This window comes from Quercus suber, unplaced genomic scaffold (genome assembly GCF_002906115.3).
Source record: "Quercus suber isolate HL8 unplaced genomic scaffold, Cork oak 2.0 scaffold_8, whole genome shotgun sequence".
Taxonomy (NCBI): Eukaryota; Viridiplantae; Streptophyta; class Magnoliopsida; order Fagales; family Fagaceae; genus Quercus; species Quercus suber.
In genome coordinates, this window is record NW_027069474.1 from 927935 (window position 1) to 983227 (window position 55293).

The 55293-nt window shown below is 34.8% G+C and overlaps 5 protein-coding genes and 1 non-coding gene across 8 annotated transcripts; 4 read left to right on the forward strand and 2 right to left on the reverse strand.

Annotated features, from left to right (window-relative positions):
• Window positions 1-581: 581 nt before the first annotated feature.
• On the forward strand, window positions 582-4964 carry LOC112014216 (sugar transporter ERD6-like 16). The gene is made up of 18 exons (XM_024046594.2): window positions 582-979; window positions 1209-1271; window positions 1356-1445; window positions 1834-1893; window positions 2010-2075; window positions 2171-2236; window positions 2346-2421; window positions 2529-2593; window positions 2689-2781; window positions 2866-2946; window positions 3202-3286; window positions 3427-3473; window positions 3553-3615; window positions 3724-3783; window positions 3887-3940; window positions 4066-4125; window positions 4231-4345; window positions 4588-4964. Exons 1-18 carry the CDS (start codon window positions 785-787, stop codon window positions 4701-4703), a joined length of 1455 nt encoding a protein of 484 aa, XP_023902362.1. The 5' UTR covers window positions 582-784; the 3' UTR covers window positions 4704-4964.
• Window positions 4965-6115: 1151 nt separating this feature from the next.
• On the forward strand, window positions 6116-16896 carry LOC112014221 (LEC14B homolog). The gene is made up of 10 exons (XM_024046599.2): window positions 6116-6236; window positions 6806-7257; window positions 7415-7534; window positions 8254-8331; window positions 8494-8667; window positions 10959-11036; window positions 11475-11650; window positions 13484-13639; window positions 15325-15385; window positions 16444-16896. Exons 2-10 carry the CDS (start codon window positions 6874-6876, stop codon window positions 16615-16617), a joined length of 1401 nt encoding a protein of 466 aa, XP_023902367.1. The 5' UTR covers window positions 6116-6236; window positions 6806-6873; the 3' UTR covers window positions 16618-16896.
• On the reverse strand, window positions 16086-16230 carry LOC112014236 (small nucleolar RNA snoR134). Its single transcript, XR_002883108.1, has one exon. It is a non-coding gene; the product is annotated as a small nucleolar RNA snoR134 (small nucleolar RNA).
• A 3369-nt stretch (window positions 16897-20265) lies between the features above and the next one.
• On the forward strand, window positions 20266-21195 carry LOC112014234 (uncharacterized). Its single transcript, XM_024046618.2, has 2 exons — window positions 20266-20597; window positions 20720-21195. Exons 1-2 carry the CDS (start codon window positions 20450-20452, stop codon window positions 20839-20841), a joined length of 270 nt encoding a protein of 89 aa, XP_023902386.1. The 5' UTR covers window positions 20266-20449; the 3' UTR covers window positions 20842-21195.
• A 6776-nt stretch (window positions 21196-27971) lies between these two features.
• Window positions 27972-33320, reverse strand: LOC112034554 (photosystem II stability/assembly factor HCF136, chloroplastic). Its single transcript, XM_065775453.1, has 6 exons — window positions 32854-33320; window positions 32519-32754; window positions 32089-32219; window positions 30529-30661; window positions 29597-29719; window positions 27972-28121 (listed from the first exon to the last, which is right to left on the reverse strand). The coding sequence occupies exons 1-6, from the start codon at window positions 33176-33178 to the stop codon at window positions 27987-27989; spliced, it is 1083 nt and encodes a 360-aa protein (XP_065631525.1). The 5' UTR covers window positions 33179-33320; the 3' UTR covers window positions 27972-27986.
• Window positions 33321-50496: 17176 nt separating this feature from the next.
• On the forward strand, window positions 50497-55092 carry LOC112014227 (nucleoside hydrolase 3; the record flags this gene model as incomplete). 3 transcript variants are annotated; one of them, XM_065775459.1, is given in 7 exon segments in its annotated part: window positions 50497-50990; window positions 51116-51372; window positions 51997-52176; window positions 52409-52519; window positions 54045-54380; window positions 54526-54702; window positions 54808-55092. In XM_065775459.1, coding segments are annotated over 6 exon segments (1275 nt in total), but the record flags the coding sequence as incomplete, so codon positions are not given.
• Window positions 55093-55293: the final 201 nt, after the last annotated feature.

The following is a 55293-nucleotide window of genomic DNA, read 5'->3' on the forward strand; positions in this document are numbered from 1 at the left end:
TTTTATTTTCGTTGTCCCAGCTGGGACATTAGCATGAAAAATGGTCCTAATAAAGATACTAACTTTGCTTTTTTACTCGTCAACTAATTAATAGTCTCTAATCTACCTTTTGCATTTGCCGCCCATTATATTATCAGAAAATGGTAAGCAGAGATAAACTTTGTAAGCACTATTTTATAAAGAGTAGTTAGTAACATAAATTATTCGACGACTCTTTTGCTATAGACTGTAAGTGATTAATCATCACTTATGCATAAACTCGTTATTTTCACACATGAAATTCTGTGGTCTTAGATTTTTTCTTTTATATATATATATATATATATATTTAAAAATTGTACCCATCAGTCCAAGTAAGAACCACGTAAGCAGAGATAAACAATAAGAAGTAATCATGCATTCTAGACAAAAGAAAATTCACATGCAAATTGCTTGCCCAGTTTCATCAGATTTATGGTTCCCAACTCCATTTTCAAAAGTCTGAATATTGGTTGTATGTATCTTGTTTAATCACTACGTCAGTGCCAGCTTTATCCCATATGCAATTGTATTCTATATTTCTTTTACATATTTCTAATTGTTAACCAAATTTTTTGTTTATCAATCGGTGCTATCGGAAAAAATCTAAAAAAAATCTAGTTGTTTACTCCAAGTATAAATACCTCAGAACAAATCCATATCTTTGCTCACAAGTCCTAGTCCTTGATTCCTTACTCCTTTCCCACTTCTTATTTTTTTTCATACTAGTTTGGTGTACTGTCTGGAGAGAGAGAGAGAGAGAGATATGGCAATTGGACAAGTTAAGGATGCTGAAAGTAGTGATGAAATAAATGGCATTGAAGATTTGGAACAGCCATTCATCCAGCAAGATAATATTGTTTCCCATAAAGATGATAAAATTTTTGAAGGTGGATCCATTGGAATGGTTTTGCTCAGTACATGTGTTGCTGTTTGTGGCTCTTTTGAATTTGGATCATGTGTAAGTATATTTCACTTATCTTATACTTGTGTCCTACAAAGAGCAGCTTAGGAGTTTAGTAGGAAAAAGGTTGTTCTTTTTTCCAAAATGTAATGCCATTCATGGTTTAAGAGAGTTTCTGGGGTTACTAAATCTATTTCGTTTTTGGTTTTTTCTTTTGGTTAGGAACCAACAAAAAAAAAAAAAAAAAGATATCACGTTTGTTTAGCTAAAGTTATTATTTTGGCAGGTGGGCTATTCAGCACCCACTCAATCTGCTATCACAGAAGATCTAAATCTTTCTGTAGCTGAGGTAGGGCTTCTTTTCCTCTCTCTTTTAAGATATAGTATCAAAATTATATGAATTGCTACCAATTTATTGTATGTCATATGACAGTACTCCATGTTTGGCTCCATATTAACAATTGGTGCAATGTTTGGTGCCATCACAAGTGGTAAAATTGCAGACTTCACTGGTCGAAAATGGGTATGTTAAACTTGAAACTGATTAGCTAGTGCTCTACTTTTTCATCTCTATTGTACTAGATACATTTTACAAAGTGATGTGTCACGCCAAAGAAAAATTTTTTTTTTCTTCTGTCTAAGATAGAAATCTACGCTAGTCTAATTTAATTGTATATGTGTGACACTCCGTCTTGGAGATTTGAACCCAGCTCTTTCCCCTCATATCCCACAAGTATTTATACTTGTGGAGTAACCGTTACGGTAAGGGTGCACGGTAGTATTTATTATTGTTGTTGATCTGGCACTAACAAATTTATTGTCACATCATTTTGTGAGATTTTTGTAGTGAAATTGGTATTAGTTTTATCATTTTCATTGTACTAAACTTTCTGGAGATTTAATGGGAGCAGGCAATGAGGATGTCAGGTGTTTTCTGCATTGCAGGATGGCTTGCTGTATATTTCTCTAAGGTATGCACTGTTTGCACATGTTAATTCTTAAAGTAACAAACACTGTCATCTTGCTGGAATTACTAGCTGTTATGGTTTTTTTAATTATTATTTATTTTTGCATGGCTTTAATATAGGGAGCTATTTCACTTGACATGGGAAGGTTGTTCACAGGATATGGAATTGGAGTTTTTTCTTATGTGGTAATTATTTAATATCTATATTCCTTTTTTATTTTGTCACCTTGTAATGATAAAATTTCGAAATTTTAACAAAATTTACCAAAGTGGATGAACAGGTGCCAATATTTATTGCTGAAATTGCTCCGACGAATTTGCGTGGAGGGCTTACAACATTGAATCAGGTGGTATAATTAATCATAAAGATTATATTCTTTATGAATCTTGCTAACTGATTGAAGATTAGTTGGTCAACATCTTAGTTCTTTCCCTTTTCTTTTGCTTGTTCTGCAGCTCATGATTGTCACTGGATCATCAGTTGCATTCTTAGTAGGATCAGTCATAACATGGAGAGCACTTGCTTTGACTGGTAAATTCTAAAATTTGAGTATTTTACTCTGTATGTATACAGAAGTGTGAGTGTTGAAAAGAAAATTCTAAAACTTTACTAAATGAAGTGTTGGCTTTGATTTGAAGGGCTTGTTCCGTGCATATTCCTTCTTGTGGGTCTATGTTTTGTTCCGGAGTCTCCCAGATGGCTGGTGAGCATTTAAATAAGAAAATTAAGCAATTTTGTTTTCAAATTAGATATGAAATTGAACAAGAAATGAGACCAAAAGAATGTCATTCTTTGCAGGCAAAGGTTGGCCGTGAGAAAGAATTTCAAGATGCGCTACGAAAATTTCGTGGCAAAGATGCTGATATTACTTTTGAAGCTGCTGAAATTAAAGTACTTCCCTTCCTAACACCCATGTAAAGCTTGCTAATGTAAATTTGTATGTCTGAGGAACTGACTCCTTATGTTTCTTGGCAGGATTATATTGAAACTCTTAAGACACTTCCAAAGGCTAAAATGCTGGATTTGTTCCAAAGCAGACATATTCGCTCCATGATTGTATGTGTCTTTTTATATCCATAGAAATGTCCATTTGGATTAGCTTATTGTTGAAAACTTATATGCTTATTTACTGGAAGTTAATAAAATTTCAGTTGTACATGGAAGAAGTGAGACTTCAATAAATTGTACGTATGCAAATAAGTAGAAAAATTAAAAGAAGCTGATCCAAACTTATTGAAGTATGTTTGGGCTGGTTATCTGAGAGGCCTTTTATGTTGTACTAATACTTTGCTGTTTGGTGACTATTTTCAGATTGGAGTAGGAATAATGATATGTCAACAATTCACAGGAATAAATGGAATAGGTTTCTATGCAAGTGAAACCTTTGCAGAAGCTGGTAATTCATTGTTTCTATACACTTCATTCCTTATGCCCTTTTTTTTAACGTGTCTTTTCTCTTGAAACTTATTTCTAATCCTTTCATATCACTTCATTTTTTTGGAACTTATTTTTTAATTGAATTATCTAAAACTGCAGGGGCTTCTCTGGCCAAAATTGGAACCATAGCTTATGCTTGTATTCAGGTATAATTTCTACCACTGTCCTCAAAGTCACATCATTGATTCTTAATCCAAACTCAGATTATCTGATATTGATTCACAGGTTCCAATAACTATAGTGGGCGCAATGATGATTGACAAATCTGGAAGAAAGCCACTTATAATGGTAGATAATGTTATAGCATTTATCTTTTGAAACTTATGAAAATTATATCAGAGGGAGAGTAGTATTTTGATGCCTAATGAGTAGTGAAAATTATTTTTGTGTATGAAGATTTCTGCAACTGGGACATTTCTAGGCTGCTTTGTAACAGGCACTTCTTTCTTTCTCAAGGTAAGCCATTAAAATTATCCTTGTGTATTAAAAAGAACTCTTCTATCTAGTTATTTCTTTTACATTTTAATCTGAACTTGATTTTTTGATCATTATGAATCAGGGCCACAACTTGTTGCCTGAGTGGGCACCGATATTAGCTTTTGTTGGAGTGCTGGTAAATTAACCATTATAACTGCAAATTTGTGTAGTAAAACATGATCACCTTTTTGCCACTCCAAAATAAATATGGATTTTTATTTTATTTTATTGATTTTATTTTTATTTTTTCATTTAAATCAGTTTTTCATAGCATTTTTCTCTATTGGAATGGGAGCAGTCCCTTGGCTGATTATGTCTGAGGTAACTTTCTACATTATCAAAGTGAATTTGTATGCTTGTTTAACAAATTAGCATTCGATAACTCGATAATTTCATTGAGCTTATCTGAAGCCTATTGTTTTGCAGATTTTCCCAATTGATGTGAAGGGGGCTGCTGGGAGCTTGGTGGTGTTAGTGAACTGGTTGGGTGCTTGGTTAATTTCCTATACATACAACTTTCTTTTGACCTGGAGTTCCTCAGGTAAAGAAAAACAATAAGCCTAATGACACAACATTTTTCATAATAACTGAAATGACAGGTTGTGATCAGTGGTGATCCCATGTGAAAGTGATATTGCGCTAATTATAATCTGCCACCTCAATAAATTGTGAAAAAAATTTGTGGATTTCTTGTGTATGTAGCATTGTTAGCACCAAACAAGTGCATTGTAAGTTTGCACTCTTGTATAACTGACACTTCTATGTTTGATTTTTCTTTTCCAGGCACTTTTTTCCTCTACTCCGCATTCTCTTTAATGGCTGTTCTATTTGTGGCAAAGGTAGTTCCAGAAACCAAAGGAAAAACACTAGAAGAAATTCAACAATGCATAAACTCCTAGAGAGGGAGAAGGCTACAAAATAAGAGAATGAACAATAGTTGGAGAAGCTCCTTGACAATTTGAGTTGATTTTGGCTCAAGAAGTATCATTAAAAGAAGGAAAGATAGATGTAATGGAAATTGTGGGTTGGACAAAAGTCAGTAGAGCCTATCAATTGTAAGAAAGATACATGAGTATGCTTCAATGCTTGTACTCGTGTAAAAGAAAGCAAAGGTTGTTACTATTTTTATCCAATATATTTATGTAGAGAGTTTTCAGTTATTTGCTCAGTAATCCTAGTAAAATAATTTACTAAATGCTATAACTACCTGATGCATGAGTTGTTGGTATGAAAGTTCAATTGAAAGTTTAAACTAAAAAGAAATTCAATTAAACAGTAATGATGAGTTTTGGTCATAGCAATGTGCCAAACCAGTTCTATTTTTCAAGAACTCAAATAGTTCAGAAGTTGATTGAGGGATGAGGCTTTGAAAAAGAACTCGATGTCTCAGGTTCAGATTTCATTCTTTTTGGCTGTTGATACACTTAATTTGTGGGTGATTATGTGTATAATAATTAATAAGATTACCAAAAAAATAAAAATGTTCTTATTTTTAAAGTCCCCTTTTAGTTCTTGAGCACAAATCAATGCAACTGACCTGTGTAAATAACTGTAATAATGTACCCTACTTGCCAAAAGATAAAAAGGTCAAATCAGTATCACACACCTTTTACGACTTGTAGCATAGCTGTCTGCTAGTGGTGGGCTAAGCTAAGCCAGGCTATTAACTTTAATAAGGGAAATCGGGAATGTTAACTTTTGAACATTTTGAATTCAATCCATATTTTATCACTGGTTTCAATGCTTAAACAAATATTGATTCTCAAAATATCATTAACATTAATCTTGAACAGTGTCTGTCAATATAACAAGACAATAATAGTATTCAGTGTATATCATTCAACCGATGCAAACAATAATGCATTTTGCAAAAGGACATCCCACAATATAAAAGGAACATTTTACAATACAAAATGGTACATCATTCCACCGATGCAAATAATAAATGCATTAAAATAATATTGCATCTCAATTCATAAAATTCATTCCAACTCGTTTCAAAATCACAACTTTTTACATAATGGCATAATGCAAATTCTAAAAAAATGGATCAAGCCGAAGCCGGCCCATCTAGTATGTTACACATATTAGCCTAAGCCCAAGTGGGCCCAAACAATTGCAGATCCTGACATAGCACATGGGCCTAAAGGCCCATAAGAAACAAAGAGCTTGACAGACAGACAATTCACATTTTTTTTTTTTTTTGAACAACAGGCAATTCACATTTATACCATCCAACACAAAGATTAATTAATTTTTTAATACAAAGTGCCATTTTTTTTTAATTACTATTTTTAACCCTCACTCGGTGTTCAAATACGCAACGGAACTACCATTTATATATATATATATATATAAAGAATCTGAAATCATTTTCAAACCCAGTCTCTCTCTCTCTCAGTCTCACTCAGAATCTCTAGGGTTTTCAAGAGGTAAATTGCGCTATTTTTCTAATTTCACTTTCTCTCGCATTCCTTTCCTGTTTGATTGCCGCGAAAACGCTAGAAATGATAAACCAAACCTTTTTTTTTTTGTAAAGCTTGAAAAATTGCATATTTGAATCGTGTGCTTATCAAAATTGAGTGATTTGAAGTTTAAATTGTTTTGCAGAGGAAATAGTGAATTTAGGATATAAAGTTGTGATTTTTATATTTTATTTTCTTGCATATATTTTAGCTATTGAACAAATCACTGATTAAATGAGCTATGCTTGTTGTTAATTATGGTCCAAATGTTCAAAATTTTGAGGATTTGGACCAAATGAATGTGTGCATTATGTTAATTATAGAGGTGAAGTGCTTAGTTTTGCTTGATTGTTTGCTTCATTGCTTGCAAGATTGGTTATTTTGGATAGAATTCTTTGTTCAAGAATAGGTAGTAGTTGCTTTCACCATTGAAAAACCATGTGGGGGGATTTGTAATTGCAAAATTTGATGTGGGTGTGTGATGGGTCATGGGTGTGTAGAAATTCTTCCTAAGGTTTAAAGCATGTTGTTTGTAGGATCAAAATGGTCATGAGTAGATTGTGGTGAATTGAAGGCCAATACGGTTGGTAAGTGTTAATAGTCAATGATGAGTAGGTTTGTCAAGGATACCAGCAGTTGTGGTGGTGAGGGTTCCGCCAAAGGATCTTCTGCTAGTGAAGGACCTAGTCAACCATCAAATCACCTTGATCATGAAATTGCCCATCTCACAAAACTTGGGTCCAAGCCCCATGAACTTTTGACCCGCGCTGCACCTGGCAGGTTGAAGTTGCCCATTTCAACGGTTAAAATGTTGGTTGCTCGAGAAACTAACCACTCAGGTCGAGGGAGGTTTTCATTGGCTGATGGTTGTCATGTATTAAGTCGGTATTTACCCATCAATGGACCTTGGAGGGTGGACCGGATGAAAAGCCGTGCTTATACTTCTCAATTTTCAGCTGATGGTTCTCTTTTTGTTGCTGGATTTCAGGTATTGTTTGTGTTTTGTTAAGCTAGAGATGAATTGGTGGTAATTGAAGAATGCATTTCATCAAATGTAATTATGAACTGTTCAATTCTTAATATACTGGACAAAAGTGTTTGGAGTTCTACCTGTATAATTATTTTCCATTTTTTTTATATTACAGGGAAGCCACATTAGGATATATAATGTGAACAAGGGATGGAAAGTTCAGAAGGACATTCTAGCGAAAAGCTTGAGATGGACCATTACAGATACATCTCTGTCACCAGATCAGCAATACCTTGTAAATTTTCAGTGATTACTAAAATAGAAGGCACCGGGTATAATATTGTTAGGATGGAAAATTTATTCACCTGTGCAACTTTAAATGTCAAAACTTAGTAATGTTAGGTTGTTTGGGTTGGATGGAGGTTTGCCTTTTCTTCTATTTATTCGGCAGAGAAACTTTCTGTGAACTCTTAGCTGATCAAGTATGATGCAAATGGCAAATAGTCTTATTTCATTTAGGTGTTCATATCTGGTATAAATTGAACTAAATTTTTTCCATTTCAAGCAAGGCCCAACTTAAAATGTTGTTTCTGGTATAATATAGATTACATTGATGAATTCTACTGGGTTTGTGGTTTGGCTGTTTTATCTACATTCTACACTTGTGATTTTGTTATTTATTTTCTTCCTGGTCTGCTAGATCTAATAACATAGAGCAATGATATATCTACAACATTTTTACAACAAATCCTAAGTGGCAGGTTGTTACTGGTTGTTATTGTTGGGTTAAAAAAGTAATCTCAATGCTAAATTCAAATTTAAACCAATAACAACTAACCACTTGTGATTTGTTGTGAAAATATTGTAAAAATGTTGTGGACGTAGCACTTCTCAATAATATATTGTAAGATATTGATAGTTTTGGGATCATGTTTATTTTATTCCTCATAATTTATTTGTTGTGTAGTGTTAATCTGATCCTTTTTTACTTTGGTTTTAATGGAAAAACTGCAGGTCTATGCTAGTATGTCACCAATGGTACATATTGTTAATGTTGGATCTGCTGCAACAGAGTCAGTTGCAAACATAACGGTATGTGTTACAACCAATTCTCCCGTTCTTTTTTAAGTACCCTCTGAATTTACCTCTATTTTTTTCTAAGAAAATTGGAGTTATTAGAATGCCTAATAAAGTAGCCTTTTAGTACGTATATGGATTATTGTCTCTCATCTAAATGCAGCCTTTAATTTGCAGGAAATTCATGATGGTTTGGATTTTTCTGTTGATGACAATAATGATGAATTTGGGATTTTCTCTGTAAAATATTCAAATGATGGGCGAGAGCTTGTAGCTGCAAGTAGCAATAATTCAATATATGTTTATGACCTCGAGGCAAAAAGGCTTAGCCTTCAAATCCCAGCACATATGGTATGACATTTTATTGTTAGGATAAGACAATGGTCATTGAACCTTTTGAAGCTATAAAAATATGGCAGGACATTAATAGGAAGCATATTGGTGTTTAAAATAGAACAGGAATTTCACTGAATGAGGATGAGCTTTATATATTTATGGCCAAAATACTATTTTGGTCCCTATATTTTGAAGTCACAATCAATTTGGTCCCTACATTTTGATAACAGTCAATTTAATCTCTCTTATTTTCAACTTGCAATCAATTTGATTCCCACCGTTAACTTTTAACGGAAAATGCTTATGTGGCAAACGGATTGCGCAATTGGCATATCTAATATTAAAAGATTAAATATGAATCTGATGAGTCTAAATTTTATTGGCACTTCAGTGTTTAACTGGCAAAAAAATACACATCAGAAAAATAAAATAAAATAAAATAATTAAAAGGATGAATTTAAGGAATTAAATTAATTAAATAATATTTCAATTTTCTGTTACTTTCTTCAGAACCAAAGTGCAACCCAGATACACACAACCAACTCAAAGAATCAAAATACCTTACACACAAAACAAATCTTCACTTCTCATTCCCATGCTTCCCATGCCCACCACCTTGTAAGTATATATTGTTTTAATTGAAGTGAATGAGTTTCGTTGCTGAAACTAAGCAACTAAGCTTTCATTTCCGGATTGGTAATGTTTAGAAAAATGAGATTTGTTTTGATGTTCTTGAGAAACAAACTTGTTTTTAGTATTGAATTTTCCAGAAAGCATATAAAAAAACTTGTTGTTTAAGTTTTTTTTTGGGTGGATTTGTGTGAATCCGGGATTCAAGTCTGGTCGTGTAAACTTGGAACTACACAATAAGATCGTTATTATTTTATTAGCGCTGAAATCAGATCCTCACAAGCCTCGATTGGATCAGATCATGAAGCAAGCAAAGGATCATCGATCTTTGGCTCTGGCATATGCACGCTACGCATGCTAAAGCTTAAGTTTGAAGGCAAGAAGCCCATTAGGAATTTCACAGATCTTTCAAGGAACTGCATCGATCTTCTGGCTAAACCATCTTTATCTGAATCTGATGTGCTATCCATTGACGAATCAGTGTTGTCTGATCTGGTTTTTTTAGGAGGGTTTGGATTTTTTGTGTGTAAGGTCTGTGATTCCTTGAATTGGAATGAAAAATTGTGTACTGGGTTGGTGTTTGGTTGCCAAGAAAGTCCAAGAAAAACTTGAAATATTATTTAATTAATTTACCTTTTAATTTTTTTTTTTTCGGATATGTATTTTTTTGCCACTTAAACACTGATGTGGTCAATAAAATTTAGACACATTAGCAACTTATTTATTCTTTTTATATTAGATGTTCCAATTGTGCAATTCGTTTGTCACATAAGGAGTTTCCATTAAAAGTTAATGGGAGGGATCAAATTGACTACATGTTGAAAATAATAGGGACTAAATTGATTGTTACCAAAATGTTGGGATCAAATTGACTGTGACCCCAAAATGTAGGGACCAAAATAGCATTTTCGCCTATATTTAACCCTTCTTCACCACAGGGATAAGGTTGGAAACTGATTATCTAATATCCCCCTTGAATAGGAGGCAAAGGTCTGGAATATTTGAAACCACTATTAAGCTAAAGCTGTAGGAATGTGCAAAATTTGGCAAAATTGGACTCACTATACCAAAATTAAATACTTTTAAAAACCTAAAGCAGTTATGGACTTAATTTTCACTCGCAAATAACTTCTCATGCCATTTGTTTTTATGGACTTTCAACTGCAAATCATTGCTAGTTGAATCGTTCATAAATTGTGAGTTTTTTCATAAACATTGAATAGAAGATTAGGCTGTTTATTTGAGCTTAATGATGCAATATCTAACTCTGGTTAGGGCATAAAAAAACATTTACAACATGTTGAACACTAATAGTCTTTAGAGCAACTAGGTATGACTGCAATGTAACTTTCATAGCAAATTTCTTGCTTCCCCAAGCAAGGAAGTCGTAACAAAATTTTCTCAAAAAGATTTAGAAGTAAGATTATTTGCTGCCTTGTGGACTAGAACTTCATAATAATAATTGCATCTAGTCTGTATTGCAAAGTTTTAGTCCAACTTACTTTTTTCTCACTTTCAAATTCATATGCAAAAGGATCATGATGTTGTCCTTAAAATAAGCTTATGCTATTTGTCATGTGCTAGTGGGAAAAGTTGTATATAATTGTGCTTTATATATCTTGTACCCAGTTTTGAATTTAGAGTCATCAACATCTGATTTCTACTTCCTGTTGCAGTCTGATGTTAACACAGTATGCTTTGCGGATGAAACTGGCCATCTCTTATATTCTGGAAGTGATGATAATCTTTGTAAGGTAAATTTATACTTTTTTCTTGTATAGAGTCAGCCAACAACCTTGACTTCATACGCAGGTTAGGAGTTTTCTCAAACAAATAATTGTGAGGTCCAGCAGCTTCTTAAAGTAGACTAATTAAGAGTTTGCTAGAAATGAATAGCAAATTTCTTCACAAGGGGTTACTTGGTGCTTTGTGTTTCTGTCTTATGACGAATGTGACAGAAATTGATTATTCATTTACACCTCTTAGAAGGTTATGCCAATAAGTTTTTACCTATGTATCATTGCATTCTCTGGATTATATAAATTTCTGGGGGTTGATATTGCGTTCTCTGCTTTATTACTATTATTATTTTTTTATGGTTTCTTGCTGAAATTGATAAGTTTGCTGCTTCGCCCTCTGCTAATAAGCTTAATTGGTCTAGAAGCTTTTTGCTTATGTATTACCTTCTACAGGTGTGGGACAGGCGCTGCTTTATCACGAAAGGACAAGCAGCTGGTGTCTTGATGGGACATCTTCAAGGCATAACATTCCTTGACAGTCGTGGAGATGGGCGTTATCTTATTTCAAATGGAAAAGACCAGACCACTAAACTCTGGGATATAAGAAAAATGTCCTCTAATGTTATTTAGTAAGTCTGAATTACTGTTTCTCCTATGTCCAAGTTTAATTGTTCTTTCTTATGGTTCCTTTTAGTTTAAGAATAATGCAAGGCTGTTTCTGTTTCTTTTTACCTTTTATTTATTTATTTATTATTATTATTATTTTTTTTTTTTTTGAGAGCGGGGGATGGGTGGCTGGGTTGAAAGGATAGAGAGTAAAAATTCAGAATACACATTGTTTTCAGAATGAGATAGTGAACTCAATTTGCATAATTCACACTTAACGCATCCCATGCATTGCTTATTGTTAGAATTGTGCGGTTAAATAATTAAAATTTACCGTTTCCCAATAGCTTAAGCTTTTAGGAGAATTGGTAGTTTAACATGGTATAATGATTAAATTTACCATTTTCCAATAGCTTAAGCTTTTAGGAGAATTGGTAATTTAACACTTATGAAGAATTTTGCTATGCCATCTGGTCATGTAATAAGAAAGCAAGAACATCTTACTGAGAGTGAAGCTTTTTCAGTCATAACGACCTTGACGCTACCACTAGATGGCTATGTGCCTATGCCATTTTTATCCCACATGTCATCACTCATCACTCATCACCTAATAATCCTAATCTTGGTAGAATAAAAGTCTAACGAAACTTTTGGCAGCTGAACCAAGAGTGTCCCTTGTGAATATTTTGTTAATTTAAAATAAAATTTGAAGTTTTAGCTATGATTCCAAGACCCTTATCCTATAAGCGTGTCCACCCATGTTTGAATTTTGTTGCAACATGATTCTCCATTTATTTTTTGGCTCATATAGTGCAAAGTTCAAAGGGTGCTCAGATTTATTTTATTTTATTTTAAAGTGACTACCTTTATCTTTTCATTATTACTTTACTATATTTGTTTCATATACATACGGATGATGTCAAAAACATAGATAAATACTTATGTTTAAATAACATATATTCAAGAAGATATTGATATAGCCATGTACTTCCATTCACACACTGTTTGTGTTGAAACACATGGTGTTTGTGTCCACAAATCATAAACATTCCAGGATCCTCTGCCTTTTTCCTTTTGCTATTTGACTATTTACTTCATTTTTGTGCACAAGAGTCTCCACATTATGATGAGACTTCAAGATGCACCATTAAGTATTAACCATTTATTTTGCTTCTCATCATTGTATGATGATTCAGGATATAAAATTATAAATTTTTAGTCATTGTAAGACACTGTCAATTGAAGATTGATTTTTGGAAAATCTGTACTTCATGCTGATGAATTAATGTTTTGACACTTTGCCTGTGTCAGTTTGGTTCTTCATGTTGTGCCTCCGTTTTTTAAGGCTATAATGTGGCAAAAGGACTTACACACACACATTTTTAAATGTGGGAGTGGGGTTTGATTCTTGGGCATCTTCCTTGGAAAATCCAAGAAATTCCATTTGAACAAGGTAATTGGAAAACTATAACAAAAAAAATTTAAAATTGTGGTAATGGATACTGAAATTTAGGGTGAAAACTTCATGCCTTAGCTTATATATTATTTCATGTATATAATCATTTGAGAGCATGTGGTTTGTGTCCTACAATTTTTGTTCTTGTATTTTCTTTTTGTGGATGCATCCAACTTCTATAACTTTTGAGTTGGAATTATCCTCTTCTTTTTTTCTTTTCTTTTTTTGATAATGAGTTGGAATTATCATTTTATGTGAAATGACTTAGTGATAAGCTGAACTGACTGGGTTTGACCAATGAATTCATTCTGGTTGATCTAAGTTTGGCCTGTATCCTATGCAAGTCTAAAACAGCTTAGTATTAAATATCAATAATAATTTTTTGTCCTTCAACTGGCAGTCCAACAACTAGAGATGCTGACTGGGATTACAGATGGATGGAGTACCCTCAAAAAGCAAGAAAATTGCGGCATCCTCGCGATCAGTCATTGGCTACATATAGAGGCCATTCAGTCTTACGTACTCTAATTCGTTGTTACTTCTCTCCCACATATAGGTAATCTACTCTTCATATGTCCTAGTGATACAATTTTGCTTCATCTAATGTGTTTATTTAAGATGTGTCCATTGATTTTGCTGAAATGTTAGAATGAGTTTATTAGGCTGGAGGGAGGGGAATAGAGAGAGAAAAAAGGGGGGGGGGGGTTCTTTGCTTGAGTCATGTGAACACGGTGAACCTTGATGTTATAAACACACAGCTGAATCTGTTTGCCTTTACAATTTATGATGACTGGGTATGCCCATGGGTCCGTTTGGATAGCACTTATTGTTGCTGAAAGTTGCTAAAAATTGATTGTTGCTAAAAACACTGTAGCAAAATAAATTTTAAATGTGTGAATAGTATTGTGGGACCCACTTTTAATATTAAATATTGCGTGAACAGTGCGTGAACAGTGCACGCACAGTACATGCACAGTGAATTTTGTCCCCCAAAGTCAAAAAAGCAGGCAAAAAAAAAAAAAAAAAAGGGAGAAAACGTGAAACGGAAAACGTGACAAAAAAACAGGCAAAAAAAAAAAAAAAAAAAGGGAGAAAACGTGAAACGGAAAACGTGCCACAACTTACCGTGCAATCCAAACGCAGGCCATATATTACTTGCTGATTTCTAGTGTGTGAGTATTAGTTACATTGGAACTAAAAAAAAATCAGCAAAAGACCTTTTTTATTAAAAATCTTTGTTGTGTAGGTAACACATGTACCCAAATGAGGAAGTGTCATTTGATTAGAGTTCACTTGCAGTAAAAAATCGATTTATTGATTTGAGAGAATTACTCTACTACACTGGACGCATTCTAGAACAATTCCTAAGGAATTACAATCTAAAATTTAAAAGTTGAACAAATTCTTCAAAAGATTCTAGAACAATTCCTAAGGAATTACAATATAAAATTTAAAAGTTGAACAAATTCTTCAAAAGAGTAAGAACTAGGCTAGCTTAATATATCATTAAAAAAAAAAGGCTAGCTTAATATTCTCATCCGATCATATAAAGTTCTCAAGAATTGTGATCTGAGTGAAATCACTGGGAGCTGTATTCCTTAGAAAGTACATCATTCCTTTCTCTCCCAATAATCCACATAAGACATAATGGAGTATCCTTCCAAAGTCACTCCATATAGCCATACCAGATTTCCTTTGCCAACAAGTGTGAAGATCCACCATCTTCTTAAGCATCACCCATTTAATCTCAGATAAGGAAAAGTCAACTGCGCAGAGTACTCTTGCTACCAACTAATGGTGCCAAATTTGATCTACTCCTTGTACATAAAATACCAATCTACTACAATAATTCCCCTCAAACAGAGATTTTCTGCTATCAGAGTCATCTGATCATGAACAGTTGTTTGTTATGTCTTATAGCAAACTTGAGCTTGGTCAAATGTTTTGCCCAGGACACTGCCATCTCAATGGTCTGGGTTTACTAGTCTACCAAAAGTTTAGTCAAGCTAGAAACCTGAGTGGCTTGTCCTAGCCAAAATTTGTGGTGGTAAAGTTAATAACCCTTTATTATACTTTTTAACTGTTTAAAATTTTGTGAAGTTCATATTTGAGATTATGCTTAGTTTCTTGTTGACAATGGAATTAACCCAGATAATGATTTCTATTCTTAGGGCATTCTTTATCTAATTTATTGATAGTAATGTTGAATAATATGTTCATTATGTATATGACTTTTTGCAGCACTGGTCAGAAGTATATCTACACTGGATCTAGTGATTCCTCTGTTTATATATATGATCTGGTATGTACATGTAAACTTTTTTGTCTTCTTCTTTACCCCTTTATCAATATCTTGTTCTCTTGCAACGTTCTGTTAAAATAATGAATGCACTAATGCATGTGTTGAGGGAAATGAAAAGTATAATCCTCCTATTTTAGTCTTGTACATCAGATGCATTCAAAGGATAGTTTTTTTTTTTTATATCTTTGGTTTTATTTTAAAATTGGTTAGAAAAAGATGAACTCCATTAAAATTCCAACAATATTATGATTTTCCTTTGATGGGTAGGAGATATCAGTTAGCATTTATTGTATTATGACCATGGACAATGGGACATTTGTTGATTTTAGTGGAAAACATAGTAATTTTGGTCAAAGGGGTCTTTTAGTTATTTTGGTAATGCTGGTTATAACTCATAGGCTATCCATTCCTTATGATTAGGAAAGGAGTAAATAAAAAAGGTCTCAGTCTTTCTGTGTATACTTCTTGAAATTTGCGTGTGGTGACTTTTGAAATGCCTCCATGTCCATATATGATGGAACCGTCCAGCATGAGAGTTCCTTTGTGGCAAAGGAGTTAGTGATTGCATAGGTCAATGTAGAAGGCAGGTCACTTCCTCTGGAAGAAACGCTCTTTCTTTTTCAGCTTAATATATCTTGGAAGTCCTTGTGTGTGTGTGTGTGTGCACATGCGTGCTTGAGAGAGAGAGAGAGATAGAGAGAGATGTGGCAATGATTGATGCAGCTGAGCCATGGAGTGAAGAGAAGACCTGAACTGCAATACCAACATCATCATTTTGGCACAAGCAATGGGGCTTTTGTCATGAATCGATAATTTCAGAGAAGCCTGGGGTGTGCATTCTGCAGTTCTTGCATTTTTTAGGAGTAGACCTCAAGAACTTTCCAACAAGTGAAATGCTATCTATTGACAATATACCCAACTTTAGTTTTTCCACTTGCTACTTGCTCACCCTTTTTTATGCTCTAACCAATATCATGTTCACCTCCAATTTTATGCTACCAATCTTTTCCCTTGTTGGTGCTACCCTAAATTATGGTAAACTTTTTTTAACTTTATAGGTGAGTGGAGCTCAAGTTGCAAGACTCAACTATCATGATCAACCTGTAAGAGATTGTAATTGGCATCCTATCTACCCAATGATCATCAGCTCTTCTTGGGATGGTGACATTGTCAAATGGGAGTTTCCTGGAAGCGACAAATCCCGTAGGAAGAGGCGACGGAAAAACTATTAGTGGAGATGGCTCTGTCATGTCTTTTTGTTGGTTAGACTGCAGTAGAGAGTGTGGTCACTGTAAGAAAATATATGGTTTCTTTTGTATATGCTTTTATTTTGGCTGTACACAACTAGTAAATGTGTAAAAAGTTTTTGTTGCGCATGGAGAAACAGGAATAGAGAATAGTTTAGACCAACACAGTTTTTTTGATGGGAGGACCAACACAGTTGTAATTGTAAGAATTGGACAAATTATGAACTCAGTTATTCCAAGTTAGTCTTCCTAATTATGAGCTCACTTAAGTTGTACTGGGAATTTATCCTTATGAGAATTGATTTGTTGTGTACAAGGTCAAGCTGATTATTTTTCCATTTACGCATCTCAATGTTATATGCCAAGAGTTGCGTAACTCAACTAAAACCTCCCAGTGTTTTCAACAAAAACAACAAAAACATCCGCTATTCAAATTGTTGTAATTATTAAATTATAATAATTAAAAAAAATTGATAATATTTTGGATGGCTTAACCCAGGAAAAATGTTATAGTTCAAGACGCAGGTTTGGTTGGATCGGTACGGGGTAATTGGGTTGCTCACCCCTAAGAGCATTCGCATCAGTGTTTTTAAAATCATGTAAAATCATGTAAAACACAGTTTTTACACATTTTTGCTCAAAAATGCACTCCATCAGCTCTTCTAAAATTGTATAAAAATGTGTATTTCTTTACACGAGTTACAGTAACCGTGTAAATATCCACGGTTATTGTAGCTCGTGTAAAGAATATTTTAATAATTTCCATTCGCTCGTTTTTTTCTCTCTCTTCTTCGGCTCAACAAACTCAGTAAACTAACTTCTCATCTTCCTCTTTTTCCTAAGATGCACACAATCACATCCACACACAAATACATCTAGACAAATCAACAGAGATACACTTGCTTAAAAAAAAAAAAAAAAAAAAAAAAACACAGAGATACACAAACATGGAGATCGGAGATCAGCTGAGATTTGGTGGTGGTTCGAAGCTGCGCGTTTGGTGGCGTAGATGAGCTTGGAGATTGGATTGAAGCATAGATCGGAGATCGGTTTCAGCGTGGTGGATCGGAGCTCGGAGATCGGCTGAGCTGTGGATGCGGAGCTGTGGAGATCGGTGATGCGGAGCTTCGGTGGTGGAGATTTGGTGGTGGATCGGTGGCGTTTGATGGATCGGAGCTGTGGCGGATGGGTTTTGTGATTTGGTGGTGGATCAGTGATGCGGGGGTGTGGAGATCGGTGATGTGGAGCTTCGGTGGTGGAGATTCGGTAGTAGATCGGTGGCGTTTGGTGTATCAGAGGCGTTTGGTGGATCGGAGCTGTGGCGGATGATTTGGAAGAGAAGACCAGAGAGATGGGAGTAGAGAGAGAGAGAGAGTGAGAGAGTAAAAGAAATCAGAAAATGGTAGAGAGAGAGAGAGCGCAGGTATTTAAGACAGGTAGGTAAAGAGAAATAATAAAAAAAATAGAGTATAATGAATATTATATTAAATATCTTGTAAAATAAATGAATTGATGTGGGTGTTTTGTAAAAGTGAATGTGTAAAATAGAAAAAGTAGGTTTTTAGTTTAAAAATGGATGTGTAAAATGAACATGCTGATGTGAATGCTCTAAGCATGGGCTGATCTTTTATGAGTTTTGATTGGCCCAAAGCTTCCAGGGCTTCATACTATGCAAACATCCATCATATCTTTTTCTTTTTTTTTTTTTTTGATAAATGAAAACCTCCACCGTCTAAAATCACAAGTGCTTTAAAACCCAATTAATTAATATATAAACTAAGAATGAGAAGAATAAAAAAAATAATGAGAATGTAACATTACTCCAATCATACCTTAATAAATTGTCTATTTTACATTTATTAAGAGAATTAATAAATTGCCTTTTTACATTTATTAAGAAAATTAATAAATTTTCTTTATATATTTATTAAGAAAATTAAAGTTTGAATTCCACTTCTTCTCTATTTATGTAACTACCAATTAACAACAACAACCAAAAAAAAAAGAAAAAAAAAAAGGGGATCGTGGGGGATGGAGGGGGTGAGGCGAGATTTAAAGAATTCTTTGTATAACTTTTTGTAATTAAAACTTTAGCCATGATTGATAATTCTCATGACTGGATGTTAACACCCCAAATGAATATAAAACCATTATCTAATATTCTTTTGTGTTTCTCTAATTATTATTGTAATTGTCATTGTTATTATTATTGTAGGAGTGTGTAGTCAATCCATCAGTCCAATAAACCCAATCCAAACTAACCTGTTCTTTATGTGTTTGATTAGAACCACGAACTTTGTCCACAAGCTTTTTTACTCAATGGTCAATCATCACTTTAATACTCCTTAGGTTGTTATTGTAATGATATAATTGATAATTCTCATGGATGTCAACACCCCAAATGAATATAGAACCATTATTTAATATTCTTTTGGGTTTCTCTAATTATTATTGTTCTCATTATTATTATTGTAGAAATGTGTATTCAATCCATCAGTCCAATAAACCCAATCTAATCCAACTTATTCTCTGTAGGTTTGATTAGTACCGCAAATTTTGTGCACAAGCTTTCTTACTCGGTGGTCAAAATCATCACTTTAATACGTCATAAGTTGTTATTGTAATGAAAATGGTTAAGCGCAACATTTTTGCATTTTGAAATGGGGAAGCTTGTTGATGCATAGTGAGCTCATCTAGTCCAAACCTTTTCAATGAACAATCTTGTTAGACTATCTTCCCCCAACACCCTCCCCCGCGCCGCGCCCCCCCCCCCCCAAAAAAAAAAACAATTCGAGAAGGTGAGAAGGTATGCTAGTCGACCATCTCTTTCTTTGTTAAAAAGAATTTAATGAATTCATATAAGAGAAATATTTTGCTGCATATAGAAGTATGTGGCAGCAAAAAAAAAAAAAGAAAAAGAAAAAGAAAGTGTCATGTGGTTTACTAATCTCATATAATATGATCAGCATAATAACTCCACGTATGGTTTTCTAATCTCATTTGTTATTTGGTAAAATTTCTTGCTATATATTTATTATTAAAATGACAAAATTTAACTACAAAATTAGTTATTGCCTAATACTACAATCTTGCCTAATATCTTTTTATTAGAGGTAAATTTTGACAAATCCACCATTGAATTACATTTTTCTCTTATATCCTCCATGTTTGCAAAATTTCTAAAAAATTAAAGATAAATAGCTATGCTATTAATAAATTATTTAAATTGTAAATTTTTATAATTTAAAATTATGCATAAAATATAAACTTATAAATTATATAGTAAATAATATTTGATTAACACAAAATTTAACATATATATTAAAAGAGTAAAGAATTTGCAGTCAACCGATAAAAATTTAAAATAAATAACAATGTTAATTTTATTTGAAGGAATTATAGCTAAATTTTGCTCTTGATAAAGACAAATCTCTCTTTTTTTTTTTTTTTTTTGGTTTGATAGCAATTAATAACAAACCTCATAAGTCATAAAACAAGATATTCTTAAATATTTAATAGTAAAAAATTCTCTTGGTCCCCAAATAAATAATGGAAGAATTATATATTTTTAATATTTGTTGTCCTTTTTTTTCACTCTAAGTCTCAATATCTCCCGTTCATATAACAATATTTTACATCCTTATTTCGTACACACGATCACAGACACAGTACGTGGAAATCCCTTCTTCTTCTTGGAAAATTCAGCCCTCTCTCTCTCTCTCTCTCTCTCATACCCACAAAAACACACACTCACTCTCTCTCTCTCTGCTCTCATCAAGCAAAAAAAAAAAAAAAAAAGACACAGACAACAACAACAATGGCATCTTCCACCGCCAAGGTTTCGTTCCGCATAGCAATGGTTATCCTCTTACTCCTCGTCCTCTTCTACGTCGGCCGCCCTCTCTACTGGAAAATCTCCGCCACCGTCCACGACATCCGCCACAACAAACAGACCGTCAAACAAGGTACTCCTCTCTCTCAATCTCTCTTCTTAAACCAAAAAACGCCACCGTTTTTGTCCCGCATTTTCGTCCTAACAATACGCTTCGTTTTGGTGGGGGGTTTCTACTTTCTATTCTTGGTCCAGGTCTGTCCCAGATCGTTCTCGAAGCTCAGAAATCTGTCGGGTGGTACCACGACGAGTCCGACTCGGGTCTCCGTGAAGACCGTGTCGCCACGACACGTCGTTTTCTCAGTAAGCTTTTCTGAAAGGAAAAAAAAAAAATTATTTATATATTTATATTCTAAATGCTTCATTTTTGAGGTTATTACTATTTATGTTGGGGAAATTAATCAGAATTGAATAGTGGGTTTTGTGTTACAATGGTAGATCTGGTTGTTTTGGTGGGTAATAATGGGACAGTCTTTATGATGAGCACCAAGAACAAAAAAAAATGTTGATTTAGGTTTAGTTATTATTATTATTATTTTTTGAAGCATTGTAATGTTTTGATAAGGAGAGAGGGTGTAATAGTAGAATTGTAACGTTATTATATGTAGAATGGATGGATCTATTGAAATTAAGAATGTGGTATGAAAAAAAGTGTTGATGAATTTTGGAAATTGCTTGGTTGGGTCTCGGATTTTTCGAAATTCCACTGTGATCTCTATGTTTTATTAGTCGTTTTACTTGTGTTCGGGTCACTATGATATATTAAAATTAAGAATGTGATGTGATAAAGTTGATGAATTTTGGAATTGCTTGGCGCGTCTTGATTTGTTGAAATTTCAGTGTGATCTGTATGTTATGTTAGTTGTTTTACTTGCATTCGGGTCAATTATCTTCATGATTCTTTTATGTCACAAAAAAAGAAAAGAAAAGTAGAGGGAGTTAATTGAACATATAAGAGCACCAGAATCTGACCCAGAAATTATGAGGTTAGGGTGTTATCACTTTGTTTCGTTTTGATGGTAAAAGTGGAAGTTATGAAACTCAGTTTTTGAATTTGTTGGACCTGTTCCACTCGCTCTGTTATCATGGCCTCAAAGAATTTTTATATTGATTAAGCTCATTTCATAGCCAAAACAATTGCTTAATATAGCGTCAGGTATTAATAGATTGGTGGGTCTAGAGGAATTCTCTAACAAGTGACTAGGGTAGGTTCTGTATGGAAGCCATTAATTGCAATTGGTTGTGTCAATATTGTTGTCTCCAATACAACTGGAATAGTTTCCATGCGTTGGGTTGAATCTGATTCTGAAAGAGAAGTTAATAAGATTGAAGGAATTCTACTGAATACTTGGATTTGGGTAGATTGGTGTACTCACTATGAAATGCAAATATGCCAAACTGTGAAAATCTTATGGAAATGATCTACTCAATACTCTAAAATGCAAATATAACTGTGAAAAGTTTGTTGAGAATTAAAATATCAACATTTCTGTATGTTAGAGTTCAGTAGTTGTTATAATTGCATAATGAGCATAATCCTTTCCAAGATTTAAGTCTTAGGTGTTATGGTACTTGTTTTTTATCAGTCTTTTACATGATTTTTTTTTTTGTTGAAGAGGCCAGACAGTTTAAAAACTCACTGAACAAAGTTTGATTGCGTTTTCAAAATAATTAAGGGGTTAAGATCTTAAGTGCCACCAAAACGATGTTGTTGGTGTTGGTTCCCCTCCCTCACCCTCTTCTCCCTCTTAATGGCCAAATTTTTCATGGTCACAAACATGGATAGAATGATCATTTTGAAAACAGAATCAAATTTGGTGAATCAAAATGAAAATTCTCATAACTTAAGAGACCAAATTGAAAACAATTCCTAACTTTAAAGGTAAAAAATGTAATTTAGTCTTTTGAATATTATCAATGGTTTTTTGTTTTCATCATTGATACATTATATCCTTGTTCAGATGAAAAGATTGTTTTTAATTATGTTCCTGTCAGTAAAACATTTTACTTTTATTTTACTTCTAGAGAAGGCAGATCTAGCTCAGTAGAGCACTAAAAGAGGAACACATTCTGTGTTGTACAGTTAAATTGCATCATATTTACTTAGTGAAATAATCCCTGGTATATATGTCAAGTGTGTTTTTGAGTAGTTTGGTTGGGTGGAAAAGTGAGATGATAATGGAAGATAGCTTGATATTTTCTCTTGTTTAGTAGAGTAGAGAAGTCGGAGAGAAAGCGAGATGGCTATTTTCTATCCAGCTCCACTATGTTTAATGTTTTCAAAATGGGAGGAATTGGGAGAAAAAATGTCTTACATAGGTGATTTGACAATCTAATCCCAATAATTACAATCATCATTCATACTTATCAAAAAAAAAAATTACAATCATCATTAATGTTGCATGCACTTAAAAGTTCAAACACAGGTCCGTTATAGTTTTGTTTGTGATACTTAAAAACTCTCGTGCTTAACTTTGTAACAAATTCTTTTAACTTCAACGGAATATGGTGAGGTGGCAAGTGTCAACATCATTTGCTGATACAAAATTTTCAAAAAAAGACCATTTCGCTTGTTTCTCTCCCATAAGCCTTCTCTCCTCTCTTTTGCTTCACATACTCTCTCTCCCCTCTTTCTCATCATTCTCTCATTCCTTGTTAGATTTCGCTTTTTCTTCTTCTTTTCAACCAAGCTCTCACCCATACCTTCCCAGATTTGGGAATCACAATGGATTGGCATGGATGGGTCAATGGTGTTGTGAGTGTGGCCATTTGTGTGAAATGGTGATATGAGTGCATGGTGTGCATGTTGGGTTGAGTTTGGTGATTTAAGGTGTTATTATGGGGGTTGTTGTGAATCGCCGTTTGCTGTGAGGGTGAGCATTCGGGAGTGTTGTGCAGTGGTCGGTGATATTGATAATTTGGTGTTGGTGGATTTGGGATTGCAATCCTTCCTTCCATCAATGTCGTTCAATTGCTCTAAGACTTGATGGACCCAAAGGATGTGGAAGATGATGACAAGCTCACTAGGGTTTTGGGCAATGCACTGGTGGAGAACAACGTGCTGGGATGGTCGGTTCAGAATCTGGAGCAGTTGGAACATCTGAATTTGAATAAGATGGCAAATGACTAAGTGGGTTCTTAATAGTCTGGCTATCTATGGTAGAGAAGAGGGAGAAAAGAGATGAGAAGGAATGATCTCTCTGAGCGCAGTATTTCATGAATTATGTTGACAATTACAGCTTCTCTCTTCTTCTTTTTTTAGCACAAGGGAGTAAGGGTCTGTTTGAATATAATTTATTTTTGTTGAAACTGAAAACTGAAAAATTATAGTAAAATAATTTTTAAATATATAAATAGTACTGTGGGACTCATTTTTAATATATATATTTTTTCTGAATAAAGTGGCTGTGGGTGTTGTGAACAGTGAAAAACAGTGTTATTTGTCTTAAAAGGCAGAAAACGCATGAAAATGTGAATGGAAACGTAAACGTGGATCCAAACACTCACTAAATCTCACAAACGAAAACTTTAAAGTCAAAGAAAAACCACATGGGTGGTAATTGTAATTATTCCCAAAAAAAAAAAAAAAAAAAAATCCAATAGTATGTAATAGAATTTAACATAAGATGCTTTGTTTTCTTTAAACTTAAATAAAAAAAGACCAATTGGTGACTGGTGAGGATTTGATAAGCAATTGATGAACCTTAGGCTTGCTTATATCTGCAATTTGTCAGATTCGACTTCAAACAGGTTGTAAGTTGTAAGTGGTTTTCAAACTTGAACAAAACTTTAAATTGGACTGAAAAGAGTCTATATCAGCTGGCCACTTTACTGGACAACGGGTTGGTTTTAGTGTTATTGTTGGGCTAAAAGTTCGCAAAGAATTCATTTTCTAGGGCCCAATATGAGTCATTGCTGGCAGTAATTATTGTACTTTTTTTTTTTTTTTGAGAAGTGTAATTATTGTACTTTGTATACTTAAATAATTAAGAAAAATTTTAACAGATACTCTGAATGTATTAGTTTAAGAAAAATTCAAAATTTTCTTAAATGATTTACTAACAATTATTCTAAGATATTCGTTAATATTGCCCAATAATCAAATAAGAAAATTACGAAATAAAGAGCGTAACAATCATTTCTTAATTCTTAGTGAAACATGGGTTCAGCTTCAAGCCTGAGGCCTGAGAGTGCCTTTTCAGGTTTTTTTCTAAGAGAAAACAAAAAGGGCTTTGGACTGGGGCTTGCAAAGTTTATTGGGAGTATGGCTTGGGCTTGAACTTTGGTTGGTTTATAATGACCATTGAAGAATCAACTTTAGCCCTAATCATTATAATCTTGCTAAATTATTCTGCCCATTCCAGGTTATACCTGGAAGTCACTGGGTTTTGTTTCAACATTTAAATTTTGTCAAAATGTGAAAGTAAGGCCCGCCCAACAATGAGTTGAAGGAAAATATAATCATGCTCCCTTATTGTAATTTGAAACAATGGATAATATCTGTAATTTTGTAATAATTTCATGTTTATGGCCACTTTCTCTCTTCTTTTCTTTCTAATTTTTTGAAAATAAAAGCCCAACACAATGTATGACTTTGAAATCTATGTAGTGTGTAATTGTCATCTCAAGATTCTCAACATGTGTAGGTCGAGAAGGTATATTTTGTTTCTAGTGTATATAACAAGTTTTTCACAACACATGGTACCTACAGCTTAGGGTTTGTTTAGAATCAGTTTATTTTGCTAAAACTAAAAACTTTTTGTCGAAAGTGTTGCAGATAAAGGTAAAAGTTAATTGAAATAGTACAGTAGGACTTATGAATAGTGCTAAAGTGCAGTGAGACTCATAAATAGTAGCAATAATAAGCTAAATAGTAAAATAAGCTGGTTTTTTAATTTGCAGCCAAATACATACTTATTGTATACACCAGAAACGTGATATCTTTTTTCATGTAAGTGACATCTAAAGAAAAATTATTTGACTGTTGAGTTGATATTTCCGATTCAAATATTTTGTTTAGCTGAATTAAAGTTCCATTCCATGTGTATCATTGTCATCATCATCATGCTATTTAGATTTGAATGCTCAACAATTATGTGCTACCGACTGTCTGGGGGATGTCTTTTCATACCTAACCATGGAGCTTGTGTGAGAGGAGCCTGAGATTTGACAACAATAAATTAAATTGTCACATTTTTTTTTTTTTTTGGCCATTACTCTCTCACTTTCTGATCTTATTCTAATTTATAAAGGTCAAAGTCGGAAGCGAAATTATAGACCCTCAGACAATAGTCATTTACATGAATGGGCCCTATGGGTCACTTAATTTGAACTAACATCTTCTCTACTATACATTGAAACTTTTTTTTTTTTGGGGAGAAACATTCATTGAAACTTTGAATAGTCATAGTCTCATAACTATCTTAATGGACCCTTGGGCTCTGAGAGTGCCACAACAGCCACTAGAATTAAGGGACCCCCCTTATCGGAATACGAATATTCTCCATTTGACAGCTTGAATAAATATAATTGTCCTAATGAAACTGTAGCATTGCTCTATTCTGTTTGTTGTCTGGAGCATGTGGTACAAAGGGTAGAAAGTCCATCATCTTTGTATGTTGCTTGGTACCTCATCTGCCTTGAAAATGAACGTTAGCATTCATTTCAAAGATTAGGGGAGAAAAAAACACAAATTGCCTGTCTTGTACATTTCTCTGAATAAGATAGAAAACGTGTCAGCAAATTAGACGTTAGAAAAAGAAAAAGAAGAGATAATATTAGCAATTTAGATGGGTTGAAGAAAGATAACTCCAAACTGATTTGCATCTAAATTTTTTTGAAAACAAATCATGATGCAGCCTCGTGAACGAAAACCTATTTAGTAAAGACTAAAAATTAAGAAAGGGAATTCAAATTTTTGAACATGTGGTAGTGGAGGATAGCCATTAAAATTGTTATAAAGAAGAAGAAGAAGAAGAAGAAGAAGAAGAAGAAGAGAGAGAGAGAGAGAGAGAGAGAGGACAAAATCATGACGTGGCCTTGTGAATGAAATTTTTTTTAGTAGTAAGACTAGAAAAACTGAGCTAGGCAAATTCAAAATATTGACTATATGTGGTATTAGAAAATAAACATTAAAATTGAAATAAAGAAAAGATAGAAAAAGGACAAAATCATGATAGAGCCTTGTCAATGAAACCTCTTCTCCTTCTTCTTCTTCTTCCCATTTTCATTTTTGGGGGCTAATACAATGAAACCTATTTATTGGTTGATTGTTTTAATAAAAATAGATTGCCCTAGAGAGAGAGAGAGAGAGAGAGAGAGAGAGAGAGAGAGAGAGAGAGAGAGAAGTGACCTAGCACACTACAAATTTAATTATAGGGGGGGGGGGGGGTGTGGGGAGGAGAGACAACCATTCCCTGGAAGATCCTGCATAGGCATGTCCACAACAACACTAACATGCTGAGGAATCAATGCTTGAAGGTCCTAGACACGGATGTGGGGCGGCAGGTGTTCCCTCTGGTGGGTTCAACTAGAGTTTAACCTCAAGCCCACCAGGGTGGATTTCCTGATAAACCAACATTGTACCCTTGAGGTTTCAATCTCAACATGTTGACCCCAACCAAATCATATAGGAGTAAGCCTTTGCCACTAGGCCTCAACCTCAGGGCATCAGCCATTTATGTGACTTTTGATTGAGTTTACTGAGTCTAATATCCTCAGAGAGGTGAAAGATATATGTCACCCTAGCTTAAATGTGCCACCGTACTTATTTAGATATTTCAAGAAAATGTTGTCCATCTGAATTTTGTGAGGATTACATAGTGCAATGGGAGCTTGTAAAAGAGAATGCTGTTTTAGCTAGCCAGTATCAAATCAATGCTTTCCAGTATGTAGAAGGTCGTAGGTGGATCTACGCAGCTAACAAGTTTGTTTTCTGCTGACAACAACAAATGATGAAGCTGATATTATAGGGCTACTTAAGTTTTTGCTAGACAACAAATATTTTGTGAAAAGAAAAATTCAAGACAGGAAAATTTGAAGGGAAAAATGCTTTTGATTAATGGCATATAAAGATGCATACTTTATTAGTGCAATAAGGATTACTGAGAGTACTAAAGGGCAAGGATGCTTTACCAGTACAGTTACAAGATGAGGAAAAAGTTCTCTTGGAACAAACACATGGTACAATTCAGTTGTCTCTAGCAGATGAGTTCTATGAGGGGTTGTAGAGAGGAAGGACAGTTGCGGGATTGTGGTTTTGGTTTAAATAGTTGATACATAACCACCCATTTGTACATAGAATCTCTCATAAATCATTTGTACATGAAGTAATGCTATATACAGCTTTCAAATGAAAGAAGGTACACCCGTTTCTGATCATCCATGACTTTATTAGAATTACTCTTCATTTGAAAAATATTGATTGCAAAGTAGATAATACGGATCATACTCTAATTTTATTTCAAGACATTGAAGATCTGCACATAATCATAACACCACCACCTAATGAGAAAATTGTTACCTCTGATCGGTACCCAATATCAAGAATGCCAAAACCCCGGCTTTGAACTGAAACTTCTTCAAACTCTTCTGTTACCTAAAAAAAAAAATTAAAAATTGCTACATCCATCAATAAGCAATTAAAGGAGAAAGTGGAGGGGTGAAGTAGAACGACAAGCAAAGAATTGCATCAAAATCAATGTACCAGAGACCCATATAAAGAATATAACATTCAACGACACAAACTTGACAACTGGAAAAAAATAGTAAATGTACATAAATGATGTAGAACAGACAAGCCAGAGCTGATAATTTGCAATGGAAGAAATTGGGAAAGTGAAAGGGCACCAATAGAAATCCTCCAGTAGCAGAATAGCGTGAAATTTGGTAACCTTAAGGGAAATGATGTGTAGGGAATAATTCATTGTCTTACGGTTGTGCCCTATGCCACTTTTTGGCCAAATTCCTATGTTTAGGCCTCCATTTTTTTATGGTAACGTTTCCTCCTGATTTTGGTTTTAAAAGTTAGAAAAAGTTTCTGTCAGTTCTAAGATGTTTCCTAGAGTTTGTAGTATTCTTCTGGTAATTTTCTCAATTTTCAGTTTTTGGGAAAATTTCCTTTTATTTCAGCTTAATTCCATGCCTAGCATACCATAGTAGTAGACATGTTCTACTTCTTGTGACTATCTCACTGCATCAATAAAGCACACCATAGTATATGCCATGTCCATGAATTATATCATTCTAGAATGATGAACAACAGTGTATATCGATAATAATCACATAGAACTCTTTAAACGTCTAAGCAATAAATCAAACCCCTGTCCAAGTATGATATTTTAGCTATTAAGGAATTCATGCTAACTCCAAGTCCTGGTCCTGTGCCAATATAAATAGGGCCTGTGTCCAAAAAGCGCACTCAGTGATATGGCTCCATTCCCCTTTGTCCCTAGCATTTAGAGTAAGATATCTCCAGTAATCCTATAATCAGACAGCCGTTCAGCCTAGGAAAAGTACAAAGAGAATAGCATAAAGAAAACTCACCAGTTGTACTTGGAGTTATTTTTTTGGTACTTCGCAGAACAAGACACATACACACTCTCTCTCTTATTTTTAAAGTTGACAAAGTGACAAAGACATTCGTAACCAAAACCAAACAGAATAGTTATCAGAATTACCTCTGCTTTTTGTATTTTCACCTTTATGCCCTCAGAGACAATCACTAAATGGATAAAGATAAGCTCCTTTGCCTTTTCCTAGTGGCAACTTGCTTGTTCATAGAAATTAAATCTTCACTTTCCCATGTTGTTAGTCAACTGAACCTTTTTTCCTCCAGAATGTAATCATCTTTTTTCAACTCAAAATTCCATTTCCCTCCTATAAACTAGAAATTTCTAATAAAAATACATCCCCACTGATGACCATACAACATAACCAGAACGATGCAGCCGAATAAGGCTACATCAAATAAAATATGACAGCAATAGAAAATCACCACATGCACACAAATAAAATTTCTTATCTAAAATATATTGGACAACTTAACGAACAAGATATCCCCACATTACTTACCCCTGTGCCTTTGCTAAGATAAAGTCCCCCTCCACGAACTAGAAGCCAAAGACCACCATCAGCTCTCCATCCCATGTTCTGAATTCTCCTTGCAACTGCTCTGTTATGTGGCTGCCAGAACGGCTGAAAATTTCAAAAAGCAATGATTATCTATCTGAGTGCACTTCCTTAAATGAAACTTGAAGCTCAGTACTCATTTACATAAATAGCCACAGAACACAATAAATTTAACTATGACTTACACAGGCAACTAATGAAAGGAAATCAATGACAACTTTTTTATTTTAGGTAAAAATAAAATGGGATGAATGGATATATATATATATATATATATACAATATCATAACTACTCACCTACTCTAATGTGGATGACTGACATACAATAGGTGAGGATCTAATATATCAAAATTTGAGGTGAGGATCTAAATAGAAATTCTAAGTACAATTTGACTCAACTGAAACTAAAATTTCAACTCGACTAATTGAATTTTTAATGTGATTAGTCAAAAATAACTCAATTGCATCTTCACAAAGTAAGAGAAGAGTATGTGTCCCTATGTAAATGACTAAGCCAATTGAATTTTTATCGTTTTATTCCAGTTTGTAACAAATCCCCTCTAAGGTTATGCTCTTCTTGCATTAAACCAATTCATACAACCTCAGATAATAATGCTAAATACGAATGGGCAACAACATTGCTGCTCACTTGGACAAGTACTGCACTGAATGAAACAACTCATTGGAGTTTCATCACATATTACACTCAAGACTAGGAATATTTATCGAGATGTTCATGTTTCTAACAGTGAAAAAAAAAAAGAACCCTCCTTAAAATGCATCTGATTTGGGTTTAAAAGCAGGCAAGCCTCATGTAACAGCATTATGTAAAGAGTAGGAAAGCCCTATGGCATCAGAACAGAGAAGGACCTCACCTGTCCAGGCTCCCATGTAAGATAGAAGTTACCACGGCTTGAGACAGCAACATACCGTCCATCTGGAGAGCGATTCACAGTATTAAAAGTTCCTGTGTAATAGCTTGCACCACTAATACCACTAGAAACCGTTCTGAAAAAGGAAAGGAAGAAAATGTGAACATCTTACCTGTCCAAACTAAAGCCATTCTATTAACTTTTCTACCAGTATAACAAGACACAAAAATTGATTTGATTTGGCCAATTGCTCATGTCAACAATCAAATCTACTATTAATGATGTGGATTAAAAGTTATCAATTTTCAAGCACAGAAACTTAATACTCTCAAACCCAAAAACCCAGTATACCTCTTACACAAACACACTAAACAAAAATTTTCTTCCACCTCTTGTAGAATACACAAATACTTATGCTACCAACCATATTTATAGGATCATCACAGCTCTTAATTTCACTTCTTACTAATATGGAATTACTGCTCTTACATAGGAACTACCATACCTCTTTAACATTCATTCTATCAACACGGGATTCTAAATCCAACAGGAAATGTCTATGTCTATGGACTCATGACTCAACAAATCTCTTCATCCAATCATGAAGAGGTGTCTTTACAAGTATCCCTTTGAAAACCCACTTGCACCCATTTATGGTGGCAGTGCCACATTATGTTCTCAATGTGGGACATGACTTGAACTCTTTCAATTCAAGCAATGCTTGAAATCTTTTACCAGTAAGTTACACACTCACTTTATGGGTCTTGAACCCAGAATTTCACCCTTTAGCTTGCTCTTACAACAGGAGGAGTTAATACATAAGCTAGAATCACTCCAGCAATGCTTGAATTTCTTTGAACTTAGCTCCTATATCATATCAATTACATTCTTCACAAATCTCACTTGCTTTCATCCATCACTATTTTTCTTTTATGGGTGATCTAACCAAATGCTCCTTTCTATCTTTTGCCCCACCATGCACTCCACCTCAAACTGCATCACCAGTTAACTTGTGCAAATTCTTGGAAGGTTTCTCTTATTTCATTACAACCAAAGAACCTTTACTAACTTTTATAATCAGAGAATCCATTCAATTTAAAGAAATAAAATTCCTTCAAAGTTCTAGCACATGTTGCAATTTACCAAAAGTCTTACAATGCTATCAAACATCTCAATATTCACAATAGTTATCCCTACAGTTTTACATTCTATATTATAAGCCTGATAACATGACCTTCATCAGTCATCACAAGTCTTGTATATATTAAACCAATTTCTATTCCAATACATATAAAAGGAAAGGCATAATTTCAACAAAAAGGCACGAATTTTTTTTAGTTAGAAGCATGAGTTTGTTGACGAAAAGAACATCACCACTATAATGAACATCCTTACTATTGTTGCAGCAATTATTGTATGAGAACCAGATTTTGACATTTGTCTGTCAAAATTCTTTCTACATGACATACCTATTAAGAGTATACAGTTTATTACAGGATTTAAACCCTCCAAATGGAAACAGTTTACACAGTTAGACTATCTTATATTATAGCAGAAACACACCTATTAAGAGTAGCTGACACTGTTTCCTGAACTGCAGCCCTCCAGTTGTAGCCTCTATTTGAAGTAACATATATTGCACCTTGGTCAGTCACCATTTCTGCACTCTTCTCTCCAGTTGCTTTTATGTATACCTGCATATGTTATAACGAAGTCACCTACTATACGGTTGCAATCTTTAAATGATAAACACAAACTTCGGTTTCCCTTAGAAAAAGAAATGATAAATAGCTGAATGGCTTATTGCAAGGAGCCTGTGACAAACATTGCACATACTAATAGGACTGTAAATTATAAGATTGACTATCACTTTATAAAGGAGAAAATCAACCGTTATGTGAAAACTGGAGACCAGCTAGCCGACATATTGACAAAGAGAGTGTCGATTCTTGGCATGTGTGTGACTAGTATCATGAAAATAGAAGAGGATTACCATATCACCGGGAAGTTGAGAGCTTAGAGGTATCCTTTCCCAGGTGTCTCCGGCATCGGAAGTGTACAAAAGAATAGCAGGTTTGCCAACAATCCATCCCTCCTTTCCTTTGAAGCTGATGGAATTGAATCTGTAGTTGAAATCTTCATCTTCGGCTGAGGGAATGGAACGCGGAACCCAAGTGTTTCCACCATTTTTGGTCTCCAAAATGGTTTGGCGAGTCCCCAGTACAAAACCTAAGCACACAACAACAAACAAAAGGAACTAATGGCAATTTTGGTTTGGAAAGTGATTATATATATATATATATATATAACAAAGAAAGAAGTAGGAACCGTGATTAAAGTCGTCAGGTACGAAAGCGATATCGAGAAGGACGACGCCAGGGTCGATGGGGAGATACACTCTTTCCCAATCGGAAAGAGAGTCTTCTTCATCTTGGGACTTTGCTGCTGCTACTGCTGCTTCTGGTACTAGTAGACGTAGTAGTACAGATATTGAAACAGAAGAGGCCGCCATATTTGTTTGGGATATGAATTGTCTCCGATTCAAACAACATTGTATTTTTATTTGCTTTTGCCTTTGTTGGTTTGTGATAGTGCTGCTCGGAGGCTTTAGGATTAGGAGCTGCTCGCTCACTTGCAACAGATTCTTTGCCATTCTTTCCTTTTCTGTTTTAACTGCTCTTCGCTTCGCGGATACTCTTTCTACTCGATAGGATAGACCTCCGCTCTTCTTCTTTTTTGTGTGTCTGTGAGTTGATTACCAATACGTGGTCGTTTCATTTCCCAGTATTAGATTTCACAAACAGATGCATAAATCTCATCACTTCCCTTAAAAATAAAATAATAAATTTATTTCACACTCGTGCTTAGCTGTTTTTCTATTGTTTTTTAAATATTACTTTCTATTCATCTCAATTCTAGGTTTATGCATTTTACAATCATTGAAAAACTTAGAAGTGTGATGAGATAAGATGTTCCCAAAAAAAAATTTAATATACCCACAAATGCATAAATCTCATTACATTTCTAGGCTTTTCAATGATTAATTGAAAAAATGCATAAACTCTGAATTCATATGAATGGAAAGCAATATTTAAAAATAATAGAAAAGCCTATAAGAATAGTATGCTATGGTAGATGTGCAAAGAAAAAATTATCTTATGAGATGTCCTTATATGAAGATTCCCTCTCGCAATATATGTGGCCTAAAAAAAATTTATAAGCACAGACAATTTTCCGCTCCTTGAGTACATGATAAGCCTAATGAAGCAATGACTTCACTGCATACATGACCAACACCTCCAAAACAAAATGCACTAATAAATAAATAAATAAAATTGTTAATATAAAAACTAACCCAAAAAGAGGTTTGAATCTAAGCCCTTTATCATGCAATAACCAATCAAGTAGGTTCATGTCTTTGGCTAAGTGGAACTCTTAAGACTATGATGACATGAGACTAACCCATTGAATAGCATAATAACGTGTTATGAACTTATATAATTCATGTGATAAGTCTGTCTTCCTATGAATTTTACTCTAAAGCAAGCATAAGCATTTTATTGAGAGAGAGAGAGAGAGAGAGAGAGAGAGAGAGAGGAGAAGAAGAAGAAGAAGAAAAAAAACACAAAGTTTATTTAAATCTGGATTTAATATTAAAGAAAAACAAAAATTCCCACTAAAACACAAAATTCAATGGTGAATGCACTCCTATGAAGTTTTGTGGCAACACTTTTTGGTAATTGAACCAAACAAACTTCATAATCACTTGCTAACTCAAGCATGTAACAACCTGCATAATCACTTGCTAACTCAAGCATGTCTGATTCTTCAATCTCAATATCACCTTTCTTATTCTCTATCAAATAAAAAACATAATCAAACATCACAATTATTGTTAAAAATTTGTGCTTTTTTTAAAGGAAAAGGGAAATTGAGGGACCTCAAAGTAAGTGGGATGGAGGATGAGTGGGAATCAGGTTTTTTTGTTGTCCTTGCTTGCAACTCTTCTTTAAATTAAATCCAAAAAAAAAAAAAAAATAGTCATTTGATGATGAACACATGATTTGTAGGATAACATGATGAATATGTGTTGGTTAATGCTATGTGATGCAATGCTTTGTATGATGATATGATATGACATGCTTGCTGCCTTGGTGATGATATGATAATGCTTGTTGCCCTATGTGATATGAGGTGTTATGCTATGCTTAGATGAATGCTAGGACACATGTATGATGAGACGAATGTATACCATACCTAGAACATTAGGATGTGTATGAGATGCTATGTTCATGTATGATTAGATGTGATATGCCATGCTTAGATGAATGCTAAGGTGTACGATTACATGTATGTTAGGATAGAACTAGAGTAAGTGTGCATGATAAGACAACATATTAGAATCACAGGTTGGGCAGAGTTGGGTGTTTAATACCTTCTCATCTCTTTAACTTGATATATGACATATTGGACTCAATTAAGTAGCACAATAAATTTTTTTTAAGGACAACTATAACTTGTTCAAATCAAATAAAAGCACAAATTTTAATATATATATATATATATAAATAAATAAATAAATAAATAAAAACTTATTTTAAACCTACATGTATATGTTTTGTATGATACGTATAACAACGATACAATAAGATTCATAAGATATGTACCTACATATCATATTATTCATTAACACTTCTCTTTACCTTAACTCCGGACACAGACTTTGGATAGGCAAGACCATCTGCAAGAGGGCACAAACATGGTTCCTAAACCTAACTTAGGTGGTGACTCCATAAACCCTCCACCTCCAGTCCACTCAACTGAGGCGTATTCCTTAGAGCACGACGATTGTGCACAGCAAAGAGGAGTTAGACACTACCATACAATTCTTGGGGGTGGGCGCTTGCACCCACAACTTATAAGTACATAAAATATTGGACTCAATTAAGTAGCATAATAGTTTGTGTTAAAAACAGGTCTATCAACTTGTTTAAATCAAATAAAATCACAAATTTTAATAATAAGAAAAAATTCATTTTAAACCCACGTGTATGTATCGTACAATAGGTACGATTCAACGATACCATACGATATGCACCTATGTATTGTGCGATTCATTAGCACTTTCGATACGCTCTTACAATACGAAACTTTTTGTACGCAATATAATACATATCACATATTATATGATACTAATAACTATGCTACGTAGTATTAATTGAGTAATACGTATCACATATTATATGATACTAATAACTATGCTACGTAGTATTAATTGAGTGGCACTTTTTTTTCCCCTTTAAGAACACCTCTAAAAATACCACTCTTATTTTTTTGACATTGTTCTTGCTGGAAAAAAAAATGATAAATACAAAAAAAAAATAAATAAATAAATTCAAAAAGTCATTGAAATAAAAGTATTATACCCTTATCTGAAATCTAAAATAATTCACCTCTCAATATTGTTCAAGTTTTTCTACTTAATAAATACTATTATTACGGTCATATAATGGGGTTAAAATTGTCAAAAATTTTGAAATTCTTAATTTTAGCCTTATTTCTCTCTTATCTGAAATCTAAAATAATTCACCTCTCAATATTGTTCAAGTTTTTCTACTTAATAAATACTATTATTAAGGTCATATAATGGGGTTAAAATTGTCAAAAATTTTGAAATTCTTAATTTTAGCCTTATTTCTCTCTTGTCTTCCCCACCCACCCCCCCAAAAAAATCAAGAATTTCAATTTCTAGAAAGCATCATGATCATCCAATAAGAAGAGTTTCAATTATTTTCACTGTATCTTATTATCTTGTGCACAAAACGAAAGCATCATCTATATATCCAACGTTTGGATACTGCTAAAATATCCAACGTTTTGCGTTTGGCGTTTGTAGTTTGTGGGACCCACGACTACAGTAGCTAAAATACCATGCCTAAGATTGAAAAATGCGTTTGTCAATGGATCTTGTGTACTGTTCACGTTTCACTGTATCTTATTATCTTGTGCACAAAACGAAAGCATCATCTATATATCCAACGTTTGGATACTGCTGAAATATCCAACGTTTTGCGTTTGGCGTTTGTAGTTTGTGGGACCCACGACTACAGTAGCTAAAATACCATGCCTAAGATTGAAAAATGCGTTTGTCAATGGATCTTGTGTACTGTTCACGGGATTTATAAATATCTTTTTTAAACAAAATTTTCATTAAAAATGGGTCTCACGGTACTATTTACACATTTAAAACTTATTTTGTTACAATATTTTCAGTTTTCAACTATAAACAGTATTCAAACAAATCTAAATGAGACATGACTAGTATTCATATATATGCTCCTGTTTACGGGAGGGAAGCTTCACCTATCACCAATAAAATTTTTATTAAAATAATATTCGGGGCTCCTCTCTATCTCCCACATCGACTTCTTGTTTATGAGACGTAGAAATTTTTTTTTAAGAAACATTTGACCAAGGGGTTCATCAATATATTAATTTAGTATTATATATGTGGGTGTTCATTTTCCTTGCAGTTGGGGTGCTGATATATAATTAAACAACAACTATCGAAACTGTCAAAGCAATTTAAAAATCACTTGGGAGTTGTGATGAACAACGTCCAATTAAGATTGAGCAAGATAAACTAGGCCCATATTAGTCACTTGCACGTGCATGCTGACAATTTTATCTTTTTGCCTAGACAGGCTAGACGGCTGTGAATTGTGATTAATAAATAAGTAATCTATTAATTAATTGTTATTAGTACTTGGAGCCAAAAATTGAATAAAAATAATGTCAAAATAATTGATGACTATTCCACGTGATTAAAAAAAAAAAAAAAGTTTCTTATTAAGCTTAATCTTCAAAATTCTTCAAGTTTGAAATTACAGGCATGTTCAAACACGCAGTGCATTCTACTAATTATACAAAAATATGCAACATTCTTACTCTTATAGCAAGTTCTAATAAGTGGCTGAACATGGCCCCCAAAATTAAAAAAAAATTATAATAAATATATATAATTATTAAATATTTTTAAAGATGTAGCTTGCAAAAATAGAAGCCGGTTCCTTCAAACAAAAATTTCTAATTTTAGCTTTAGTTCTAATGATCCGATTAGTTGCCCTAAAAAAAAATTCCCGTTAATTAGTTTTTATTATTTAGATCTTATTTAGTTTACTTCTTCATATATATATATATATATATTTAAATAATAAATTTAACAAAAAACAAGTTAATTTTTAACTTTTTATCAGGGGGGGGGATTAAATGGGAACATGTTAATCAACTTGTCACCACTAATTAATTCTAATTATGTATTTTGTACTATATGATATAAGATTATATGTTAAACTTGGCAACAACAACTACTGAGCACTCTTGGTGCGGCAGTCACTCTACAAGTATAAAATACTTGTAGGTGTTGGGGGCAATGGCTGAGATTTAAGTCTCTAAGAAGGAGTTTCACATACATATACACTTAAAAAAAAAAAATTGATTACAATTAAAGGACGAGGACAATCCAGGTGTGACAAACATGTTCAGCCATAGAAAGAAGCACGTACATGCATACTTGGTTAAAGCACAAAGACCCAAAAAAGGAACTACTGAAAAAGATAGAATGAATGAATAAATCAATGAAGAAAGTAGAAGAAGAAGAAAGAATACTATGTTACAAGTGTATATTGCAAAAAATGAAATTTATTTGGGAAAATAAGGAGAGCAGCAAATTTCAATAAATGTTGCTGAAATTCTGAGAAAAAGTATGAGAGAGAAGAGAGAAATGATGTGATGGGGGAGAGAGAGAAAATTGAAGTTCAGCAGTGATGTAGTTAACAAAATTCCAACCCAAAATGTAGAGGAGTGCCAGAAATAGGAGGAGTGTCTGAGAGAAAAATAGGAATTATGGCAATAGAGTTGCCAAAATTGTTAGGGAGAGGAGAGAAAAAAAGAAAAAAGAAAAAGAAAAAAAAGGAAAGTGCTATTTCTATAACATTTTCACAAAAAATTATAAGTAGTTAGTTATTATTAGTTATAAATAACAACTTGTAATAACTTATTACTTAAAATTTGTTGTGAAAATATTATGGACATAATATTTATAAAAAAAGAATTAAAGCGCTACCGAAATTGTGAGGGGAGAGAAAGAAAAAAAAAAGAATTATGGCTCCCCAATCCATAGAAACTAGAGCACAATAAATAAATAAATATAATAATTGTAGGGTCAGTTTTTGTAGCCCCAGCCCAAAGGATGTGGGTTAAAGGCCTAACGAACCCAGAACAATGAATTTGTAGAGAGTGGATCGAAGGTTTAGGCACTCGCCGGCGTGCATGAAGCATGAACTACTTTCCTTTTATTGAAAAATACTAAGAACAGTTTACAACTGGGGGATGCCGAGGAGGTTTTTTCTTCCCTTTTCACTTTTTTCCTCCTCCCCCTTTACATTTTGCTCACATTTCTTATATATCCCTCTCTTCCTCCTCTTGTTGATCATCTATTGGTTTCCCTCCTGACCGTCTGTCCCATCAGAGGCCATATCCATGCTCCAGTGGTTCACCCTGATCGATGTTACTCTGTCAAGGGGTTACATCCCCATTAATACGGCCAGAGGGATTAGGTGAGCGTATTCAATGTCGAGGTGCTAGTTTGCCCAGGGCTTGCCCCTTCTTCGTACTTCTGTTGCCAACGCGTGGCACTGGGTCTTCTCCTCCTCGGATATTCTAGGAGTCCTTTGGTAGGGTGGTCCTAGTGTTCTTCCGAGGTCTTGGACTCCCGAGGACAGGGTCATCCTCGGACCCATCATGCATCCTTAGCGTGGGCCATTTGGGCCTGGCTTGGAGTGGGCCAAGGCTACCCGATTTTTTGGCCCCACAATAGCCCCTCAAAATCTTGCTGCACGCATTCTCGGGCGGGGAGGAGGATTTTGACATCCCCGGCCTTACCCCCCTCCCCCCCGTCAGTATTGGGGTCTATTCATCTGCCCAAGGCACGTCGTTGACGTTTCGGAGTACGTAACGTGCCCATCATTAAATTTAGGCAGCTCTGTGCTCCCCACGTCTACTGAGGCATTACCCATCCAACGGTGGAGGTTCGTCTCGCATTTATGGGCGGGAAAACCAGCATGGTTCCTCGATTTGGGGTATAAATACCCGTACGAACTGCTTCTTCTTGTTTCCCATTTGTAATCAAGAATTCTCATGCGCCCCTCCTGAGTTCAGCCACACTCTCGCTAGCACCTCCAGCACAAAAAGCCTGTCCGAGTAGCTCCTCATCTTTTCAGTAAGTCGCTCTATCCCTCTCTGAGCTCTCTCTCTACTCTTTTTTCTACTTTGCCTGTTCTTTCTTAGTTCTTTTAGGTGTCAACTGGGATGGGTAGGTTTAAGAAATACGTTGATACCGCGGAGGCGATGGAGAAATTCATCACCGACCGTAGAATTCCCGGCAATGTAGGTCTGAGATATTGTGAGGACGGGAAGTGGCGCATACACAGGCAGGAGGGCGAGATGGAGAAGCAAATGTAGACCACGAGGGATTCGATCGCTGATCTGTAGGCTAAGGTGACAAAGGCCGAGGGGGCCCAGAGGGAGGCAGAATAGGCCAGAGACCAGGCTCGGCGGGCTAAGGACGAGGCTGACCATGGCAGGGAGATGGCCGAGAGTGCCAAGGAGGAAGCTGAGACCGCAGCCTATGCTGATGGGATGGCTGCGGTAGAGGCCCTCTACAAGGCTCAAGTCCCGGGGGTGTGTAGGCGATACTGTTCCCAGGTTTGGGCTGAGGCCCTCAAACAGGTTGGGGTGGAGGCCACGTCCGACCTATTGAAGGCAGAAAGCGTGTACTACCCCCCTGCTATCCGCGAGGCCGCCCCTGATGGCGCTAAGGCTGGGGAAATTGTTGAAGAGGTGGGGGCAGCTGAACTAGTGGAGCATTCGAGCGAGAGGGTGCCCCAAGAGATAGTGGAGATCCCTTCCGATGATCCAACCCCTACCACCGAGCAGGCATCTGTTCTTGCCGTACCCTTGCAGGCCGTCCCCTCAGGCCAGGGCTCGGAGGGGTCAGGGGTTGCCCCTGTCCAGCCTGAGTAAAAGGAGTAGACTTCCCGGCGTCTCGGCTCATCCTACTTTCACGCCGTTTCATTTTATTTTGTTGTGCTTCTCCTCTATGTACTGTGGCTCTTGCCATGCAATTTTTACGAACCCATTACTGTAATGCGAATTTAATTTCCTTTTCTACTTATTTCAATTGCTCATTTGTGTACACGCTGCCTGCTTTTCCTCTTTTCCTTTGATCTGCATGATTTTAGCTTGGATTGTATGTCGGCCAATTGCGCCAGTAACGATGATAAAGAGAGAGAACGTATGCATTGGCAGCCCTCTTGCGTCTCAAGGGCTAGGTGGGGCTTGATCCTTTCCTAACTTGGGATATTTTGTCGTTAGTCTCCCTGTAGGCCTGAACCCGAGGACCATGCAATGCCCCTGTTCTATCTAGTATCCAGGTATAGCCGAGCGGTTAGTTTCCCCATAGGTTTGAGTCCGAGGACCATGCAATGCCTTGGTTCTGTCTAACGCTTCCATTTCTTTGTAAGTATCTAGTTTTCCCATAGGTTTGAGTCCGAGGACCATGCAATACCTTGGTTCTGTCTAGTACCCAGGTATAGCCGAACGGTTAGTTTCCCCATAGGCCTGAGTCCGAGGACCATGTAGTGCCTTGGTTCTGTCTAACGCTTCCATTTCTCTGTAAGTATCTAGTTTCCCCATAGGTTTGAGTCCGAGGACCATGCAATACCTTGGTTCTGTCTAGTACCCAGGTATAGCTGAGCGGTTAGTTTCCCCATAGGCCTGAGTCCGAGGACCATGCAGTGCCTTGGTTCTGTCTAACGCTTTCATTTCTCTGTAAGTATCTAGTTTCCCCATAGGTTTGAGTCCGAGGACCATGCAATACCTTGGTTCTGTCTAGTACCCAGGTATAGCTGAGCGGTTAGTTTCCCCATAGGCCTGAGTCTGAGGACCATGCAGTGCCTTGGTTCTGTCTAACGCTTCCATTTCTTTGTAAGTATCTAGTTTCCCCATAGGTTTGAATCCGAAGACCATGCAATACCTTGGTTCTGTCTAGTACCCAAGTATAGCTGAGCAGTTAGTTTCCCCATAGGCCTGAGTCCGTGGACCATGCAGTGCCTTGGTTCTGTCTAACGCTTCCATTTCTCTGTAAGGAGGGGTTTGTCCTCGAACCGCTTTATTGGAGACGATTCCTCCTTAGGTCAGACTATGATGTTACACGTGGCGTTGATCTCACTTCCAGCTCAAGTCTCCATCTTTTTTCATTTACGAGGCGTCCCTTGGCCGTTCGCGCTCCGCGCTTGACGTTTTGGTGTGCGAGACGCGCCTTCATTAATGTCTTCGTGAATTAACACAAATCCAGCGGTCTATGGTCCCCTTGGAATTTGGTAGCTTCGTGATTAGCACTGCTGATAATTCTCTTTTCGAATTTTGTGTGGATTAATTCTCACCAACCTTTATCCTTTATATAAGGTCTTCCGGGGGGATGGTTTCTCCATACTCTATGAACTTCCCAACACAAACAGAAAACACGCCCTTTCAACTCCCCAAGCCCCTTTAATAACCCCGCCGGAATTGTGACCGGAGTTGGCAGATATGGGGCGGCTTTAGGCGGGTGTGAGGACATCCGTGCCAAGAGCCATTGTAACCGCAACCCCCACTGGGCTTCCGGCGCGGCAGAGTCTAGGCGTAACATTGACAGTGCCGTACGCGGTGGCCAGGAGGGATGTCGTTGAAGTACCTAATGTCTCTCCCCGGAGTGCACCCCCGACAGAGGAGACATGTGAACTCATGTCATGGCTGGTGCCCGAGTGTTGCCGTCTCCAACGGCCAACGCTCGTGAGGATTGGAGAGAATCAAGGGAACATCACGGGGGAGGGTGTCCCAGTGCCCCTGCATCTGCTCCTCGCTTTGTTCAAGCTCTGTCGCACCGAGAAAGGAGTTGTTGGTAGCCTTGAAGCGAGCCAGCCTCAGCCCCCTTCCCCCATCTTATTGTCAAGTTCTCCCATTCTCTTGATGCCAATAAGAGTACGGGTTGACACTTCCCTCTAGCTAGTTTTAGGACAGGTCCACCTGTGCCTTTGATTATAGAACTAGCTTGTAGGAATAGTTTTAAAACACGCCTGCCTGAGCCTCTGATTGTACATTGTAACTTTTTGTTTAATAAAGTAATGCGTAGTTTTTTCCTTTTTGTTTCTGTTGGATCTTCTGCTTTGAACTTTTATCTTTCTGCAACGTTTGTTTGGTAGTTCTTTTTTTTTTTTTTGCATCACCAATAATCTTCCGTAGAACAATTACTTAGAACGATTGCCTGTTGCGCCGGCCAGCGCACTAATCCTCCCCACAGACGGCGCCAATTGTAGGGTCAGTTTTTGTAGCCCCAGCCCAAAGGATGTGGGTTAAAGGCCCAACGAACCCAGAACAATGAATTTGTAGAGAGTGGATCGAAGGTTTAGGCGCTCACCGGCATGCATGAAGCATGAACTACTTTCCTTTTATTGAAAAATACTAAGAACAGTTTACAACTGGGGGATGCTCCTCGGCCCATGGCCGAGGAGGTTTTTTCTTCCCTTTTCACTTTTTTCCTCTTCCCCCTTTACATTTTGCTCAAATTTCTTATATATCCCTCTCTTCCTCCTCCTGTTGATCATCTATTGGTCTCCCTCCTGACCGTCTGTCCCATCAGAGGCCATATCCATGCTCCAGTAGTTCACCTTGATCGATGTTACTTTATCAAGGGGTTACATCCCCATTAATGCGGCCAGAGGGATTAGGTGAGCGTATTCAATGCCGAGGTGACAGTTCGCCCAGGGCTTGCCCCTCCTTCGTACTTCTGTTGCCAATGCGTGGCACTGGGTCCTCTCCTCCTCGGATATCCCAAGAGTCCTTTGGTAGGGTGGTCCTAGTGTTCTTCCGAGATTTCGGACTCCCGAGGACAGGGTCATCCTCGGACCCATCATGCATCCTCGGCGTGGGCCATTTGGGCCTGGCTTGGAGTGGGCCAAGGCTACCCGATTTACTTGCCCCACAATAATAATAATAATAATAATAAACATACACCCCATTCCAGAGTCCAAATCTTCTGTCCCACTTTTTCTACTTCACTCTATACTCCACCAATAAACACTTACAAAGTATTCACCTAATTAATTAAATACTACTATTAATTAATAACTGTATTATTAATAAGTCAATAATGATAGTATTTAATTAATTAGGTGAACACGTGGCAAGTATTTATTGGTGGAGTATAAAGTGAAGCAGAAAAAATGTGACAGAAGATTTGGACTCTCCCAATCCATACCCCTAATAATTGGCTATGGATTGGGTGTATGTTTATTATTATTATTATTATTATTATTCTGAACTTGCAGTGAATGAACACATGATCACTATATATATATATATATATATTTCCGTAAGCCAATCATTAGGGGTATGGATTGGGGTGTATGTTTATTATTATTATTATTATATTTGTTTTATATATATATATATATATATTCTGAACTTGCAGTGAATGAACACATGATCACTACAGGTTCATAATATTTTTTATTTTTATTTTTTCGTAGGGCAGTGATAGGGGTATGGATTGAGGTGTATGTTTACTGTATATATTTATTGTGCTTTAGTTTATATGGAATGGGATGCCATAAATTTTTTTTTTCTCTCCTCTACAATTTAGGCAACCCCATTGCCTTAATTTTTTTTTTCTCTCTTCTCCCCTCTCCTTTTTAATTTCGACAACTTCATTGCCACAATTTCTATTTTTCTCTTGTGAACTCCTCTATTTTGGGTAGGAATTTAGGTAACTATATCACTGAAATTTATTTTCTCTCTCTCCCATCACGTCATTTCTCCTCATCTCTCATAATAAGTTTGAACAATACTTATCTCACAAATAAACTTTATTTTTTATAATATTATGCCAAAAGACTTAAACTGACAAGTATAGTTCTTTTACAATTTTGACTGGGTCCTAAAACAAAGGGAAAGGTGTCATTTCAAATCTAAACTTAGAGCATCTGCTTCAGTTGATGCATAATTTCTGTCAATTTTGCAAGAAAAAACATGCTTTTTTTCTATTTTACACACCTACTTTTACAAAACATCTACATTGGTTTGTTTATTCTACATATTTATTCAATAAAATATTCTAAACCCAACCACTATCAACAATCAATACCCAGCCCTCCATCATCAACCCACACAACCACCATCATCAAGCCAACCTCCATCATCAACCCACCCATCAAAATCCTAGCCACCATCAACCCGATCAATACCCACTTATCAAAACCATCAAAACTCACGCCTCAAAACCATCAAAACCCACTCATCAAAATCATCAAACCCACTAATCAAAACCATCAAACAAAGAAAAATGATAGGTGAGAAATCGGGTGTGGAGACCTAGAATGTGAAGATGTTGATGAACCCATTTTGCATGGAGAAATCTAGAATCAAAACCATCAAACAACCAGAAATCCAGAGACAAGATCCACGCTTTGATTGGTGGTGGCAGTGAGATCCATGCTTTGATTGGCGAGAGATCAGATGGTTTGATGATTTGATCAAATGAGAAAAAGGGAGAGTGAGGTGAGAGTGAGAGCAACCAGATACAAGGAGATAGAAAAAATTACCAAAATATTAAATGCAAGTGTTACAATAATCGTGCATATATACACGGTTACTGTAACAATTGTGCATTTATACACAATTTTACACTCATTGATGTGAGTGTTTTTTTTGGTCAAAATGTGTAAAATAAAAGGTTTTTTGCATTTTGCAAGATTTTGCAGTCGATGCTCTTACACAGTACTTGTGTGTCATTAATATACAGCGGGTTAAAGGTCACTTTCCTTTGGATTTTGATTCTTAATTGTTCCCCTAGACAGGTTGATTTTGTTTGTCTTCATCTTTGTCAGTGTTTTGGCCTTTCTTATTTGTTTCCACTGGTCGAAGACGTGTAACAATTAAATATTTCTGAGAATGTACAAAATTTTTAGAAAAAGAAAAAGTTTAATAATCCGAAAAATTAATAACAAAGAGTCTAGCTTAAATCAAAGTTTTAGAATAATGGAACTGAAACTACTTATTCAGCTTGGAAACTACTTATTCAGTTGAAATTGAAAACTTTTTACTGAAAATACTGTAGAAAAAAACTAAAAATTAGCTGAATAGTACAATAGGACCCATGAATAATATCAAAAAATGCAATGGGAACATAAATAGTTCTAAAATAAGTTGAAATTTGCATCACATCCCAAAGGGGCTGTTGTAAAATCACAAGAATAAGGCTACATAAAAATATATTAAATTAAGCATACATAATATATAAACTCAAATCGAAACACATTCTTAAGTAATTTGGAGAAAATACGCAATGTTTATGTATCTAATGTATATTTCCTCCCTCTCACATTAAGGTGGACCCCACCTCAATGTGAGAGGGAGGAAATATACATCGGATACATTGTGTATTTTCTCCACATTACTTAAGCTCCATGTGAGAGGGAGGATACATACATCGGATGTATGATATGCCTCCTCAGTAATGTGAGACTCAAGAATAATATGCTAAGTATTTAAAAAACACACATCAACATACTTATTTTTGAAAAACACACATCAGGTACATGTCCATTATATGATTTTTTTTTTTTTTCTAAAAAAAATTTATGTTATAAAAGACAGTAAAAGGCAATATTTGAAAAAAAAAAAAATTGAAGTCAATAGATAAAAGTAATGTTAGGGGAAAAAAAATTTGTTATAAATTTTTTTTATGCTTTTGAGGTGGTAAATTGTGATTGTCATAACATTACTTTACATGATTCATTACTGATACTCTTTTGGGAAAGTTTAAAAAAAAAAAAAAAAAACCTTTAGTTTTATGATTGTGATAAAATAAGCCTCTGTGCCTTCAAATGCATCACTTTAAACCTCGCATTTTCATTATTGTGCGAAACATTTAGGGTACATTTGATATGCTGTAATAACTCCTATAATGAAATAATTATTCATGTGTAATAGCAATTCGGTCATATGGTTGTATCTTTATTACATGGATTAGTTATTACATTGAAATAACTATTCTTTAAATTAAAGAATAGTTATTCATCTTTAAAATGAATGTAATAGATATTCCTTGGTTCATATAATAAGTTTTAAAATTAATATATTTCCAAAAATATAAAGTTCCTTATACATCATATTTTAGAGCATCCACACTAGTGGAGCCATAAATTTAGCTATTTGGCATTACAAAAAAAAAAAAAAAAAAAAAAAAAAAAACTTTATCTATTCTATTTTCTCACTTTACAAAACACTCAACATCAATGATTTTATTTTAGCTTTCAATACAATAAAATAATATAAATAACACAATAAAATAATATATCCACTATAATAAACAATTCATTTATTAATTATTTTTTTTCTCTGTTCTTCACTATCTTCAAGCACTCATGACGGCACCACCACCACCACCACCACCACCATCGTAAATACAAACACAAACCCAGCAACCCCACATCAGTCAAAAACCTAGCAACCCTACGACATGACCTAAACCCAGCAATCCCAAATCAGCCAAAAACCACACAAACCTCACGGCATGACCCACCCACCACACCCACACCCACACCCATGGCATGACCCACCACACCCACATCCACACGGCAAAAGAAGAGACCCTCACATAACAGAGAACAATTTGAGAAGAAAGAGAGAAAAAATTTGAGAAGAAAAAGAAAAAAATTTTGAGAAGAAGAGAGAAGTAGAAAAATGAGATAGCGAAGGAAGATTGAGAGACATAGATGGGTGGAGAACGAAGAAAAGAGGAAAGAAAAGAAAATATTAAAATATTCTGACTAGTGTGAACGCAACATAATTTTTTTTTTTTTTTTAAACCTTTGAGCCATATGGCTGTGCATTGTAGTTGAGAAGCCAAAATTTTTAGATTTGACTTTACCAATGTAGCCTCAATTTTGTAGTTGGTGGTGCTAAAAATAGCAATATAGTTTTTTAGCACTACCAATAATAATACTCTTACAAGCTTTTTATATGTAACAACCAAACTTATGGATAGTAATAGTTATTCTATTAGTCTTCTACTCCCAGTAATAAAGATTACTATTTCTAATATAATCTACATTTAGTGTATCAAACGTACCTTTAAAATTTATAAAACTCTAGAGACCATATTTGGGGGTTTAAAGTACCATGATTAAAAGTAAGTATGAAGTTTAATCTGTTAAAAAGATTAAATAATAGTTTTTTTTTCTCTTTCTATTTTTATTAGCTCCAATCACATTTATATCGTTAGAGTTATTGAAGAACTATTATTGATTTTAAATTTTTAAGTGTGGAACAATTTGGAGAAACTGTGGAAATGTCGCATAAATAGAAAACATTCATATATGATAGGTCAAGTTATTAGGATTGAACCACACATAATAAACCTATCATAAGATGCTACTAATCCAAAAGGCCATTAACAATAGAAAACACTGAAAACCTATATTGAAGATGTTGCTAACTCAATTTTTTTAGAATTTATCTACGTCATATACCATGGATTTGGAGTCAAATCCGACATTAATCTAGGTTAGAGAATTATAATAGTGAATTTACTATTGATCGTGGCCATTTCAAACGTGAAAGGATCAAGAAGATGTTCCATCATTAGATCTCAGATTAATTCAATCTAAACAGTGAATTCCATAGTTGGATTTTTTTTTTTTTTTTTGAAATTTTTGGTCTGGTACTTTTTGGTTCAATGATATCTCACGGGGGTTTATCGAAAAAATTGATATCTCACGTGGGTCCAACTCTTGGGAGTGTATATATTTATAAAAGATTTTACAATTTTTTTTAAAAAGAGAGTTTCAACCGTTTCTGATAACAGCTCTTTATCATCATATCAAGAGAAAATTATAAGTTTACATTATTGTATTAACAATGTAAACTTATACACAAAATATGTATAATATTGTACATTTTTTGCCCCAAGAGGGGTGCCCTAGTGGTTGGGATTTGTGAATCAGATTTGTGGTCCCTAGTTCGAGCTTTGGCGAGTACCTAGGGAGGAATTTGGGTACCCCTGCTGAGGAGCCCTTGATTATCAGCTCTCTTGAGGTGCTAGGGTGAGGTCTGTAGTCACCTCAGACTACAATAGCTATGGCTCAATCCAACATTCCCTAGCGGGAGGTGCTCTTATGGTCAGGCCTAGGGGGTTGAGTCACAATGGTTGCCCCAGCCCCCCTTTTTGGTTCATCAAAAAAAAAAAAAAAGTACATTTTTTTGCAAATATGTACAACATTATATATATTAATTTTGCATGTTTACAATGTAAAGAAAAACCCTTAGTTTACCTTGTAGAAGCAATGTCAACCTATACAGTAGACACACAAAATATGTACAATAAAGTTGTCATTTTTTTTGGTTTTGCTTACGTTTAAAAATAAAGTTGTCCTTTTCTGGGTTAACCTGTCATTTTTTTTAAGGTTTTGCTTACACTCTAAAAATAAAGTTGACTATATTTCATTTTTATGAATCTACAATGATAAAGTGATTGTGGAGCCTATGGAGGTGGCTAAGTTACAGCCTCCTCATACTCAATGAGGCTAAAGTTTTCCCAAAATTTAAAAAAAAAAAAAAAATATTTTAGGCAAACTTCTTTTCACTGTATTTGCAATTCTTGTATTTTAACACTTACAAGTCTTGCCGAAGAGATATAGGTATTTGTTTTGGTACAAAAGAATGCCTATATTTTCTCTTTCCCATTGTATAAGTTAATATTTTCTAATAAAGTCTACTATTAATTCCCCTAAAAAAAAGGAATCTACAAGATTACAAGTCTACAACGCTAATAGATGGCACCCTTTAGCCGTAGGCTGCTATATGGAGTAGGTTTGAATGGTTGAAATTTACAAAATTAGTACATTTCTTTCTCCCCCTCGTTCCAATAACTTTAGAGTCATAACAAATTTTACAAAATATTTCAAAATTGTCAGAGTTGTAAAATTGTAAATGTTAATGGGCTATTAGTGGTAAGCCTAGACCAAAATTAATAAGAGTAGGTTTCAGTTAACTCAATTGGTAAAATCTCTTATTATCAAACAAGACATCTAGGATTCAAATTCCCATTTACACCAAAAATTGATTAAGATCTTAGCTTAATGATAAAAACCAATCATCATGAAGTGGACATTATATGTTGAATTTTTAAAAAAGTATTATGAAAAATCCTTCCTCTCCCTATATTTTTGGTAAAAAAATATTAAATTTAGATATAAATTAATGCCCCCTAGATTTTTACTAAAAACATGTAATACATTTATATAAATGAATATACATCATTTTTGTTTCCTCTAATTACTCTTATATCATAACTCATTAATTCAAAGTGTATTTAATGTATTTCAAAAAAAAAAAGTTTAAAAATTTTTAATGCATTGTTTTTTTTCCTCTAATTACTCTTATGCCGTAATAGCTCATTGAATCAAAGAATATTTAGGAGATATCTCATAAATATATAAGTATTTTTTTTTTAAAAAAATTTTAGGAAACATCTCATAAATATGTAGGAGATATTTCCTGAATTTTTTTATTTAGAAAATTAGAGATATGTAAATTATTTTTTTCCCTTTTAGAAGAAACGATAAATGTGGATTTCATGGTTAGGATAGAGTTAAAAAATCCTTTTGGTTTTTTATTTTTTATTTATTTTTATATTTAGCTTGATCCCTCAAGAAATTTTCTGGCTTTACCTTTGATAGCACATGTCAATGTTGTGGTAATAGTCATTCTTATTGGCATTTTTTTAGAGTTACCACTAATAATATTTTATTTATACATTAGAATGGGAGATACTATATATATATATATATAAATGTGAGAGTAGTCAAATATTGATGCCCTGGTAATAATCGAAGGTTTTTAGAAGTTCTAACATATAACTCTACAGAATATTAACCCATCTCCATTTGTATTTGAAAAGAGAAAAAAAGCAACAACCAATGAGCATTGGTTTGTTCATGTATTTGTGCAAAAGATTTTGTACACACTGTGTCCCATGATGCCCATGATGCCATTGCCGTGTACTCTTCAAATCAATAAAAAGACAGAAAAGCAAAGAGAAATTATAACTAATTCTATCTCTCTCTCTCTCTCTCTAAAGTCAAAAGTCCCAGAATCTAGTTCTGGCTTTGAACTTTGAAGACGTAAACTTGCATCGTTTTTTGTCTCCTCTAAAGCTAACCGGCGGTTCTTGCGCTCTGGCATTTGCTTACCATGTTTCATCTTCATCATTTAATTCATTTCATCTATGGTCCTTCCTGTTCCAACAACCTCTGTACTTTTCCATACTTGTCTTAATTATAGTCCTTCCTGTTCCAACAACATCTGTACTTTTCCACACTCGTCTTAATTCTTTGAACTTTTAGTGTTGGATATTACTTTGTTTTTGTATGTTTTTTTTTTTTTTTTGTTTACACTTTGTGTTGTGTTATTTATTTTTTTAATGTTTCAGGACAGAAAGAGCTGTGTTTTGATGTTTCTGTCGTTTTGGAGGGAAAATAATTCTGGGTTTTGAGTGAAGCCATGAGAATGTTGCTCCAGAGGAATTTCTTGGTTGTTGTGTTATGGATTATAGGAGTTGTTGGAGCTAATCTGTACACTGTGGATTGTCTCCCACATCGAATTCTTTTGGATACAGATGTTGATACTGATGATTTCTTTGCCCTCTTGTACCTCTTGAAGCAAAACAGATCAGAGTTTGAGGTGGAAGTAAGTTAGTTCATCATGAATCTTTTGTTATTTACAATACAACATGTTGCTGATATTTTTTTTCATTTTCTTATGCTGACTTGGTCGACGACTGAGTCGTGTTTGTCAGTTTTCCAAAAAAGTTAGAAACGATTTGCAAGTTCAATTTTTTTTTTTTTTTGGTAGCAAACTGTTGAATTTTCAAGAAACTTTCATGAGTAAATCTTGCCTCAGCAATTGAAGACTCAAAATTTTTGTATTATATGATGGGTTTGTTGGAAGATGTGGTTCATGCTTCTTTTACTCCTTAATGAATGATGTTCGAGTCTAGTAATTTACATAAATGGTTTGAATTGCCATGTTATTGAAGCATATCTAGGTTTCAGTGCATGTGAATTTAGGATTTTATTCTCTAGCTAAAGTCAGATCAGATAACTAATAACTAATAAGTTACTATTGGATATAGATACTGTTACTTCCATTATTCATTTTTGTTCCATTAATCATCTACTTACATAATGTACCTTTATCTGCAGTGGTTTTTAATGGTGTAATTTACCAACTTATCCACTTCAAGTTTTAAATGCACCAACTACGTTTATTATTACAGAGAGAAATGGTGAATCCTATATTATATTGCTGCAGGCAGTCACTATCAATGTAAATGCATGGACTGATGCTGGACATGCTGTGAATCAAATTTATGACATTCTTTACATGATGGGCCGTGATGACATTGCTGTTGGAGTTGGGGGTGATGGTGGGATACTAGAAGATGGTACAATACTGCCAAATGTTGGAGGCTATCTTCCTATTATTGAACAGGTGTGAATTTATGCATAATTCACCAGAAAGATCATATGCGTGTAACTTGACATCCTAAAATACATCTTTTATAAGTCATCTGAAAGTTTCCATGTACTATATTGCGCGAATGGTTCTAATTCTGAGTTTAAAGGCTCTAATTTTGATTGGTTATCTTAAAATCCATAATGAATCTGCAATGTAATAATTTACTTATTAAGTGTATGGTCTAACTGTGAGTTTAATATATCAGGGGAATACAACTGTAGGATATTGTAGATATAGACAAGCTATTCCCGTTGGCCAAGGAGGGCGATTAGATATTGATTCCAACTTTGGAATCCGAAAAGCTTTCCTCCCGCAGGTACTGATTTGGAGAGTAATTTCAATATTAGATGAAATATTTGTTGCTTGTGCTTGTGTGGATCCGCATCCCTATAAAATACAGCATTTTGATGTACTTTCATAATGACACTCTCCTTGGCTCCTCAGTTGACAATGGGCTACAGAAAATAAGGTATCACATTATCAATTGAAATGCTCAAATCATTGACTGATTTTCATAGCTGCTGGAACTCATAGGCAGGCTTAGTATTGTCCCAGCAATCTTATTCTAATAATACACTTGAAACATGTTGACTATTCCTTTGCATTTTGTGGATAAGGCTTTTCCTTGGCCGGGGAAGTTTGTCTCAGTTTCCTGCTTTACTTCTTATTATTTATCCTTTTAACTTTACATTTGTAATGCAGAAGTTTCATTGAATATTCTGTAAATGGTTATTCTCCTTCTGTGCCCCATTAGGATTCAAGACTCTTCTCCAACTTGTATTTTGTGCCTTTGCAATCAAGCTGTGTTTTTGGTTATTCTTATTTATTTGAAACCATTTTATAAATTTACATGTAGAAGTCAGCTTGAGTTGGATACCTTGAGCATAAGATACTGAAACTTTATAATTAATGTTTCCGTGTATTCTAGCATCCTCCTCATTTTTTTAGTAGAGTTGTTTTTATCCGCTTAAAAAAAGGTGCATGATTATAATCAAAATTTGAAATGTCTAGCAAATGTTTTTTATAGATTGACATTGTGATTGATTATGAACAAGCTCAGTCCATGGTCCAAATCGTTGTATTTTGCCAGATCAATTATGATATGGGAGTTGGAAGTGAGCAAACGAAATGGTTTGGGGGAGGAAGGGGCAAGGATATTTCTGTTAAACACAAACGAAAATTCCTAACATAAAGTACCAGTGAAACATGAAAGGAACATTATCGAAAAAAAGTGAAAAAAAAGACTAATAAAAGGAATACTCCCATAAGTAGAAGTTTTGACTTGAAATCATGGAGACCAGAGTGGCAAAATAAGGTCCTGGAATAAGAAAGACACCTAAATAGGTTCCTATTGTGTTTGTCTCATTTTATTAGTACATTTCAGTATGGTTACTAAACTCATATACTAGGAAATGGCAAGAGTTTTTGCTCTACTGATCTATTTATTGCTAGGGAAAATCTCTGCCTTTGTAGAATTGATGCTGGATCACAGTTTGTTCATTTATTTAATGTGCTCACTGTACAATAATATTCTATTTTAGTTCGGAACATATATATATATATATATATAAGATTTATTGTCTTTTACATAAAGTAAAAGTAAATATTTTTTTTGTCCCCATCATTATTATACAAATCATAATTTCCTTGATATTGGATTGGTTTTTTAGTAGTAGCCAAGGACCCTAAACCATCTGTATGCTTTTTATTTGCAAATATTGTATCTAAACCTCAATAACTGTTCTATCAATACACTAGAAACCGAAAGATTTGTTCATTTCTTGATTCTTGATGATCATATCATTTATATATCTGGTTCACATAATTTGTCATGCAATTAGGGGAGAAGGAAGTATACTCCTCTTTGGCAACCAACTGCACAACAAGTGATGATTGACAAAATATCAGCAGGTCCCATAACTGTTTTTCTTATAGGAGCACATACAAATTTTGCTATTTTCCTTATGAATAATCCACATCTAAAGAAAAATGTTGAGCATATCTATGTCATGGGTGGTGGTGTGAGATCAAAGAATCCGACTGGTTGTTGCCCACAAAATGCAAGCTCATCTTGCACGCCTCAGCAATGCGGTGACCATGGTAATATGTTCACAGATTATACTAGTAACCCATATGCAGAGTTCAATATATTTGGAGATCCTTTTGCTGCATACCAGGTAATGCAGTTTGTTCAACTTGCTATTAACCAACCATTTTTTTATTTTTTTAAAATGGCATTACATCAACATAGTATAATCCTTTTATTGGTGTATCTCTAGAAGTTAAAGTGCCAGCATTTGACAATGTTTCCTTTTCTTTCAGGTTTTTCATTCTGGTATTCCCATCACCCTTGTTCCTTTGGATGCAACGAATACCATCCCCATCAGTGAGAATTTCTTTAACACATTTGAGAAGAATCATAATACGTATGAGGCACAATACTGCTACCAGTCACTGAAAATAGCTCGTGATACATGGTTTGATGACCAATTCTATACGGTAATTTCTTAAAGGTGCTTAATGTTGACTTTCAGTCAAATGTATGTTAATATGATCTCACTCTTTTCAAGACCTTTGACTACCAATTATCTGTAATCGTTGCAGAGCTATTTTATGTGGGACTCCTTTTTATCTGGTGTGGCAACTTCAATCATGCGTAACTCACACAACCATAATGGGGAAAATGAATTTGCGGAAATGGAGTATATGAATATAACCGTAGTTACTTCAAACAAGCCTTATGGGGTGAATGATGGCTCCAATCCATTCTTTGATGGCCGTAAAGTTCCAAAATTCAATTTAAAGAAGGGTGGAGTACATAGTGGTCATGTTCAGACTAGACTTCGAGATCCTTTTTGCATCGTGAAGAATGGGAAGGGGAAATGCCAGGTAGTAGCTTTAGTTGCTTGCTTAGTCTTGTAACATTCCTTAGACAACCTTTTAGATGTTGCTACCAATTGGCCTCAATTTGTTTCCATCTTACCCTCCAATTCTTTTTTTTCTTTTTTTTTTTTTTTTTCTTTTCCTCCATAATTCTGCTTCCGCTGGGGGATACATATATACATGTATTGATACATGCAAACCTAGTAT

Bases quoted from the DNA above. Each gene is read 5' to 3' on its own strand.
- LOC112014216 (XM_024046594.2), top strand. From the start codon at position 785: ATGGCAATTGGACAAGTTAAGGATGCTGAAAGTAGTGATGAAATAAAT. The intron at 1,272-1,355 runs GTAGGGCTTCTT...GTCATATGACAG, and splicing joins TAAATCTTTCTGTAGCTGAG to TACTCCATGTTTGGCTCCAT. The intron at 1,894-2,009 runs GTATGCACTGTT...GCTTTAATATAG, and splicing joins TTGCTGTATATTTCTCTAAG to GGAGCTATTTCACTTGACAT.
- LOC112014221 (XM_024046599.2), top strand. From the start codon at position 6,874: ATGATGAGTAGGTTTGTCAAGGATACCAGCAGTTGTGGTGGTGAGGGT. The intron at 8,332-8,493 runs GTATGTGTTACA...TTTAATTTGCAG, and splicing joins AGTCAGTTGCAAACATAACG to GAAATTCATGATGGTTTGGA. The intron at 11,037-11,474 runs GTAAATTTATAC...TACCTTCTACAG, and splicing joins GTGATGATAATCTTTGTAAG to GTGTGGGACAGGCGCTGCTT.
- LOC112014234 (XM_024046618.2), top strand. From the start codon at position 20,450: ATGGCATCTTCCACCGCCAAGGTTTCGTTCCGCATAGCAATGGTTATC. The intron at 20,598-20,719 runs GTACTCCTCTCT...TTCTTGGTCCAG, and splicing joins CAAACAGACCGTCAAACAAG to GTCTGTCCCAGATCGTTCTC.
- LOC112034554 (XM_065775453.1), bottom strand. From the start codon at position 33,178: ATGGCAAAGAATCTGTTGCAAGTGAGCGAGCAGCTCCTAATCCTAAAG. The intron at 32,755-32,853 runs GTTCCTACTTCT...TTGTGTGCTTAG, and splicing joins ACCTGACGACTTTAATCACG to GTTTTGTACTGGGGACTCGC. The intron at 30,662-32,088 runs GTGTGTTTCTGC...TTCCTTTTTCAG, and splicing joins GTGTCAGCTACTCTTAATAG to AACGGTTTCTAGTGGTATTA.